Genomic DNA, 63,787 nt, shown 5'->3' with positions numbered 1-63,787 from the left:
ATGCTGCTAAAACCTTTATCTTGATGTTCTCCTTTACACTTGACATCCATTGCACTTCTGTCCGTCCTGGGAGAGGGATCCCTCACATGTGGCTCTCTCTGAGGTTTCTACGTTCTTTTTACCCTGTTAAAAGGGTTTTTAGTAGTTTTTCCTTACTCTTGTTGAGGGTTAAGGGCAGAGGATGTCACACCATGTTAAAGCCCTATGAGACAAATTGTGATTTGTGAATATGGGCTATACAAATAAAATTTGATTGATTGATTGAAGAAGGAAACATACCAACAGACTGGAAGGACGGGCTCATTTCTGTCATACCAAAGAAAGGAAACCTCAGGGATTGCAACAGCTACTGAGGGATCATGTTGCTATCAACACCAGGCAAAGTGTTCAGCCGCATCATCTTGGAGAGACTGTGTAAGGGGGTTGATGATGAACTGAGAGAAAACTGATTTCAGGAATGAAAGATCATGCAGCGACCAAATTGCTAGCCTCAGGATCATTATTGAGCAGTCCATAGAATGGCAAACACCTGTTTATGTCAATTTCATAGACTTTGAAAAGGCATTTGACAGTGTAGACCGTGAAATGCTATGGAAACTCATGGCACACTATGGAATCCCCCCAAAGTATATCAACATCATTAAGAACATGTACTGGGACATGCAATGCAACGTACTCTTCCAGGGATGCGCACAAGAAAAATTCAAAGTGCTCACCGGCGTGAAACAGGGCTGCCTGCTTTTCCCTTTCCTCTTCCTTCTGTGCATTGACTGGATCATGGTACAATCAACCCACAATAAAAGGACTGGCATCCAGTGGAGTCTGACAGAACATCTGGAGGACCTTGACTTTGCGGATGACATCGCACTACTCTCCCATAGCCACCAACAGATGCAGGACAAATCCAAACTGCTAGGAAAAACTGCAGCTGGACTTGGACTCAAAATAAATGGACCAAAAACCAAAGTAATGCGGATAAACACCAAGAACATGGACCCAATAACCATCGGGACCAGACGCTGGAAGATGTTGACAAATTCACCTACCTGGGAAGTGTGATAGCTGTTGATGGTGGGACAGAGGAGGACGTGAAGACAAGAATTGGGAAAGCAAGAACAACATTCAACATCTTAAACAAAATTTGGAAAAATAAAAAAATCTCCCTCAAGACGAAGCTTCAAATCTTCAACTCCAACGTTAAAACTGTGCTGCTCTATGGCTCCAAAACCTGGAGAACCACCACTAACATCACGAACAAACTGCAAACCTTCATAAACCACTGCCTAAGACGCATCCTTGGAGTCTTCTGGCCAAACACAATTAGCAACATCAACCTGTGGGAATGCACAAAACAAGAAACAGTAGATATACAGCTGTTAAGGAGAAAATGGAGCTGGATTGGACACACACTACGAAGAAACACAACAGCAATAACAAAACAGGCACTGACATGGAACCCACAAGGCAAACGGAGTAGAGGACGACCCAAAAACACCTGGAGAAGGAGCACAGAGCAGGAATTCAAGAAGAAGGGGCTGACGTGGAAACAGCTGGAGAGGATGGCTCAAGACAGACGAGGGTGGAAACAATTCATCAATGGCCTATGTTCTGAAAGGAATATAAAGGCTAAATAGAAATAGATGCAGACACCACTCCACTTCTAGGGAAAGCGAACATCTGCAAATGGTTCACCCTGTTTTCTATGTAATGTAACTATGGGTCTCTTCTTAGTCACAAGACTGCATCTGAACTAGGACTGATACAAATAGAGTTCTTAATAGCAATTACACAACCTACCTTGTCCAAAGCTGACCAGTTCATGCTTCACTATCCAGACATTGCAAAGACTATTGTAAAGCTGGGAAATTTCCCAGTCAAACTTCACATGAATCAGTGTCACTCCAGTCATACAACTACACCCGCCACATTCCCTTTCACTTTTGAAAAAAGATGGAACAGGAACTACAACTCCTTGAAGACCAAGATATCATTGAGAAGGTAGAAGTTGAATCTGTGTTGATAACCAACATTGCTGTGCTCAGAGAACGACACATTTCACCAACAGAGGATGACATTGTGCATAATCTCAATGATGCAGTGTTCTCGAAATTAGACCTAAATACAGGATATGGTCACTATCAACACATGTCAGACGATACCCAGTTATACTTATCTATGAAACCAGAGGAAACTCAACAGCCAACTAAACTCCAAGTATGTTTTAAGGAAATAAAAACCTGAATGACCCACAATTTTTTCCTATTAAACTCAGATAAAACAAAAGTTGTAATACTTAGCCCTAAACACCAAGGAGATGCATTATTTAATGATATAGCTACTCTGGATGGTATCGCCCTTGCTTTCAGAAAAATCATCAGGAAACTAGAAGTTATGTTTGATCCAGATTTGTGCTTTGATTCACATTAAAAACAAATTTCAAGGACTACCCTTTTTCACCGTTATATTGCAAAAATCAGGCACGTCTTGTCTCAAAAACATGCAGAAAAATGACTGCAGCACGTGTCCTGACAAGAACCAAGAAAAGAGATTACATTTCTCCAGTAGTAGCTTCACTACACTGGCTTCCTGTTAAATTTAGAATAGAATTTAAAATTCTCCTCCTCACCTACAAGGCCCTTAATAATATGGCACCATTATACCTCAAAGAGCTGATAGTACCATATCACCCCACTAGAGCACTGCGCTCCCAGAATTCAGGCTCACTTGTCGTCCCTAAAGTCTCTTAAAGCAGAGTAGGAGCCAGAGCTTTCAGCTATCAAGCTCCTCTCCTGTGGAATCATCTCCCAATTTCAGATGGGGAGGCAGACACCCTCACTATATTTAAGAGTAGGCTAAAAACCTTCTATATAGATAAAGCTGCCTTGGACCTGATCTTAGTAATGCTGCTTCTCTTCTCTACGTCTCTTTCCTCTTCTTGCTCTTCATCACATTAATGTCTTATCAATACAAGTCACTGACTTGACTTCTTACCCGGAGTCCTTGTACTTTATCGTTGCAGATCCACATCATGGCTCGTGATTGTGTATAGTGATTGTGGTGGCAGCTGATCATGGATTATAACTAGATGCTTGGATTTACAATATGCCTACTACCATTATTGGCAATACCTCTATCATTACAATTGTTATTACTGCTCCTTTCACCTCTGTCAGACTTGTCTTTTGTATAAATACTTTAAACATTGGTATACCTCTCTATTTATGTTAGGCTTTGTCTTTTCTCATGAATGTTGTGAATATTGTTATTTTGTTAACGTGCTCTGCAACTTGCAGCATCTATTGCACATTGCACTTCAGTCTTCTTGCTATCTTGAACACATTTGTTGCTGCACACTTCCTGTCATGAGGGTGGAGTAATTCTATCTACACAGTGTTGAACACAGCTTTTAACCACAGTTAGCAGCTGCCTCTTCCTGTTTCTGGTGAGTTTGCTTTTAACAAGAATGAGTTTTTTCCATTACACATTGTGTTTGTGACTTTTATAACCATTTGTGGATATACTAATTCGAGCAATGTCCGCAAAAAGGACTAAATAAACTTTATATTCAAACGTTTTGTGAGCTATTGTATTTCATGGTGTCAGAATAAATTTGGTAAATCAGGCTACTAGGAAAAACTGGCTTGTGACAGTTTATATTAAGACGAAAGAGGAAGATGAGCTTCTTTTTTCTCGGAAAGGAAGTTGACTGAGCTTACTTCTGACACATTTTCGAGAAAGGGTAACAGGAACTGTATATTCTATTTAGTTTTTGAATCCAGAACTGTTAAACTATACTATGTGAAACACATTTTTATTTCAGTTACAGATGTTTCTATTTTTTTTATTTTTTATTATTTATTGTTCAAAACCTGTACAACTGAGACAGGAAGAAATGTGTTTGAGATCTTTGTATAGTTTTTTTATCTTTGTTGTCATTGTACTGCTTTACACAATTGCAAAATGAAATTGCGATGGTGCTTTTCTTGATCTATGATGGCAGATCAAGGAAATGTAAATATGATGTACAATCACCTGTCACCAGGTTTTATTGCATTTGCAAAATGGAGTGCAGTTTATGACTGTGAATTTAGGTTTATCATTTGCATCAACAGCACACCTAACACATCACCCGTTTCCAATTGGCCCCTCATTACTCTGTGGTCCTCAGCAGTTAGCATTCATAAAGAATCACCTTGCACTTTCTGCCTCAGATAAAGCAGGCGAGATTCTACATATGTTTCTTTTGTGTTTCGTCGACAACCCTGCTGCTGCTTCTTCATTTGGTAAAATTAGATGTTGTCTTTGCTGAGTATATAAAATCAGAGGAGGGAGTGCTAAGTTATACTTTTCACATAAATAAAATGAGTAACATCTCATTATTAAACACATTTTTTTTGTATCACAGTAATGTGATGGAGATATTTGACTGTAGCAAATCAAGGTGAACGTCATTTAAACTATTTTGCATGCTCTGTGCAGTTTAATAATACACAGAATGTCATGTTTTATACATTCACTACAGAAACAAGTCAACAGATGTGTTCCATTTTCTGCCTTTAAATCATAGTGTTGATATTTTCCTAACCCCTGATTTCAACATCCAGTTAGCCATTGAATGTGAATTTTTAATGAATTTTGACCGACTAAAACTCTTCAGTCTTTAGGAGTGATTTCATATGAATGTCTGAGCAGTCAGTCACAAGGCTCCTAAAAGTGAGTCAGGTTCAAGTCTCTCATTGAACAAACTGCAGACACATCTTTCGTGAACCTTTAACTGTCCAACTGTTGTCCACGCATTTCTCCACCACAGTCTGGTATTTTGAAAGCTTTTGCCCAAAGATTACCTCTATCCTCTCTTCTCATGGGAGCTTCAGCTCAAGCATGGTGATAGTCGTGTGTTTTACACCAGATTGTTTAGTTTGACTGATGACAATAAGTCTGACATGTAAGAGGTGTGTTGCTGCTTAATGGCATTCAATATGGTGGTTACCAGCCAGTCATTCCATCTGACAAAGTGGATCAAAGTTGCTTGTCTTAGTTTTGGCCTGGGGCCTCTTATACGAAACACGTTAAGCATACTGACGATATATTTTCATTATTTGGCTTTTAAAAAGTGATACGTAACAAAGTGAAATGTGAAGTAAGATCACATGACTACATCACAAAAAAAACACAAGAAATAACTTCTTTAAAGTCAGCCTAAAGCAATATGTTAAAAAAGCACAGGAAGGTTTATTATTTCGTGAGTATTTTTGTACTTTTGAGGGGAGAGGAGAGAAGTACAGTAGCTAATGTGTGATGAGCTCAGTCTGACTGAAACGTTGTTTGATAATCATTGAAATATTGGACAGTGTGTGAATCATTTGTCTAATAAAGGTCATCAGGGGCTTTAGACGCTCTTGTAATTAGTATATTGAGTCACCTTTACGATGAAACAGAAAAATGGCATTCCTGCACAAAACTGCCATTGTTATCTGATAATGTAAAGTGTATTGTAATGACATGTCAGCTTTGTTATTTTGTATGTACTGACACACAGAATCTATTTTGAGTGTCACCATACATCAACAACTGATAGTGATTCCTTATGAGCTTAGACTGAGTCTGAAAGAGGAAATGCACCAATGACCCAACCTCTCACTGTTATCTATTGCCTTTTATGGTGTCAAAAGTGTACAGGAAAGGATTGTATTTTGATTCAGTATGGTGGCCTGAGCTCTGACAGGGGGTGGACGCTTCACACAAATTGAAAATGACAAATTATTTCATTTTCATATGTAGTTCACTGTTACTGTCTTTGGACCTTTGATATTTTTTACCTTCAAGTGTTTCTAAATGCAATCGTGAGCTGCTCATCACAAGTTAACAAACTCCCCAAGGGTAAGGTTTTTTAAATTTATTATCAAGCTTGTGTATTTAGATGATTGTTGATACATGGTCTCTTATACCCACCTCCTATAGCATACGGCCTACTGTATTTCAGCAGAGTGGCATTTTAGTGTATCTTTACACAGGCTTACCTAAATGTGACCTATATCTATCTGTGTCTTCCACTCTCAGTCTTGAAATTAAGATTGGTGAAACCTTTTATCCAAAGTTGTAGTTAGCTGGTCTGTATCATACTGACAAGTGTTTTGTAGCTTTTTGTCCTTCTCATTTACTAACACCCGCAGTATAGAACATTAGGGACAACTCTGAACATAATGCCGTCCAGTATAAAACTACTACTATGTAGGGAAATGGAAAACTCTTGGATAGTCTCAGCCAGAACTGAACATTATGATCTATAATGATGTAAGGTAACAGTTATGGCAGTGAGGCTGTATTGACTACCTTATTTTACATTAGGTACTGGACATGTATTATCAGTTTTATTAGAAGTATTGAGTTGTTTGCAGCTATTACATTATCAGTAATAGGGTGAGAAGTACCTGCCAACATAAGGATTTATGTTTAGTTCTGGTTCTGTACAAGGTTGAAGTTAACTAATGATTTCACTGACTATTATAACCACTCAAGCTGATTGTGTCTATTTTTACCATGGATGTTAAAATGTAGGTTAGCACACTTTGTGCCTTTGATTCTCCAGATTATTCTGGCACCAACACTAAAATCATTTCACCTCCTGCAGACATTTTGTTAGCATTTAATTATGTAGTATATTCTTGTCTGCACATTCATCTACACAGAAGTGACCCATCACATTTTGTTCTGATATCTAGTTGTTGCTCATTTCCAATGAACTGTTATGCATCATTTTTTTTGTGCTATAGCATAAATGCCTCAATGATTAATCTACCAACACCCAGGTCAGAAGTGCCTCAGTGATTCTTATGAGCAAACTTGGGTCAAGAGACTGGGTCGGTCAAATGACTCTCTTCATATATACTTGCTGTCAGGAGCAAAGGAGAAAGTTAGGAGACGTTTTTACAGAGACACAGTACTACAGATGGACAAAACACAGGTCGATTTGTCTATCAAACATTGGCTTTACAAAGTGAGGCCATCAACGTATTCCTCCTGTCCAGCATGTATTCTTTATAAGCAAGGTGTACAATATTATTGGCTTTAATAGAAATGTGTACTGAATTTCAGAATGAAAGCTTTTTGGATAAATTATTAAAAAAATAGGTGCACCATCCCTTAATAACATTGTTTATTTGATAGCTATACACTAATAATGAAGAGTAGGCAATAACTCTCGAGTGATTCTTCAAACCAAGGTGACTGGCACCCTCTGCTGGTAAACTGCAACAGTTGAACTATACTTCTCTGCAGTTTTGCCTCCAATGCAAAGTCAGCATGTCATCTCATGTAGTCACACCTTGTAAGTGTTCCCCTGACTGAAATACATTTGTTGATTTTATTTGGGCTCCTATGCTTTTGGTCGTGATCTGTATGTGTGACCAATAAACACCTAGCATTAGCTGTAAGAAAAAGTTTTTACTATTTTACTCCTTTGCTTGACCCAAGAAGAATTAACTACGCGCCGATCTACTAAGTAACACAGCCAAATCTGAATTTATACCATGAATAAAAAATGAGGTCATTATATTTGATGTTTGCAGGTGTACATCATTGATAAAGTACTTCTATTTCAAATGACTATGATAGTCAGGATAACGTGGTCCTGTCATGATCCTAGTGAATGTCGCTCTGAGAGAAAATGTGTTTCTTTTTGTCAACAGGAGATGGATCGCTGTTTGTTGTTTCTTCTACTCCTGTTGATGGGAGGAAGTGGTAAGATTTCGCTACCTTTTTGCAAATCTTTAAGTTCATCGAATGATAAGTTGATATAGAATCAATTATTCAATTCTAATATCAAATGACTATGTTCAATACCCCAGGGATTGTACAAAATGTACAGCAACCAGTTTGTTATTGACTAGCCAGGTCCTGGAATTAATTCAAGAGCAAAAAAAGGGAAAAAGGGAATTTCAATAATAAAGGATGTTCAGGCCATGTTCTCATTCAGTTTCACATGGGACCTTGTTCCCTAAAGTTGTAAAACCTGGTCACTTTGACCTCACACGGTTTTCATCCCAGCAGGAATACTAAAACAAAATTAAGAAGAATGAATGATGATGATAAAATATATGTCTTTTTTAAATCTTGTTGTAGTGTTAGGAGTACCAAGTGAGGACACTGTGACAAGACAGGTTACTGGTTGAACAGTTTATGGGTCTGTGTTGTATAGAGTTTGTGGTTTTCTTTGCAGGTTTGTGTCAACAAGAGGAAGTTTGCTCAAAGTCAGTGATCAACACCTGCAATGACTGTATCAGATCTGGGCCATACTGTGTGTGGTGCCAACAGCTGGTGAGAAAGAAACGCAATGTAACATCTGTCACTGCTCAGGGTTTAGCATTATTTGAATAATGGCATTTACTTGAGAATTTTCAGGATAAGCTAACTTAATACTTAAACCTGATGCAAGGGAGTAATAATGATAAGCATGAGTGAACTTTGAATAAAGAGAAGTTGCTGTCTCTTGTCATGTGTTTTTGACTTCCCTTTGTCCAGAATTTCACCAAAGCTGGTGAGAGGGAAACGGCACGCTGTGACACCCAAGCTCAGTTGATAGCAAAAGGCTGTAAGCAGGAGGAAATCATCTCCCCCAAGAACAGAGTCACCATCATCAAGAGAGATCCTCTCACCAGTTCATTCAAGGAGCAGGGTGCTGTTCAGCTCAGCCCACAGAAGATTAGTCTGAAACTGCGCCCTGGTAAGTGGAATCAGTTAGTGCAGACCTAATTAGAGGAATGTAGTGGTTGAGTTCCAGATCAGAGGAAAATATTGTTTTGCACCTGTCAGTATTTCTGGATCTCAAAGTCTCAAATTCTAGAAATCTTACAATGTTTCCATAATTTTCACAATAAGCTCATCCCAACTGATTTGATTCAAAAGTCTTCCTTATCTTGTGTTTACAGGGCTTCCTTCCACATTCAGTGTTTCTTTTAAAAGAGTTCAGGGTTATCCAGTTGATCTCTACTACCTGATGGACCTGTCTTTCTCCATGAAAGATGACTTGGAAAATGTCAAAGGACTGGGACAAAAACTTTTTGCAGCTCTGAAAAATATCACTGCCCATGCTCAAATAGGTATGAGGCAGTCTTAATCTAACAATGTGAATTGACAGAATCCTAATGTTTCTTGTTTTGTACTGCTTTAGAATACAGCCACAACCTACAATGTAATTATCTTTACTACTATATACCAATACTATGGTTCAGAGCGCCCTGACCGCTGTGCCGTGTATGAATGATGTGTAGGAGAGAAAGTGCTGCACATGGATGCAGTGTATGTGTGTGTGAATGGGTAAATGGCAAAACTGTACTTTAAAGTGCTTTGAGGGATCACCAAGACTAGAGAAGCACTATATAAATAACAATCATGTACAATTATGCTTCACAAATTTCATCAGTACAATAAGAACAGCTGGGTGGCACCAGACAGATGCGCTAGAATCTATTATTCTATCGGATCTTTAATCCAGTTTCCTTCAGGCCACCACACAAACCCCTAAAAATCTATGTCCTTCTCTTCTTCTATACTACTTCTAGTAGTATACTACTACTACTGCGTCTTCTACTACTATATATAAAACTGAAAATAACCTCCAGAGGTTCCATGAGAGGAGAAACATTGGTGTCTATCAACAGATCCATTCTGATGATACTGATCAACACATGCTGATGACTCGACTCTTGAGTCTTGAATAGAGTATCTGACCAAATGGTTGACTTGTTTTTAATGTATATTGACCAGGTCCAAACCATAAGTTTGTCATCTTTCCTAGGTTTGTATGGCAGCTTTATTAATGTTAGCTGCTTGTTGGGTGTGATGTATATTTCTTAGATACAGTACAGTATCTTTTTTGAAAAAGGCTGCAAAGCATTTACATATTTGGCTGAATTGTAGGCAAAGTGTGAATCATTCCATAATGGCTGTAGTTTTTTTACTTTCATTGCCAAAATGTTACTTTAACTTTGACTTGGCCCTTCAGTAACCTTGCTTGGGACAAGCTCTAGTTTTTCCAATTTCAAAAGATTCAATAATTGTTCCATATTCGAAGATAAATACTGTAGGATAATATGTTATTGAACTAGTGATGTTGTGATTTCACTTTGCTTCTTTAGTGAACTGTGGATGTTGCTTTGGTTAGTGTTATCATGAGAAGACAGCTGCATTAATCCCTTATTATACCTCTGATATTTAGATTTATTTTGATGTTGGTGCATTGTGATTCTCGAATGCAGTGTTGCCCTTTTGAGAGGATGAGATGCAACAGTAGCTAAACTAAGTGAAGCTTGATGTCCATAACACCTGTCAATATGCGTTGTTTCAAACGGGTGGTTCACCTGTTAGATCCCCCGAGATACTGAATCCCAAGTTGCCCCTGACCGTTGTGCTGCCACTGTGAGAGTGGTATGCGATAGAAAAAAACAGGCAAATAGCTGTAAGTGAAAGAGTGAATGTGGCTTGTAGTGTAAAGCGCTCCGAGTTGTTGAAAAGACTAGAAACGATAAAATACAATACATTTACCATTTCCAGATGATAAACTGTAATGGCCTTCCTGAAGTTTCACTGCATTTGTCAATCACGCTCAAAATAATTAAGCGTTGACTTTGATTTATTTTTTTGTTGTCAACCTGTCCCACGAAATTGTATTCGGTAAGTTAGAGACAAAAATAATTAGGGTCATGTAACTTCATGAATTTGTGTTCAGTAATGCAATAATTGTGAATTGGGCCAATTAAAAAATATAACTTCTGATGAACAATATATATTTAAGCATGCCTAAATTAAGTCAAGTATGGTGCATGGACTTAAAGATTATATTTACAGGCTACATGTTTTATATTTGACCTTTCAACGTATATCTTATAGAAGTTGAATAACATAATTAAGTTCAATTGATTAAACATTAGGTTTTCATCCAGTTAATTATTTAAGTTTGACATAATTATAGTTTGTCAACAGGTTCCACACAAATTATTCTGCACACCCAAAATATTTCTGTCAATTCCTTTATTTATCAACACAGCAACAGCAACATTATAGAGCAGCACAGTCCAACACTTACAGTTGTAAACTGATTCACACATAGATCCAACAAAAACATCCCTTCTTTTATTAATATGGTCTAACAAAACAGGTTTGCATTTTACCTCCGCAAAGGAAGTTATGTTTTCTTAAGCGTTTGTTTGTTATTAACAGCATTACACAAGAACTACTGGATGGATTACCATGACACTTGGTGGAAGGATGCAGTATGGGTGTTTGTGCATTGAGTGTGTGAAATTGATGGAAATGCGTTCAGGGGATCTAACAGGTGAATGTTGAATTTTTATGAGTGCAGGTCTTCCTACAAGGATATTGAGTAGCAATGTAGAGACATCACCTCCTTCCAACACTTATCATTCCACCCGCAGCTGCAAGTTCAGTGAAAAGCCGTAACTTTTGAGTTTTATTGGAACATCAAAATCATCAACCTGATGGCCATTGTCCCGTAACCATTGTTTAACATTACTCACCGATTGGTTATCTAAAGCCACTTTTTTCAAACCAATCTCCCTTTTAAACTCATCTGCTGGGAGGTGGCCAATCAACTGTTTCTGCATTTCAATAGTTTTATCAGACATTTCCATGAAATATTTCCAGTGTATGTTTTCATACCCTTTCAATTAAATCTGATTAGTACATCAGTGTTTTGGGCTGGTTCAAGATTCCTGTTGATATTAGGTAGTTCATCAGTCTTAACAGACTGATCAGTTTCCCCTTTTAAAGTGGGCTCACATCTCTGTGTGACGCACACGTTTATAAAAAATAGACATAAAAAGCCATTGATGACAATCAAATATCAACTTTTTTCATGTAGCATTTTAAGCAACATTACATGTTCATCCATGAAATTATTACAGATGCAATGTCAAATTGTTCTATTTAACAATCCAAAAATGTCCACGATGAAAGCAAAAAAGTTTCATTGATTTCCTCAAAGATTGACCATGAAATGACCATGGGTTGTAGTGAATCAAATGTTTGTCACAATTAAATTCAAAGTATATATTTTCTTGATAACCAGACATCAATAAAGTGTATGCATTGACTGAGTCATCTCCCTAGATGATGCAAATTTTGCACAAATTCATGTAACAGATTATGATACGATTACAGGCTGTATTCTAAAGTGTTCTGACATGTTTCCTAAATATTTGCTGTATAACAAAAAGAAGAATTATGAATTTATTAGTTAGTAATAAAGATTTCTATAACTACAGGGTTTGGTGCCTTCGTTGACAAGACAGTCCTCCCTTACACCAACACCAACAAGGACAAACTGAAGATGCCATGTGATGAGAACTACCAACAGTGTCAGGCAGCCTTTGGCTACAGACATGTGCTCAGTATGACATCACGGGAGGATGATTTCAGAACAAAAGTGACACAGCAGTACATTTCTGGGAACTTGGACTCTCCTGAAGGGAGTCTTGATGCCATGATTCAGGCTGCTGTATGCGGGGTAAGGACTTAACCAAAGAAATGACTATATACTGTGAGTAATACAAGATAAGTGAGTATGTTTTATTGAAAAAGAGTACATCTAGAAAACCCTCTTTTTGTGTCCACTCTAGTAGAAATACCTCATATTGTACATTTTACAAAGGTCAGGCCTTTTAGCAGGTGGTATTAGCTTAAATTGATAGTGACAGCTGTACAAGGTACAAACCACAACTGACAACAATAAGTATGGAAAATTGAACCAACAAAAGAAATCAAGACTCGACAATAATTCTTCTATGGGCTCACACCTTTTGGTTTGATGGATAGTGTCCAGGTCAGAACTAATATGACAATTATTTCTTCCAGTTTCAAGGTTTATCCGTTCAGTTAAGTTTGAATTAACTCTGGAGTAGAAGCTCATATTACTCTGGTGTACATTGAACAAAATGTGCACCAGTGATAGTAGACATGCAATGTTAGCATGAAGTCAAAAGATAAACCATCAACAAATCCAATAATAGAGTAGTTTCCTTCTCTGTGACACCAGAGAAATTGAACAAGTACATGATATTCACTGTAGTGCTGCAGGAATAAATACAGGCATGTACATAGGCTACCTAACATTAAAACTGAACACTGATCCCAGGGTTCTGCACCCTTCACTCATCTCCTCCTTCCGTCAAAATGACAACAACACACTCAAAGCAGGAATCATCTTTATTCTCAAACATATTTGCATCGCAGATTAGTGAGGTTTAAAGTTGTTTTTTTCAAACCAGTATGATACAGGCCTGTTTAAACCGGCTTTAACTAGCTCCCTCACACATAATGCTGTTTAGGGAAAAATTGGATGGAGGAATAGCAGCACTCGACTGATTGTACTGACCACTGATGATGGATTCCACATGGCTGGTGATGGAAAACTGGCCGGAATTCTGGAACCCAATGATGAACAATGCCACATGGAGAACAACCTTTATACCAAGAGCAGTGTGATGGTAAGTATGGAATCACAACAGGGAATCAACAGTTATCAGAACTGCAGTGCCATGTCATAATAAAGTTTGTGCGCAAAATATGAAAAAATGATCCATATTGTCTTATTCTCAATCATCATCATCACAATAATTCCAAATAGATTTTCTTGAAAAACAACTGTTCCATTTTGTTCACTTGCACGTTTTTAAGAGCTGTAACATGGATATTATGTTCACATGATTCCATTGCTTTGTGCAGGACTACCCTTCTGTTGGACAATTAGCTATGCAGTTGGAAAAAAACAATATTCAACCAATATTTGCAGTGACAAAAAATATGGAGAATGTGTACAAGGTAGGTCAAATTGACCTTACATTTTTTGCTTACCTGCAGAACAAATGATGATTGTTTATTTCACCTTGTGTTTTTTAAATTTATTTATTCCCAGCAACTCTCTCAAATGATTCCAAAATCAGAGGTGGGAGTTCTGTCATCAGATTCTGACAATGTTGTCCAGTTGATTGAAAGTGCCTACAATGTAAGTTGTTTCATAGAGACATTTTGCTAATATTCCCCTTTTGTATACAACCATATCTCTTCTCCTGATTTTGTGCTTTTTGGTGAATATAATTTTCTTAAATGTGTGATCTATGACAGCGGTTGTCCTCCAAAGTAACTGTGACCCATGACAATCTCCCAGACAATGTAAGAGTTGTCTACACACCTATATGCAAAAATGCAGGACCAGCAGAGGAGAGCAAAGGGGTGTGTGACAATGTGCGTGTGGGACAAGAGGTCAGTTCTTTTTATTTATACATACCAGCATGTTTTTCACTGTGAAATATGTCAAGTGCACAAAGTTCTTGTTCCATCTGTTTTGGGTTATATCTTTGTAGTGGAATCACCCATGTTTACATTGTGATTCTTATTGAAAAGCAATCTGCCCATTTGCCATGCTGGTCCAGGTCTTGGTGGCAGCAGTCTTAACAAAGTCACCCTTCTCCCCAGCCCCCTCTTCCAGCTCTTCTGAGGTGATGCAAAGGCATCCCCCGATCAGATGGGATATGTAAACTGTTCACTATGTTCAGAGTCTTTTTTGTTTCCTTCTAGTCGGACATGCTGTGTCCATCAAATGCCCAAACCCACATTGGCTATCAGCTTATTCAACTGACTGTTAAACCTCAGCTTCATGAAATGTTGGAAATATAATTTAATTCAAATTTATTTGTATAGCTCTAAGTCAGAACATAATTATATTATGATGTGAGGTCACTTTTCATAGAAAGGGCATGAGTAACCCAACAGTTCCCACATTTAACACTCGGTGTTAGAAGAGAGAAAAGATCAAGAATATTCGTGTTTTTTGTTTATATATTTTAGTTTTTGTTATGTTATTACACCTCTGCCTTACTCGCCACCTATACTACTACTTTTTCTTCAGATCTCCTTTAAAGTCACTGTCACAGCAAACTCGTGTATGCAGAACAAGTCTTTCACTATCAGACCACTGGGCATTAAGGACACATTGACAGTGAGCTTATCTACAAACTGTGAGTGTCAGTGTGAGGACCCTCCTGACATAAGCCACACACACTGCAATAAGAAGGGAGGAGTTCACTGTGGTATCTGCAGGTAAGGTTTACAACCAATGAGTGTAAGAGCACCTCAACAAATGGGAGAACCCTATAGCAGTAATGGGAAGCACTATTCTATATGATATAATTGTATAAAGCTACCAGCTACTGCTTGGGAAGTGAACTGCTTAGTTTTCTGTTATTATTGTAGCAACAGGACTTCACAGAGCTGTGTGTGTAAATGATGAGCCCAATGTTTAATGTTTTCAATGTTTCACTTTTTTTAGTTTGAACTGCCTTTTATATTGTGATTACAGCTGCCATGATGGCTTTGTTGGTCAGTTCTGCAACTGTTCCATTGGCAATAAAGACGAGAGGTCCTTACGGGCATCTTGTCAGAGGCAGAATGGAACAGAATGTGAGGGTCGTGGAGACTGTGTGTGTGGCAGGTGCCAGTGCCACACCACAGAGAATGGACTGCGTTACCATGGTGACTTCTGCGAATGTGATGATGAACACTGTGAAAAGTTCCAGAATAAACTGTGCGGAGGTAGGGTTTCAGTCATTTTGTTACTCTCTGCATTGTTACGCTTTACCCTATCCTGTACCTTAACTGGAAGAGGGTGATTGTTCTTGCCTGTGTGTGTGTGTGTGTGTGTGTGTGTGTGTGTGTGTGTGTGTGTGTGTGTGTGTGTGTGTGTGTGTGTGTGTGTGTGTGTGTGTGTGTGTTGGAAGAGGAGAGTATTACATGATTAGGTTCTGGAGTTGATTTGTCAAAGGTCAAGGTCAACAAATGTGATCCAAAAAATACATTTTCAAAGATATGTACACAAATAAGTCAATCTAATTTATTATGATAATATGAATAATATTATTATTCATATTATTCAGAAAGTTATTCCCCATCATATGATTTACATCATGAAGTCTAATAAGTCCAAAAATTACATACTACAGACATGTATTTTTAAAGGTACCCATGCATCCTGTAGGACTATAGAAATGACATCAAGCTTATATAGATTGCAAAAATAATCCATGATCATATGTAAAGAATTGCATCATTATGATATGACATTATTATTGTATTGTATTGTATTGTATTTCATTGTTTCTCGCAAGATAGCAGCACCCGTATGTGGGATATTTCAGCTTCATTTTCGTACAACGGCATCGTCAATCTTTATGTACAGTCTACATGTATGTGTGTTCCCTTCCTTCCTTGTCAGTTTGTCTCTTATTGTCCCTAGTGTTCCTGTCTTTCGACTTTGGGTCCTTTTTCTTACTCTTTCTTACCCGTGTCTGGGGGGGACCTCACCACTTTATGTAACTTCACCATTCTTCACCCCGTCTTGCACTCTGAGTGACTGGAGTTGGCTGGAGCAGATTCCAACTAGATTTGCAGCAGGTTGGACATCTGCTCGAAGTCTGCAACACATTGGCGAGCTTCTCTAATCGTGTCTTGGAAGAGTTCACACATAGCGATTGATGAGTGCTGACCGAGGGCTGACCAGGGGCATGAGCCATGCAAAACTTGTTGGGGACTGGCAAATTGGGCTGAAAATCGCGTAGTATGTTTGCATTTCCACTTCCAGGAAGCCATTGCATTGTGACATTTCACCATAATGCCATGAACCACAGGACCTTATAATTTTTATAACACAAATAGTATATACTAATGTTTTGATAAGGGACCTTAAAGTGAACCCTTATGCTCACATTCACCTCTATATTTTAGTCTGCTGGTCCACTAAGCTTTGCATGGTTCACAGTTTTCTCCAACTATCATGCAGTCTATCATTTTATGCATCAATAGGTCATTCCTCCTTAAGATCCTCCAACCATTAACTTCCATGCTCTAACTCTCCTTTTCATTCTCCACAATTTCCAGGAAATGGTAGGTGCAAATGCGGAACATGTGACTGTAATACAGGCTACGAGGGCTCAGCCTGTCAGTGCATGGTGTCTGAGGAGGGCTGTCGAACACTTAACAACACCGTGTGCTTCGGTAGAGGATCCTGCAAGTGCAACCGCTGTCAGTGTAAGGAGGGATACCAGCGGCCACACTGCCAGAACTGCCTTGGCTGCCCTGACGCATGCCAGACCAAACTGTAAGGATTCCAAACTCAACTTAATATTAAAATACTTAATAAAGGTTTAGTTCACCGAATTACAAAAGAAAGACTTACCAGTATTTTGTCAAGAGTGAATCTCTACTGCTAGCCTATGTTGAGATCTTTAGGCTTACTTTAAAGTATGAACTGTTGCTATTCATTTTTCAGGAACTGCATTGAATGCCTCGGCTTTGACTCTGGTCCCTTTAAGAAAAACTGTAGTGTGGCTTGCAGCAAGAGCATTTTTCATGGGATGGTAGAGCAGTTCACAATACCAAGCAAGCAGTGCCAGCAGAAGGACTCAGGTGGCTGCTGGATCAAATATAGGCTGGAACAGCTGGTTGGAGAGGATTACTACAGGGCTGAAATTCTGAAACAGAGAGGTAAGCTGTTAATTGAAAATACAGATAACAACTTCAGAGCTATTCTATTTAACAACTATTTTGTTATTGCACTACATGTGGATATACTGTTTCGGGTTAGGGTTAAATATACCAGACAATGGGTTCTATTTCAGCTTCCTCACCATGTACCATGTTATGTAAACCCCATGTGGTTGTTCTTGGCATGTCTAAATCCACTTTTGCAAGGCAGAAAAAGGGTGACAATGGTGCATGGTTTAAAATGGGTTCTTATAGGTAGTCTCATAATTAATCATGGATGTGTTTTTGGCAAAAAATGCAATACATGAATCATTGTGCAATATCGCTTCACCTTTAAAAGGCAGGTGTCCCAACACCCTGACCCATTGCGATTATAATGGAAGATTTAGCAGGTAGAGGAAGAAACATCTGTGTGTAACAAGTGTACATTGTACACATTCCTGTTGCTAAAAATCACTATCTTGCACCATTTAAATAATATTGAAAGTGCAATCACTTCCTGCAGCATCAAGGTGCCTGAACACACTTAATGATAAGACCAATATGCCCAAAGATGGTATAGCTCTTTTTGCTGATGACACCAGTATTTGCACTTCTGACTTTAATCCATTACAAATCTAGAATTCTTTACACTCTGAATTCAACTTGGTTCAAAACTGGTTTCTAGCAAGGAACCATGTACTGAGTAAAAAGTCAGCAGTGAGGTTTTGTACACCATACTGTCATCCTTTGATTTGCGTATTATTTATTTTCATCCAATTAAATACCCTGCCAGATGCAAAGTGCCCTCCTTCCTATTTACCTGAGATCTATTATTATTATGTGTTTTATCCAGGTTCATGTATTTATTTTCCCAATGCTTTAGGTCTGGGGTGAGGTAATGAAGGAGCTGTATGTATGTGTGTATCAGCAGTGAATGTTATGTATTGCTGATTTGTGTTTTATAATTTTGAAAATGAGTTACTTCATCTCAAGGGGTAATTCATTTAGTACATTCCATAAACTACGGTATTAGACTTATATAAACTTAGCCTTGATGATGGCACTAGAATTTGTATCTGAAGTAATTGCATTTTGTCCTGAAGAGAACATGAATGTTTGAACCAAATTCCACTTATGGCAGTTTTTCAAATTATAGTTGACATTTCAGTCTTTACCCAAGTATACTGAGCGATTTACCAACACTGCCATCGAGAGTCTGAACAAGTCAGCAGACATACATGTACACCTCCTTACATTTTGGATATGTGTAAAAGCTTCATGATTTACAACTCTTCCTCCAGACTGTCCAGAACCACCCAACGTCATAGCTATTATTGGAGGCTCCATAGTGTCTGTGGCTCTTATTGGAATCTTGGTGCTGATGCTCATCAAGTTATTATTCTACATGAAGGACCTGAAAGAGTTCAGGAAATTTGAAAATGAAAAGAAGAAGTCACAGTGGGCAAAGGTGAGACACTTTTTTATTACTGCTAACACAACTAGAAATAATCACCATTTAGGGATTTTAAGGTGTTGTTACTTAGTGTGAACTTACTTTGCAGAGAGGCACATCTTCTTTTTTGTTTGAAAGAAAGGCTACACAACCCTGCAGTGCAGCAGCAGTGTGGTGTGCTGTACAGCAGGACATACTGTTATTGTATTATGTTGGCACAATGAGGCTGCGGGGGTCAGAGTATGCTGTGGACGTGTGATGTTCAACTTTAATGCTGATAACCAAGCTTCACATCCATTCATCTCTAATGTTACATGTTACAAAGCCCTCTGAAAGGTCAACTACACATTCTAAGTCATGGAGTAGATATATATGTTAAGACATCAATCGATGAGACCATACACCCCCAACCCCAAAAAACGTACAGCCTACTAACCTGATGTTATTTAAATGAAATTAAGCTTGAACTACACCACCCTTTAGATGTCACACTCCCTGGCACTGGTGTCCCCGGGCGATATATGACAGTATTAATCCACAATAAGTGTTTTTGCAATTCTGGAGATCCAACATGGTCTGTGGTAATATGACATGATAAATGCTGAACTTGGAAATGGAAGTTAACTAATCATCTGGCTTTCTCTGTCACCAGGCTGACAACCCACTGTTCCAGAATGCCACCACCACTGTGGCCAACCCAACGTTCACTGGAGAATGAGGGCTTCCACTGCAGCACGGCGATCGCTCAGCATTGCTTTGTAAAATCATTGTGTGAGACTTATGTTAGTTGAATTTCTTTTGTAATGCTCATGCTCAGGAATATTTTTTCTGTAATTTTTGCACTGAGAGCTACTGTTAACATTTCCTGCACACTGAATTTCCTTGCCCATTTCACGTGAAATTATAATATTCATTTTCAATTCTCTTTTTCTTTCATATCAAAACTGTTGTAATGCTTTGTATAATATAATTATATTTTACCCTGTCTTTGTCAGGTTTAATACAATCCACTTTCTGAGGATTGTATTTATACATGTAGAGGCAGATTCTTTTTAAAAGTTCAATAAAAAAAAAAAAAAAGTCACATTTTGTTTATCAAATATTTGCTATCGGTACACACAGCCATTGTTTCCAAGTCCACAGTCGCAAACTGCATTTAAAAGAGTTCAGAGATGAATGTGGAAATGCTGCAGTTCAGATGTCCCTCTCACACACTGTCTGATATCCACATGTCTATGATTACCCCCTGGGTGGCAGAGACCTGGCTGTCATCAGTATTCTTTAGTGGAGACACATCGAGCTCATTCACCCTCAGATGCTGATACTATCTTATCTGATACTGTTAATAGGGTTTGGAGCCTGAGTCTCACCATATTAGATGGTACATATATTATATTCTGTACCATCAGAACATATTTTTCATAGGAAAACAAAGGCAATTGTATTAGCATGTGTAGTATGGAGCCCCCCCAGTGGTCATGTGGTAGAAAGAAATATTAAAGTGAGTATTCATTGGACTGAACTGTCAGTTTCATTCATGTTACATTTAGTCTGAGGAGGAAGTTGATGCAGTTTTCAGCTGTTAATAAAAAACATAATTAAATAATTACTAAATAACACTGTTAACCTTTTCTGCAGATTTATGAATCAAATGCTTTTAGGAGCTCATATCTGAAGTTGACTAACAAGCGTCTACAATGACCTGACTTGATTGTGTGATCCATGCTCCAGAGGAGGATATCAGAGGACATTTAGGCTAAACACAGTGTAAATGACCTTGTTTCCAGTCAAATTTGAATGCTGTAGCTTATGGACACTTGGATGACACCACAGGAGCAACATGGAGGCCCTTTATGTTTGGTTCTTTTTACGTTTGAAGAATTGGTCACCAGTTACTTCAACTGTATTGGATTTGGCTGCAACGCTGTTTACCCCTGAAACTCCAGAAGTGTTTTGTGGACTCAAACACTTCACCTGCCCCTCCATCCATCGACATAGTGGTGAGTAGATAACGAGTGAAAACTATCCCTTTTCGAGTAAAGCTTTGCAGATTAGAAAAATACCAATCCAAATAGAGTTTGGAAAACTGTGGAAAAAAGATACTTGCTGCATGGTCTGTGACCAAAAGGGTTACCACTTCCCACCAAAACACATAATACTGAAGGACTTTTGGTCTAAATTTGTCATTCATGAAATAATGAATAATTTGATATACTTTTATAATGTGTTCACTGTAATGCCACCAAGTTATTATTGGGGTCAGATGTGTCTACTTTATAATAGATTTTAACAGGCTGAGGTAATATGACAATGTCAACTGATCAATCATCATTTTGCCTTTATTTCAATATAAAAGAACAATTATTCAAGTCAAATGTCTAACTGCGGGCCTAAATAGGGTCACCCACGTGTGAAGAATTGGGATCAGGTCAACAAAGAACAAATACAAAAATCTGAAAAACAGACTGCTTTAATTTTCATATTAGAATGAGGAGAACTTCAGTAGTTGCCCATTGTCAGCTCGTAGAAACACATGCTGCCAAGGTGTGTGTGTGTGTGCATGCTGTTGTACACCTATCTTTGCGAGGACCAGTTTGAGCCTACAACCTACGGCGTGAATACATTTTTGGAAAGTGAGGACCTTTTGGCTGGTCCTCACTTTGTGACCCGCCACCCTTTAATGGACTGTTTGGGGGTTAAGACTTGATTTTAGGGTAAGGGTTAGAATTAGGTTTAGATTAGGTTAAGCATTTAGTTTGGATGGTTAGGGTAAGGAGCTAGGGAATGCATTATGCAGTTGAGTTTCTTCACCAAGATAGAAGTACAAACATGTGTGTGTTTGTGTGTACGGGCCGCCTTTGTAGATGCACAGTCCTCTGCCAGCAGTTTGCAAGCTGTTTGATGAAATGTTTTATACATCCTAGACCGAGACAAAAACGTCTTCATTTTGCTGCATGATGGAATAAGTCGCAGGCAATCAGCCAATTACTTTTCAAAGTTAGACATTTCTAAATTGCATCGACTCCATAACAATGCAAATCCATAATCAGATTACACCATCTTCAGGTCTGATGGTTATTCATTTACTTTGGTGCCTGATAATCGTAATTAATAATTAACTTAATTATCATGTATCTGACAATTAACTACTGAGATCGAAAACCCAAAGAGGATACTGGTGTAGCTTAACGCACTCTGTGAAGCTGCTGTATTCTGAGCCAAAGTTAGGAGAAAAAGGAGGGCGTGGGTTTGGAACACAGTAAAACAAAGGCCCTGTTCAGACCTGGTATCAACATCAGTCCTGAAAATCTCAAGTGGACAGCGTTAAGTACCTGTGTTTACACCTGGAATTAAATGGTTCCTGAATGTGTCTCCAGTGAACACTTGTGATCAGATCTCACTTCCCCACTCTATATGCTAATAATCATGTATTCTCAAAGGCCAAATTATGTCTTTTTTAACCAGTCTGAGTTTAAATATGTGTCTGATGTCACTGTGTGTGTCTGTCTGTCGGGAGGAGCTATAGAGTGAGGCAAAAGAGTTGCATCAATTATTATGTGTTGATATTGTGGTAGTGGCCACAAACAAATCGACGTATCGGCACTGAGAAACAACAAAATACATTTGATTCATTGTGAAACTGGAGCAGGTCAGAGGATGTCAGCTGAGTAGGTGGTCCTTCATATGTGGCCCAGAGGGCATGTGTTCACAGAGCGAGAGGAATGCGTCCCAGACCACCTCTAAATGTGGTGTGAGTGATCGGATCTCAGGATGAATTCAGGATGCATTTGGGCAAGTTCAGACCTGAAGTTGGTGCTGACCACTTGTGACTGGATCACTCAGGATGGATGTTTATACCAAGCCTGAATGGGGTAGAAAACTAAAGCATCAGCTGGAGCAGAAACCCTAAACTGGTCAGACTGAATTAATTCACATTTTACATCTGCTGGGTAGAGTTCCCGTTCCAGGTGTTGTTGTCATCCTCACTGTCCTCCTGAGTCCTCAGACTGCAGATTTTACCCTCTTTCTTGAAGTCTTTGGGCCGCTTCTCCAGAGTGTGAGTTTCTCTGAGTGGACATAAAGGAAAATGGCATGACATACAGTGTCACTTAACACATGTACATTATGTGCATACAGTATACAACAATTAAAAAACACAGATCTCCCAAAATCTGCTGATGGAACTGAACTCTAATTACACAAACTGCCAGAATGATAGAAAGAGTAACAGAAGAACAGAAGAGTCAAAGTCACCCAGCTGATTCAACAGTATCTATCTTAAATGTAGCTATGGATACATGAGCTACTGGTCCAGCAGGGCAAAGAGTGCTGCACACACCATGGAGCAACAGTGCAATACAGATACTTTTTATATTATTGAAGAAAGTGTTAAAACATTTTAGAGCATTTTGAAACTGGCAGCACAAATGACACTATGGTGGGCGATATGGAAAAAAATCATATGATAATTTTTTTCATATCAGTCGATATACAGGTCAGTATTCAATGAACAGCATTCATATTTTTGGTATTATATTAGTACATATTTTTACATATGATGAACGTGAAAGTGAACGCCGCTCAGGTTTTACAACACCGTTTTACCACGCGCTGCACAACGTCTCCAGACATGGCCCAGCATGGCTGGTTTTAGCGGTAGAGACGCATCTACTACTATTGAAATTTGTTTGAGACTGGTAGCGAGTTGGAGTTTACAGACAGACACTAACACACAGGCCCCGGGGCCCCACCCCCACTCACTCACACAGCGACACACACAGTCTCAGGACCTGAGCAGTACATAAAGTTTACTAAGAGTTTGTTTGATTCGCTCCAGAGTTTATAAGGCTGCATATAAACAAACATTTTGTGCACGTTCAGTACAACACGAGACGTGACGCACACAGTCAGGACTCAGTGTTAAAGTGACCGGAGCGACACGGTTTCATGACCTGACACCATTGATTAATAACTAAATACATGATTGTAAGTTTGACATGTATTATTCACAATAACAAACTGGGAGATAAAACAGACTATTTAGATAATTTCATCTGTCTAATAATTCCAGAAATCTCTGTCACATCTCTTTGTGAAGCAGCGATGGCGCAGCTTCAGGGCTCTGCAGACTGAGTCCAGCACTTGCAGCAGCTCAATCACTGCAGGTCACTTATACAGTTTTTCAGAAAGAAAGCTGCAACCAGCATCACCACAGGCCAAGTAAACAGCCCATTCCAAACAGCGTCAGTTTCTGCCTTGAGATAATGTGGATTGTGATTCATACAGCTTTCAGGCAGTGCACATTCTGAACACATACAACTCAAACTTAGTTTATTCTTTGTAAGCAGATGTATGGCCTATTGGACTTAAATGTCAATTTTGTTCAGCCTTCCTTGGTTGATGAAGAGTGTGCATGTTGTTTAGGTAGAGCAGTAGCTGTCGCTTACCTCTTTGCCTTGTCGGATGCCGATGATGAGTTGGTATACGAGCTGGACTGCTGGCTGGGGCCTTGGGATGCCGGTCCAGGAGGGGGGGGAGTTGTAAACAGAAAGGTGCTGAGGAATCTCCATACAGCCAGTAGAGGAGAGAGGAGTGTTCCCAGAACAGCCCAAATGCCACCCCCAGAGGACTGGACTACAGTGTTAGCAGGCCTGCCTGAATGCTGAGTGGGAGAGAATACGAAATAACATTGACTCAAGAAGCACGATTATGGAATGCTTTAACATTTATGGACATCAGTGAGTTTATTTCTCTCTGCTTCCCTATGCTATGCTAATCTAACCGCATTCTGACTGTACTGAACAGTAAGAGGCAAATGTGAGCCTCTCTCTCTTACACACTCTCCTGCCCCTTCTCTCCCTCTGTGCGTTAACATCCTGCAACATGGATGCAGATATAATTGAAATAACTAGGGACTCCTTCTCCAAACGTAAAAAAACTAAAATGCCTCCATACTGCTCCTGTGGTGTCATCCAAGTGTCCGTAAACCCCGACATTCAAATTCGACTCAAAACTGCGTCATTTACACCATGTTTTTAGCCTAAATGTCCGCTACCAAAGTAGCGATGCTAACACGCATCCACAGGTCACAGCAGACATTTAGGCTTAAAACATGATCATTTTTTTTCCTCTATTGTTTTTTTTTAACGTATGAAGAAATTGTCACCATTTACTTCAATTGTATTGGATTTGGCTCCAACGCTGTTTACCCATAAAACTACTTGAGTGAATTTTCTGTTTTCCGGCGAACTATCCCTTTAACTTAATTGTTGCAGATGAAGCAACGCCCCATTCATCCATGAACATAAATATAAATTCAGCAGATTTTTTAAAGTTTTACATGTGAGTGATTATAAAAGAGGAGCAGAATCACTTGTTTACAGGTGCTGAGTAACACGCCTCATGAGTGAGGGGCGGATTAAATAAAAAGATTAATAATGTGTTTCACCATTCAGCAAAAACTATAGAGATTTGATTTTGGTTCATATCAACCAGCCCTACTCTGTTATAGCAAACATGCAATCTGCAGTAAGTAAAAAAATAACACAGGTTAACACAACTTATGAAAATCATTCATACACATGAACAGTAACACAACAGATTCACTTCCATTTTATGAAAAATATCGTTGACCAAATCAGAAGCCATGTTGATCATTGCAGATGAAACACACTGGCTTTACAATCATGAAGTCAGGTAAGATGACATTCATGCCAATTAATAATTCTGACGTATATATATAAAAAAATTCTTAGAATAATTTTTCATGTTTATTTCTGATTACACAAGACTATTCGGAGTTGAGCATTTCACGACACATTCTATAAGTCACAAATTCCTGGTGCTTTTTTAAATTATCTTATTGAATTAGCCTTTGATTATTCTGATCCGCAATCTAATGCAGTCAAAATTGCAGACACCTGCCATAGACCCTCTGAATTATGCAGGTTTGACACAGAGGGTGGACTCGGGTTTGCTCACCGGCAGAAGCACAATGGAAGCACTTGGAGCCAATTCCAGCTCTAGCAGAGTTTTGTTCAGGTCTTCACTTGTGAACTCCCGTCGAGGGAACATGGTTGCTAGGGAGAAGTTGCCGTAACGGTTTCCCACTTCCTGAGACATGATCAGCACAAAAACATTAAATTGATTAGACATGAAGAGATTTACAAGGTTACACATGCCACACTTTACAGCCAGGCCACACTGGATGCATGAGCGGCGCACAACTTTTTCGAGGCACATCTAGCTTTTCATTTCAGCGGCCGCATGTTATCAGGTTGGAGTGACCACACTGCCTGCGTGTCAAAGGCTCAAGTCGTGCTGCTCTTCAAGAGTGAATGTCGCCCATTTTCTCTGCAAGCCTGCAGGTGGTTATCAGCTAAATAGACAGTGAAAATGAACAGTTTAAATTACAATATCTTTTGAATTTGTCACAAAAATAATTTGAAAAAGCACTAATTTCTGTTGACTAAATCCATTCATTTAATGAACAAGGTTTTATTGTGCAGCATTTGCACGACCAGAAGATGCATGAGTCCTGGCATTGTGTAATTTGAGTACATAAGCCTACTTTTATATGCAGGCACGTAGCAGACACACCCTGTGTGAACAACAGATGTCCAGGAAGTGAAGCAGAACAACATTGTAGCCGTCACGCACTGCACGTACACCCAGTTTGGCCCAGACACTACACTACTATTTCATTACTCAGAGATGATGCTGAATGATGTGGAATCATTTGGAAGTTGGACTCAAAAGATTCTGCAACACCTGTCTATTGTTAAAAACTGGTAGGTGATTGGACAGTTTATTTTTCATGTCTAAATGGGAGAACCCCCTGCTCCCACACCACCAACATACAGCCACATACCTTCGTAGGATGTCATGTGCTCATAATATATTAATAATATTTAATAAGACATTTGCAAACAATAAGACATTCGCAAACAATTCTTTGAGTCACTTTTCTTGCTTAATGTCAGATTACAGTCCAGCTCTGTAGCAAAATATTTCTTATGGAGGAACTGTGAAGAAACACAAACCTGGAAACACCCAGAAATGAAAATACTGCAGGCAATCAATAACAAGCTTTAAAGTTGCAGTGTGCAGAATTTAGTGACATGAAGTGATGAAGTTTCATGTTGCAGCTGAATCCCCCTCATCTCATCCTCCCCTTCCAAACATGAAAGAGAACCTGTGGTAACCTTCAGTTTTGTCCAGTCTGATGGGGGCCTCCATTGAGATGACCCCCCCCTGATGTAAATATAAAGTATTTCAATAGAAAGGGTCCATTCTAGGGTAAATAAAACAACAATTTGTATAATTTAGATGTAACACACTCGTGAAAACATCACTAGGATTATTTTATATAAAATTTCTGTCAATAGATCCCTTTCACCTAAATCTTACACACTAGGCCTTTAATAGACGTGTAGGCTTTAAATCAGAAAATAAAGCACTGAGTGAAAACCACCGTCCAAATGGTTCAAACCATATGTCTCACCATACATCCAGCCAAACAACACTGCTGAATGTGATGAGTGCAGTTGCTAACCTGGTATCTATGGTAAGGGGAAATGCTACTGAAAACTGGCAATAGAGTTTATGGGAATCTCAGGGATGATATGATATTATAATTACATATCCCTAGTTCTGTGTTTAAAATCAAACCTATTACATGGTTCTGGTGAATGAAGACAGTAAAAACAAACAAAAAGAAGAGTGACGACTAATTAGAAACAGATTGGTAAGACAGACCTGAACAGCAAAGTGACGAGCCTCCTGCAGTGTGCTCTGAGAGGGGAACTGGTTGGTGAAAGATGACCCGTCTGGGAGGCGGAACTGTATCCTTGCTATGGTACTACATACACAAAACAAATTCAGGGAATAAAATTCACAAACCCTACATCTAACAAAAGTAAGGGATAAAAAGGTATGACGGCAAAATCCTTAGCTGACTAGTTAGGATTGTTTGATATGTGTTTAAAGTTGGATCCTTGATCCTCTGGTTATCACTTTACTTTTGAGGTAAACCGCGAACGAGCTGCTACCCGCTTCACACTTTCCAGCGTCAGGCCTCACATTGTAATGGGCCAGTCACGTGAGTGGCAAAAGATAAAACCACACATATTATATTATGGGCGATCACATTATCATACATATTATACCAACCCCTCTGTTAACGTGGTGGGTGATATTTCAAATCCTTCCATATTAACTCAAATGAAGCTCAGTGTAAGTTCAGTCAGGAAGATTTTACCCCCATTCAAACAAACTCAAATCCCTCACTCTCTCTACGCTTATTGATCAGCTGATTTTGGGCATTTCTAAATGGCCCATCAGATTCTGCCAGTCTCTTTGAGTCAATCATGCAGCTGCTGTCAAAGTTTAAATCCCTTCTCCTCTCTTCCTAGAATTCTGGAAGCTAAAGCATATATAGTTTGTGTATATATATATACAAACACACACATCACTCCTTGGTCTCTGGACTTTTTACCTCCTCTGCCTGACCAATGTCTCCTTCCTGGCCTCCTGTTCTGCCTGTCGGGCCTGCAGCAGAGCATCTTTAACAGCTTTGTCCTCTTCCTGGGTTTTGGAATAGCGGGCTGCTCTGTCAGCTCGGTCCTGCAGGACAGAGAGGACAGACAGGTGCAACAGATCAAGTTAAATCTGGTAATCTTACATGGATTCAGACTTTTGTATCATTCCAGTTATAGAGCTGACACCTAAATATATTTGTGACAACACTTGCTTAAAAAGGGCAGAATAAGAAACTATATTATAATAGCTCATAAGGTACACGCTCGAGACTGATACAAAACCAGTCCCAAGTCAGTCTAGGATTCCAGGTTTACAGGTAAACAGGTCAAAGTGAACAGGGAGGAAATGTGGAGTTTGTAGGAATAGCAAATAAAAATGAGAACAAATGAGAAAACCAAAAAAACATTTATAAAACATGAACAATTAAAAACAATAAACTAGTAAACATAGTCCCCTTCCCACCTCTCTGGGGTTGATGAACTAGCTATGTTCAGGATTCTCTAATATTGTTATCGTGACCACTTAATAGGTAAAAGGCATCATCAGCCCCACCCAACATTATCAACCTTTCTGAATGTAATTTCTTATAGATCATTTAGCAGCCAGATAGCCATTTTCCACACTTCCTCCACATTAAGAAGATAGAGGTTACCATGGCGATTTGAAGTTTGACCCGCTCCCTGGCAGCCTTCTCCTCGGCCTTCTCCCGATTCCTCTCGTCCAGGAGTCGCTTAGTCTTGTCGTCTCCTTGTTTCTTTTTTAAGTCCTGCATGTCCTTCCCAATCTTCCGCCGCTCCATTTCCTTTCTGATCTCGGTCTGAATCATGAAACACACAGGCTGAATTGGGCCAAAATAATGATGTACAGTAATTCAAACTTATATAAGGTACAAATAAAATAAGCTCTAATGGTCAGTGCTGCTCATTTAATGCTGTGACTGTGCTCGTATAAACTGAGGTTTACTGCCAAACCTGCTCCAGCAGGTCAGCACTTTTCATTACATAAGACAGTGTGACATACAGTAAAGTGAAAGTTACCAATCACCTCAGTGTTCACTCAGCCTCCTGTTCGTACCCAAACATACACCACAAAGTCAGTATAAGAGCTGCTTGTGTAAAATGTATCAAACACAAGTCATTTCTGTGCATTTTCAGTGCCAGAGTAAGAAAAGTGCAATAACAGAATTACAGCTGCTGTGATTAATTCTCCTTATAGTGTGCACTATGCTATTCTAATCGGTGGGAAACACTGTTTTACTGTGACAGAGGAAAGGGAACACGTCTTCAAGTGAGCTCAAAAGGATGTAATGTATGTTTAGTACAATTAAAAAAGTGTCACCTCACTCTTTAACCAGCAGCTAAATGTTGCTAGGTTGTTGCAGTAAAACGCATGGCGAAACAACGTAAAATTCCTGAACAGTATCTTTACCTCTTCTTCTCCTTTCTTCTTTTGCTCTTGTCTCTCCTCCAGTTTTTTGTTTAACCTAACAGAATAGAACAATGTATGATACAATAAACACACTTATCTTGACAATGTGACTACAGCACTGCATGGCCTTTCTTTCACTTTTTTTATTCGTCATAATTCTTTACCAGCAGAGCAGTTAATGGCCTGGACTATGAACTAGGGTTGCACGATATATCGATAATGTATCGTCATCGCGATGTCAACATGCACAATATACATATCCCAAAAAGCAGCTTGAACTGCGATAAATGGCGTTCCATGTGCCATGTATTCACACTCTGCATGTCAATATATTTGGCAAATTAGATGGAGCCCTGCTGCCCTAGATTATAAATTTAAAGTATTCAGATCATTTTCGGGATTTTCCGTCAATTAATCATTGTCGGAAGAAGATATTAGTGAGAGAAAGAGTATTGCAAGTCGGCTCTGTCAAGTGCCGCCTCCTCCCGACTAAATTCTACTATGGAAACTTCTAGTGATCACGTTTGATCCGGGTCAAATTAATCACTACAAGCGGTTGATTATGTAAAAGAATTCCGTATTTTATGATAGTCCCAGAACCTGAGGGAAAAGTAACGGCGCACACACACACACAGACTCTGCTTATCTCTCTCTTAGGTCTTTTTGTCTGTCTCTCTCAGACTCAGCTGACGTCTCTGGCTTGCTACAGTTTAAATGTTGATTTGTTTGAAATGACGCCACAATATCAACACTGATCATCACATAATTATTGATACTTTTATTAATGAGTTAAATTTTTCATCAGAGCATTCATCAGCCGTCCCACTCTCTCTTTTCCTCAGACACACATGTAAACTCAGACTGGGTAAAAACATCCACATTTGTAAACTTGACAATATATGGAGAGCCAGAGGAGATGGCGGAGACGCTCAGTTTGGCTTGACGCAGTTGGTGCAGTGCGAGTGATAGAGACACAGAGAAGAGCAGTAAATTACTGACAGAGCTGCTAAAAAAAATTTAAATCTATAAAAATAAAATCACGATCCAAAAATGTACACTGTAAGCGGACTTAGTAGAACTGTGCATGGCTCCCTGGGTGTCTGCCCTGGACTTTTTTTTCAGTGTCTGCATAGACCATTTACTGTATGGGGTCTATGTTAGCAGTGAAACCAAAGCAGAGAGACTTTAACACTGTATACTTAATAATTTGTATATTTATCGCAAGTCATATCGTCTTCGCAATATTCAACAAGATTAACGCATATCGCATGTTTTCCTAATATCGTGCAGCCCTACTTTGAACTGTTGGTTGGTTAAGATTCTGTTTAGTTATCATTGGTTGATGCAGCTGTTTAAGTAGATGACGTTCTGATAATTTATCTATAGAGCACAAAATAAGTAAATTAATGTCAGTATGAAATTTATAATGACAGTGATTTGATGAAGTGATTTAAATTCCAGCATCAACAAGGAGGGAAAATCTACCCACTGTGTAGCTTATCTAACACAGATGTTGTCGAGACTATGTCAATGTATCAGCTCTACAAAGAGACATTTATACTTTGTTACAGGTAGAATTATGTACCCTGTAATTTAAATCTTGTTCATGAAGTCAAATTGTAGGCGAGTCAACTCTGGTGTTTAGTTGTAGTTAAACCTTTTATTATTGTGAAGTCATTCTAATGCTTGGTAATGCTTTTATACTAATTCTAATTGTTTTTTTGCCATAAATTAAGTTTAGCTGTATTTTTTTTCCTTTGGCTGCCATTTTTTGCTTAAAAAGATGAAGACTACAGTGCCAACACCTCAATACAGAACACATTTTCTGTCTAGAACATATATTTGAGCTTCTACCTTTGCACTTTAGCGTCCAGGTTTTCCTCACTCTGAGCACAGTGAGTAGCATCATCTGAAGAAGCACTCTCTGCAAGAGTCACTGGGGCATCTTCTGAGCTCGATAGAGGTGCTACAAACAACAGAAACACAAAATGAAAGCACTGGGTTAACTGGCAACTCCACACCTTGTCAGCACAAAGCAAACAAAGACTATCCATATCCACCCTTGAATTCTGTTTGCAATCATCTCTCATCTACTTAACTCAACAAAAACATAAATGCAAAACTTATATATTGTTCATGAATGGAAGTAAAAGATGTAAGATTTCAGACAGAATAATTTTTTTTTAAATGTGCAGTTTATCTTGAAGAAAGACATTTATTAGGCACTGAACAGTTTCACTGAGTTTTATAGGAAACCAGTATGACAACCATTTGCCTCACGCAGTGCGACATATCTCGTTCGCATAGAGTTGATCAGGTTATTGATTGTGGCCTGTGGAAATTTGGTCCACTCCTCACCAATGGCTATGCAAAGTTGCTGGATATTGGCAGAAATCGGAACCTGCTGTCGTACACGTCTATTGAACGAATCCCAAAAATGCTCAATAGGTAACATTTATGCAGGCCATGTAAGAACTTGCATGTTTTCAGCTTCCAGGAATTGTGTTTCGCCCTGTGGTCCAATTGTGCGCCTTCTCCCTTGGGCTCAGGAGCTGTCCGTAGTCTCTGTGTCCGTAGCCAGGGACTGTTTATTTATCGCAAGTCATATCATCATGCCGTCATCGCGATATTCAACAATGTTATCGCATGTTTTCCTAATATCCTGCAGCCCTAATCTGGGAAGTGAACAATGCCATAGACGCTGGGTGTTTGCCCAATCAAGTCGTTAATGACGACGTACTGCAGTCAGGTCCAGACCCGGTGAGGCCCGTGAGCACTCAGGCAGGCTTTCCTGAGAAAATCTCTGACCTTTTGTGCAGAAATTCTGCAGCTGTCCAAACCAACTGTTTGATCAGCTGTCTGGGTAGCTGATCTCAGACAATCTCTCAGTTGAAGACACAGGATGTGGTGGTCCTGGGCTGGCGTGGTTAAACATGGTCTGCGGTTGTGAGGCCAGTTGATTGTACTCCTAAATTCTCGGAAACGATGATAGAGCCGGCTTATGGTAGTGAAAGGAACATTAAGTTCCTGGGCAGTTCTCTGGTGGAAATTCCTGCAGTTAGCATGCCAATTGCCCCCTCAAAACTTGTGGCACTGTGTTGCATGGCAGAACTGAACATTTTAGAGTGGCCTTTTATTGTGAGCAGTTCACACCTGTGCAAGAATCATGCTCCTTAATCAGCATCCTGACATACCTCACCTGCCAGGTGGATGGACTATCTTAGCAAAGGTGAAGTGCTCACTAAAACAGTTTTAACAAATTTGTGATCAAACTTTGAGAGAAGTAAGCCTTTTGTGTGCAGAGAAAAGACTTAGATCTTTGAATCTCTGATTAACATCACTGAACGCATTAAGACTGCCTGCTCTCTCTTTAAACACTGAAAAGTGGTAAGGAACTCAACCATAAGGTTAAAAAGTAACTGTCTTGCCTGTGCCTGCCTCCAAAAACAAGACACAATTTCTTATAATCTTCAGGGACCATGCACCAACATCTCTGTGGTACATTACTCATTTAACAGGCTCCTCCAACTTTTTAGGGAACACTGACTCAGGTGCCTTTTTCTCTTCTTCAGTTAAAAAAAGATTGTCTCTCACTGCCAGAACAGCATGTTTCACTGTTAACAATGATGATTGACACCACTTTTGGCATGGTGAATGCATTACATACACATTATAATTACAGTGAGCTGAAACGTCTTTTCTGGTGTGCATTCTGTTATGTCACATTGTGAATAATTGCTTTCTTCTTTCTGCAATGCTTACATTACACTTTATTGGTGTTTTCATGAATTTGATATAAAAGGGACAACTAATTTCTCTTACATAAGTTTGAAAGTTAGAAAAAACTAAATGAAAGGAACCAAAACAGACAATGAGATGTGCTCTTCAGTTACCTAATGAGTGGACTCAGACCTTTTCATTCATTTCAAAAGTTAGATTTAAAAACTTCCACTGAACTACTTCTAGTTGTTTATGCACAACCCTGAATGTACACACATATGTACTTTAATCTGGTCCAGAGTTAAAAATATGACATATCTGGTTGTGACGAACTGAGAGGCCTTTATTATTGGCAAAATGATTGATAATTGGTAATAATTGTCAGTGCAGAGACAATAACTTGCTGTTGCCAAAAGAAGGTGTAAATTAAAGATTACTACAAACAGGCCACATCATGTCTGTTATTAGCACAGTTCTGGGATCAGATTTAACGAGAGATATCACTTCCACATTGTTTTATTTAGGTCTATTTTTAGATTAACGGGTCAAGCACTGCTTGACTTCCTTGCCCTGACAGCACACTCCTGCTCAGTGCAGATGTTAACACCAAATCTAAACAGGATCTGAGTGATCCAGGCTCACTCACCTTTTGCACTTCCTGATACTGCTGCAAGATCTGTGGCTTCTGCTGCTGACCTGACAGGCTTTGCGGGAGCTGAGGCTACAGCAGATTCTGTGCTTTTATGTGAGCTGGTCTCCGAAGGAGTACTTGCCTCTGGAAACACTGTGGCACCTCCAATCTGCTCAGTATGCATCTGTTAGAGGACAGGGAGGAAGATCATTACCAGAAAGAACATCATGGTTATTCAGTAGCTCAGATTTTGAAGGATCTTGTCCAAGTCCTCAGAAATTAATACAGTGTAATGTAGCAAAATGCAATTAAGCACATTGGGACAATATATCATGATGTAAATGTAAGATTGCCCAATGGCCACTGAACCAAAAACGAATTAAACAATAGAAGAATGTTCAGAAAAGATCAAGTTTGTCATTACTGGTGTGTTACATAAACCTACTATATGAGGCCACAGAGACCTTAACCTTTGGCTACCGAATCAAATCAGTTAATCCTTGAGTTCAAGTGAATGTTTGTGCCAAATGTGAAAGGATTCCTTCACGGCGTTCCAGAGATATCACATTAAGAAGACATAAATCGTGCTTTGTTAGGTCACCGTGACCTTGACCACCAAAATCTAATTAGTTCATCCTTGAGTCCAAGTCAATATTTGTACAAAATTTGAAGAAGTTCCCTCAAGGCGTTTTTGAGATATAGCTTTCACGAGAATGGGACAGACAACCCAGAAACACAAGGTCTCCAGCTACTGGCTGGAAGAGAAATCGTGACAGCAGTTGTGACATTCAAAATAAGTGACCACAGAGGTTGTTAAATACAGTTAAACTTATGTGTTACCATCTAAATGAGCTCCTGCATTTATGGTGTAAAACAGGAAAATGTCTGTATCCAAAACTATGTTAGAAATGTTTCTGCAGGAGATTTTCTTCACTAAAACATTTCCAGTGCACATTGCAACAAACACACAAGTTTGTGCTAGATAAAAAGAATGGAAAACAGTAGTGAGATCAATCCCACCTTTGTGCCCATACCTGCTTAACTCTGTTGAGTCTTTTCATCAGTTCTTCGGCGGACACACTCCCAGCGATGACCTCCAGAGGAATTCCATTCTCCCCAATAAAGAAGCAAGAGGGAATGCACACCACTGGATCTTCACAGGGGGAGGGCTTAAGGAAAAAGCCCCCAACAACTATTGTAATACTGACTTTTTACATAGGCATTTCTGCATTGTCGCATTTTTTTTATTATTGCATCCTACAGCCTGGGAAGCTGGCAACCAGTTTCATGGTCTATCACAGGCCAGAAGCACTGTTCTGGTCCCTATTAAAAACAAGTCTGTCATGTGGGTTTGTGTCAACAGTATATATTGGCCTAGTGAATACAGGAATGCAATAAATAACTTCTCAGAGATGAAACAATACATTCTACAAATTTTCTGTTTAAGTTCCACAATAGTTCAGCCCAAGAGGAATGGCCAATTTTGTTTGGAGCAACAAAAGGATACAGAACTGGGAGAACTGCATACATGCTTCACTGTTGAAAAAAAATGACAACATTGTGTGATGAATCTCTACCATATGTATATAGTATACAAATTACCATGTCTATTCTTTAAATTATTAACATCAAACACGCATCAGATTGATCGCAGTTAATAGGTTGTGGATTTGAGCAAAATGTATAAGTTATTTGTTTTGCTGAGAATGACAGAATATTTAAATAATAATATCAAGAAGAAGAAATATTGGGCAGAGATACTTCAGTTAATTGTAAAGACAGGTCAGCTAAATTCAAGCTTTGGGCATATACAGTACATAATATTTACACCAGTTTCCTACAAGTCAAACAGAAAGAATGGGTGATGTGATGGGTAGTAAAATCAACATGTATTAATAGTGAATGGTAGATGGTTTGGATTTGTCTCAGGTGGTCACTGTTACAAGACACGTGCAGTTAGATATTTGTTTTTCCCAATTAGGGATAAAAGAAATCTGTACATGTTGCTGAAAAAGATTGGCTTTGTAACAAACTTCTGGATCTGCCATTAAAGAAAGAAGTAATTTAAGGTAAATTGGAAAAAAGGGTTCCTGATATAAAACATTTTTAAAAGAGCAGTGAAATTGGGTAAAACATTATTATGCCATTCAAATACAATTAAATTTCGATCTACCATCTAATGACTACATATTTTCTAGAATAAAAACAGACTCCTCAGGCACCAATGATTCAGAAAACTGAAGATCAACATCATGCTTTACTTCTGCCAGACAGCAGTCTGGAAACATCTTGAGGACAGTGACTTCCCCTGCACACAAAACTTCAGAAGAGACACTGTGCATGTAGTGAATTCATTATACCTCTTGGCATCGACATTAATGGCCACACAGCAGTTGAGTGCTGCCTCTGAGACTGTGTCGTCCTCCCAGCTGGACATCAGCAGTGCGGACTGCTCATCTTCGCCTGAGAATACAGTGACAGTGTTGACACTGCCCATTCATTAAAACACCCTGTCACGTAATGGTGGAACAGCTGACGAACAGCGCCACTGCTACTGCTGCCTATGATGCAATAATGGCCCAGCACAAACTAATAACATTTACCTGGCTATGGTATCACTTCAAGTGTGAACCGACTGTACCCACCCTGCCAGGGGGCACTATCAAATGTGACTAACATATGTGTAGCTGCTGTGACGTAGCCTGTGCTCTTTGGAGTGAAGTTAATCTGGCAGGGTTAATAAAGACAACAGACTATGTTACAGGCTGTCGGTAGCCAACAGCTCAGGCTAGCATCGTGTTTGTTTTACTACGTTTGACTTCTTGTTTTCGTTGTCACGATGTGACGACACCCCTCGTTTCGTTGACAGCTGGTCGACCGTGCTAACTGGCTAATGGTTAGCTGACTGGCACCCTATTACTTGTTACCTATACAAGCTAGCGTTAGCATCAGGCTAATTGACACACACATACAAGTACGTTACCAGTAATGACGACGACAAAAACGAAGCCCCGCTGCTTAGCTGAGTTAATGGCAGCAGAAATCGAGCCTTCGAACCAAAGCATGTTTCCGAGCTGTGTTTTCTGCCGCTGCTGTGGTGACGATGTCGTGCAGCTAAGCTAAATGTTACATGGGTTCAGGAAGCTGAGCCTCAGACATTGAACAAGTATTACACGGCGCTGCCACTCAGCTCTACAGCGCTAATATCCACTGTGGCCACTTGCGGTATTATAACAACTGTCCAAACAGCGTCGTCACAACAGATGAAAACAAATGAAAAAGAAACTAAAACTGTTGACATGGAACCTCCAGTTATTCGATTAGTCTTAATATTGTGTATTTATGATCTATGGGGGTTTAATCGTCACTAATCCTCCTCACAGCCCAGAGAAGTTCTTCCTGAATGACGGGTGTGTTTGAGCTGGGTGTCCCCCGGGTGGAAGCAAACCCTCTGTGTATTAAAGTTAGGGACGATTGAATAAATGACTCAATGCGAACTATTTTAAACATTAGGATGTCTTGTGCTTTTATTTGCTTGTTTATTGTTTGCCTTTGATCTCAAACTTTGTGTTTTTTATCGAGTAACTGACATGAAGTAGGTGCTATAACTACAATAACTATTCTTCAGTGTAGTTTAATGACGTTGTGATTCGACCAGTGTCTCATCATTTGGTGCAAACAATCACATTCTGGTCCCGCACACCAGAAGGCGCTATATTCTGTTACGTGGCTTTGGAGCCACTTTGGGTTTCACTTTTGATTCAGAGCCACTACGAGGGACTGCAGCTCTATTCTCTATTTTCTCTTTGCCTCACGACACTTTAACAGGAACCCCAAACAGAAAATCATCATAAAACAGGTAGGTAGGGCCGTCCTCTGTTAGTTTAAGATTGATAAAACCGTTTTAATTTGACATACTTAAACGGAGTCTCGTTTAAGGTCGCCAGGTTATGACTCACATGAACTGGCCGATAAACGACAAGCTAAGAAGTGATCCAGTATTTGAGGATACTCAGTAATCTAGACGGTTGCTAACATGGTTGTTTGTCACTGTCAGATGGACAGTGATATGGAGGAGGAAAATCAGTTCGAGGAGGCCAAGAAAGAGCTGGAGACATGGAAGGTAAGACCAAGTCAAAAACGCCATTTCAACCCCTTATTATTGATAATGAACAAGTCATGTTTGTCACTGTAAATGTAGTAATCCTCCATCATCATCCATCTTTCTCCATGTCTTCTTAAAAACCTCCCAATGGTCAAGCTTTTCTCCCTGTTCCTGTTTTGTCTCTTAAGACTAAAGTGGAGAGAGCTGATGATGTCAAATCCAGGCTCATAATGGAAAAACTGGAAGAAGATGAAGCCAAGAAGATTGCCAAGGAGGAGATGAAGGCTTTGGCCAATGAGCGAGCTGAGTGTGAGGAGGACTTCAGTCAGAGAATGTGTGCAGTAAAGGTAGAGTTACTATCAAGTGTGTAATATTTACAGAACAAGCTGCTTGGGAGAAGTGAGGTGGAAGATCAAGGAAGTAATTTCTACATTTTCGTATTTGATTCTTTCACTCAGGAGGAAATCCTGAAAGTTTCTAAACGCAAACAGGATTTGCTGGATAAACTGAAGAGATTTCAGGCTGAACTGCAGAATAAGAGGGCAGAGTCCACCAAACTGAAGCAGAAATTCAAGGTGAAAGTCCTCAGGATAGCCCACCAGCTTGAAATGCTGCACAATTGTACACCACAATATGCCTTGACAATATAACAATACTTTGAAATATAGAAAAATAATAATAAGAACATTATTATTGTGCTCTACTGCTATTCAGATCTATGCCCAGATTCCAGACACAGAGGTAAGGTTCAGCGCTCAGGAAAAAGAGGAAAGTGATGATGGCAGTCAGCCAATCAGAGGAGTGTTCATCATCAGCCAGAGATCAACTGTGCCTCTGCAGGGAGGACAGGCACTTATCACCTTCGAGGAGGAGAAAGGTACACATGACCTGATCTGTTAGTGTGAGAGAAAATAACAGAGTAGTTCTGCTTTTCACCTGTGTATGTGAATATTAGTAAAACCAAAAGCATAACAGGGTGTTCTTGACTGGTGGTCACATACACATACTACCCACATACACATTGAAAAGAAGAAGATAATGCATTCGCAGTGTGACTGAAATCAAAATACTGAAAGCAAACTTAAGCATAAGATTTGCTTGACTTTGACTTTCTTTCATAAGGATGGAGAGTTGTAAGCAGAAAACAGGTTGTGGTGACAGACTGCTATAACTGTGATTGATTCGCTAGGTAGTGTGTCTCATCCATGTCTCTTGATGGCAAGACAAGCACACAAAACTCACTTTAATGGTCATACAAATCATTCTTCCCTGTGTTGCAGTAATTTCACTAAAAGTAAATATTGTGGAACATTTATTGGCTCCAACATGATCCTCTCAGTTTTCGTTTCTATTGTTTGAAGTACACACACCACCTACTAGTCTTTGCAGATTTGATTTCAGAGTGACACAGACACACCATTGTATACATTGTATAAGTATAAATTCTCACAACAGTGTAGGCTACTTGCATAAGCTATGGTATTGGCTCTGTGTCAAATATGCACAAGTATACACCAGGCTTAACCCCTGTTTGTCTTATGTTAAAGATGAATCACATCCCCTGATTGCTGTCTTATTTAAGCTTATCATGGGTAAATTATTTAAAAACATACACACTTCAACTCAGCATTATAGGCTTCTTACTATCATGTTTCCAAGAAGACATTCTGTGTAAAGGGTATATGATGCATGTATCATAATAAAATATATGATATAATATATCAGTCACTAGTTATATATACTATATATAAATAATGTTGAGTTAAAGATAATGGCTTAACTAGAAATTTAGGGTAATGTATACAAGATTTTAAACTATATAGCAGCAAACTGTTTTTTCTAATGTAAAGATATAGTATAGTAGGGCGGCTGTGGCTGAGGGGTAGAGCGGTCGTCCTCCAACCTGAAGGTCGGCAGTTCGATCCCCAGTCTTCCCCATCTGCATGCCGAAGTGTCCTTGGGCAAGATGCTGAACCCTGAATTGCCCCTCATAGAACAACAAAGTGCTGCTAATAGATGCACAGTATGAATGTGTGTGTGAATGGGTGAATGTAAAACTGTACTGTAAAGAGCTTTGAGTGGTCATCAAGACTAGAAAAGCGCTATATAAATACAAAACCATTTACCATTTTAGTATAAGCAAGGTCATGTGAGTCCCTCCTTAAGAACAGGAGGAGTTGTGTCGGAAGGGAGTTCAGAGGTTTGGTCTGAGGTGCTGCTGCTGGTGCTGGTGCTGGTGCAACAGCTAGTGACGAATAGTGTGTGTGTGTGTGTGTGTATAATGTTTAATTGATCATAAACTTATATTTTAGAAAGTGGTTTGGACCTTTTAAAGAATGATTTAACATTTCTTTGCACAGAGGTAAATCAAATCACCTGTAAATGAACTTCATGTTACTTAAGATGTTCATTTCCCAGTTGGAAACCACCGTCAGTGGCAGAACAAATCTGTGGCACCCTCCTTAATTGTTCAGTGTGATAATTCCACCAGCAGGGGGTGCTGCTGTGAACATGCATCAGAACATAAAAATGCCTTTTGTCATTTGGCAATGCTGAAAATATACAATAGTGGTACAAAAGCCGGACTTGAACCACACCATATATCACATACTGTGATACATCACATACTGTGATGAGTATATCTGTCATGTTTTCTCTCCTCCAGTGGCCTCTCAGATCCTGAAGATGCCCAAGTGCTCCGTGTCCTATGAGGGCAAGAGTCTCAATGTGAAACCAAAACGCATAACCATGGATCCTGCTGTGAAGTTTGAGGTACATTCTTACTGTGATAAGTAGTGTTTTACACACACACACACACACACACACACACACACACACACACACACACACACACACACACAAACTCTGTATGTGGAGATAGTAACCTGAATCCAACTGACTGTATTTAATGCATAAAAATGTGTCTTTAGAAATTTTGTTAAATGATAAACTGAAATCTCCATGACAAAAGTATTCAGACCCTTTGCCATGGCATCACAGACTTTGGTCACATCCATCCGGTTTTGATTAAATTACGTATTACGCATTACAGGGCTTAACTTCATCTGCAACAGTGAAGTTAAAACACATCGCTAGTCATAATCTGCGGGAAGAACTTCTGTCTGCAGGAGTGTGTGTGTGTATGTGTGTGTATGAGTGTGTATGTGTGTGTGTGTATGAGTGTGTGTGTGTGTGCTTGTCTCTCCCTCTTCACACACGAACTGATAATCACATGGGATATTCACCATCTAGTCTTATATTCTAAAATTGTTGTTAATCGATGATTCGACTGATATTCTGACTTTGTGCGTCACGTTACGTTACACGTGTCTCCTAAACTCTAGAGCAAATCAAACAAACACAGAGTAAACATCATTCTTGTACGTGTCCTAATAACTAGTGATCAGTGATTGTGTTTAATGTTAAAGTGTAAAGTGAGCGCAGGTCAGAGGAGGAAGCAGACTCCGACAGAGACATACAGGAGGACCGGACCTTTAATGAGCGTCTGTCCTGATCCTGAAGCAGCGCTGGCTATAATCATTCAGCGGTGGAAAACAATGAACGTAGCAGAAAACATGAATCGATTATGTTCAGTCACTGCATCAATGCAGAGTCGTCCACCTCTATGCAGGAGCTCAAACATTAGCACGTGTGCTGCTCCTACTACACTCTGTGCTGTTTGGGTCAACCTAACCTGACGTGGCTGTAACCTTATTCCAACCACATGATTGGTTCGGCGCGGCGCTATTCACATTATCATTGGCTGTTAGTGTTGTCTGCCAAAACATAGATGGAATGAGTTCTATCGACGTTATATCGACACGTCTTAAAGTTCTATCGAGGAAAAGTCATATTGAGATAATTATCTCTGTCGTTTTAGCGCCCCGACCTGATTGTCCCCTAAAGTCGCTGGTTCCATCCGGGTCGCCCCCATTCCATTTGTCGAAGTGTCCTTGAGCAAAATACTGAACCACAAATTGTCCCTGAACGGCTGAGACGTTAGTGTGTGATTAATGTGTGATTAAAGTGTTGCACATAGATGCACTTTATGAATGTGTATGTGAACAAGTGAATTTCAATTTATTTGAGTGGTGATCAAGACTAGAAAAGCGACTCTATAAATTAACGTGTTTTTCCGAAAAAGGATTTCTGGGGCCGATCGCTTGAAATAGCATCAGCCGATACCGATTAGGGGGTCCATCGCCTTGGGTGATCCAAGTGACCACTTATGATCTGCTTTCTCTTCACCACTCTATATGCAAATAAACACTACAGAGCTGAATCCTACACAGAATTGTGTTAAAGTTCGGAGTCAACTTTAGTCTGTGCCATTTTAATCTGCCAATCACGTTTATTTAATTCGCCCTGTCACAATTTACTGATTTCTGAATTGCTGGTTGGACATAGGGCTGAGTTTAAAATAACTATTCTCTGATTAAAATTGATCTGAATGATCAGGTATCAATTCATAAAAAGGATTGATCTTTTGATATAAACCTTTTCCCCTCATATCTACTCTCCTCTCTCATCTCTCATGGAGCGAGGTGGATTCAGGGCGTAGTGCTCACACACACACTCAGGTGCCTAGGGGGGAAATAATTAATTATTAATAATCCCTGTATCATTAAAAATACTTTTCGGTGTTGTGTTTAATTGCAGCGTCGTCCGTTCATAGCTTCTTTACTGGAACTCATCACCTGTATGTGGCGCTAGTCTGTGCATAGCAGGCTGTCAGCCCATCCCTGCCCTGAGCCAAATGTTAAATATTTATTCAAAAGCAATTTTAGGTGGTTTATTTTGTTTGTTTTATTTATTTACGATATTTTAATAATTTTAATTTCTTATTAGGATTATGATTGTGTGGTGCGAACAGACGCACATTTCTCCTTTCTCTGGTATTAATGCATTTTTTTGTCCTATAGTTCAGTTCAAATCCTGCAGCTTCTGACAGCGCAGGTGAAACAAGTGACACAGACACAGGTTGATACAGGAGTTTGTGAGGCACTGAATTGAAAAAAAGGAACAACTTGGCAGTAATAATGGACATTTACTGACACAATTGTGGGTAGGATTCAGCCCTGTAGGGTTTATTTGCATATAGATCGGAGAAGAGAAATCAGATCATAAGTGGTCACTGGATCACCCATCATGCATGTTAATCAGGCATAAACAGAGCCATAGACTCGGTGATCAGTATCGACCAATACTACTTCAAACGATTGGTGATCGGCCCCAAAAATCCTTACTCATGATAGAATCCCCCACTCTATATGCAAATAAACTCATACATCACACCTTTTGCAAAGATGAGATGTGTTAAAAAAAGAAAAAAAAGACGAAATGCATTTTTACCCGACGACAACACCACGGAGACAACATACTGGGACAAACGCACAGAAACGTTTTTTAGACAAAGAAAGAAATAACTTCCTGTATAAAGTTTGTCGAATTTACAAGAAGGCTCAATAATTAAGAATTGATTAGATAGACAGCGTTTCTCAAAGTTTATAAAGTTTCTCTTCACTCAACAACTCTTAAAAGTGCACGATTTTAACGAGATGTCATTGGCATCACAGAGAAGCAAATGGTGACCAGGCCGGCAATGGCCACGATGCAGCCATTGTCATGTTTAATCGATACTGCGCATGTGCAACTCTCAACAGAGATGAGAACAGAAGCAAGATGCGTCACTCATCAGCTACTTCCACAGTCAGCTCCAGGAAAAAAAATTACATTGAAAAACGAGTGAGACCTCTCAATTCCTTCTCATCTCTGTTGAGAGTTGAATGTTTTGCCTCCTCTGATTGGCTCCTCTAATCGGCTTTTATAAAGATCACGATCAAACTAATCAGAGGGAATATCGGCCAATACAATCAGTAGCTGATCAATCGGAGCACCCTTAATATAAATACAGACCATTTACCATTAGATTGGAATCCACATGTAGCAGATTTAATTGGTTGGACATAGTTTCAAAGGGCACCTTAAGTTAAGTTTAGAACTGAGGGAGGGATGAATGTATTATTGTAGCATTAGAGGATCTGTCCAGAAGAATGAGATAAATGGCCCAAATTCAGTTGTGCCAAAATTGCAGACATACCCAAGAAGACTGAAAGCTGTAATCACTACTTAAGAGGTTTCGGATTGGTTTTGTGCCTGAGAGATTGCAGTTTTAGATTTTTTCCATTAAATGGTCTTGTCTGTGAAGGGATCTGAAACTTTCTGAAGCCACTGTAAGTCTTGAAGCAGTGGTAATGTATGTCCCTGTATATCTTAGTCTACTTTGATCATTTATTTCAGTGTTGCATATTGTATTGTATCCATTCTGTGCTCAACCAACAGAATGAACAAAGAGTGGGCCACACACCTCTCCTTAGTATCAATACTGATTTACAGAACAATTACGCTTTATGTGTCATCCTGTAATTTAATAACCTACTGTAAATATGGTTTTGTTAACACTCTACTGCGAGTACTTTTGCTAACTCCCCTTTACTGTGTGTGCTGTCATCAATGTAGGTCCACCTTGATGTCTCTAGAAAGGAGCTCAAGGTTTCCAGCATCCCTCCTTCCATGCCAGAGGAGAGAATGAAGGACCGACTGGAGATAAGTTTCTCTCGGCCCAGCAGAGGAGGAGGAGAGGTGGAGGGGGTGGAGTACGATAAGAACACCGGGACAGGACTCATCACCTTTCTTCACCCTGGAGGTACAGCTCTCTTATCCAAACGTTCTAAGACAATGCAAAACTTCAGTGCAACTAAGGGTGGAGCTGGAGATAGAGTGGATTTTCCTGTTCGAAATGCTACGTTGTAGCTTTTGGCCTTCCTTTCAAAAAGCCCAGTCAGCTCTGATTGGTTAGCCGACCCACTTAGAGTGTGTGTCAAAATCATCTCCCTTATTCAAAGGCTTCCTGTGAACACCACTGGAACCATTGCAAAAATGCTGTCAGAGTATAAAAGCCGACACTGCTATTGGATATGTAGCTGGTGGCACATCGAACATGCTGACTCGTTTGAAACGGCATCACCAGAGTGATGTCCTCTAACAATGGGAATAACACGAAAAAACAAGTTCAGTGCAAACCCAGTTCCCCGCAGCATTTAAGCTGCCACTTGCAAATAATTCAGACCGTGTCCTAGCAGGAGTTTTTATAGCAGCGGACATGCGACCGTTCTCTGTTGTTGAGAACGCAGGGTTCAAACACACGCTGAAAGTAATCGAGCCCTGTTACGAAGTTCCCTCTCGTCCTCATTTCAGCCAGCATGTCACACCAGCCCTTTATAAACATCTGTCCCTAGCAGGAGAGTGTTCTCCACAGTGGAGACATTGTTAGTGCCAGCAGGGCCTCAAACCCTCTGCAATCAAAGTGGACAAGTTCATTTCTTTGAATTAAAAAAAATACGTAAACACAGTGACACTCTGTTAGCCAACCGAAATGATCCTCACCTTCTTCCTTGAACACACTTCTAATAATTTGCACGTTTGGCCTTCACCTTGAAAAACAACTGTCAGTAAATTTATGGTCAGCGATTCATAATAACTTTGAGTTAGCTTTATTTTCAAAGCCTAGGTCGTACTTTATGGGGGGATGGGGGAAATCCCCCCTGCTATTTAAAAAAAAAAATGTAAGCCTTAAGAATATGGATGATATTTGAAAGACAGTTATCGTTGATGAGGATACCTCTTGATCTGTAGTCAATGCCCTTTTGACATTTTTGCTTATTATATCAGATACAAGAAGGTGAATGTAACAGCAGGGCGGGAATTGTGACCAGAGTGGAAGAGGAGACGCAGGGTTGCCTGAGGTAGTGCTGAGACCTTTAATGGTCTGTATTTAAATGACCACTCAAAGCGCTTTACAGCCCAGCTTTACATCCACCCATTCATACAGTGCATGGGCAGCACTTTTTTTTAATTTGGGGTTCGAAGGAAACTTCGGCATATGGAATGGACAAGACTGGGATTGAACTGCCATCCTTCTGGTTAGAGAAGGATCTGCTCTACCCCCTGAGCCACAGCCGCCCGATTTAAGTGTGTTTAAGCTTGACAAATGATGAGTCCTTGTTGTGCACCGTAATTGTGAAGGTGGGAAGGTGGTCTACCAGTACAAACATTCCATGCTGTGTGTGTGTGTGTGTGTGTGTGTGTGTGTGTGTGTGTGTGTGTGTGTGTGTGTGTGTGTGTGTGTGTGTGTGTGTGTGTGTGTGTGTGTGTGTGTGTGTGTGTGTGTGTGTGTGTGTGTGTGTGTGTGTGTGTGTGTGTGTGCACACAGTTGCTGAGGTCCTGGCCCTGAGAGGGAAGTACCTAGTGGACCTGGATTCGGAAGTGAATGTCCAGGTTGGACCTGTTTACAAACAGGAGCTGCGTAAGTTTCAGGTAAGAAACATCAGTGAGACTTGTTACTGTCGCCTGTATTCCTCCTGCAGAGAAGAACTGATCTGCTCTTCGTGAAGCTTTTTTCAGACATTTGCCTCACACATGCACAGCGCAGCAGGTGGTTTTATGCTCAGATGTGTTCACAGATATTTTTCTTCTTTTTTGGGGGGGTCTGTCGCATGTTAGAAACGTCCTACTCGCTTGTGGTGAATCCTGCGTAGGATCTCCTGATGTTTTCTCACATCGGCCACATCCGCCCCTCTGGCCTGTCTGCGGACTTTATACTAGAGGGCCAGGCAGAGAAAGTACAGAGGCTCTTATTTGGAGTGTGTGTCTGAAAGCAGCTTAAGATACAAAACCCCTTCTTTCATTTGAAGAGGTTTTAAAAACACAGCCTCATCACATTGTAAAAACCAGACACTGTGCACATACTGCTTTAGTCCTTTACCATGTAAACAGAATAATACATTTCCAAATTTAACTTAATTTAAAATGATATGATAATTGGCCCTGTGGCACTATACAGATGTCTTGGCTAGTTTCAGACCAAAACAGTTGACATTTTCCCATCCAGTAACCATGTTGTTTAAGTAGCAAAGAGCATGTTGGTCCTAAAATAAGTTGTGGTCGTTTGCATTGTTGGATTGTTGATATCTTGAGGCAGTGAAAGAGATTGGCCAACAAATACCTGGTCTGAAGTCAGTCGTGCAGTATTTTACTGTCAAAGCTCATTATCTGGCTGTTAAAGGTAATGAGAGCTGGCACAACGACCATCTGAGTGGCTTATTGAGTATTTTACCCAAAACACACCCATGGTTAATTAAGAGACAAACTGCAACCCTTTGAACCTTTAAATCATGTGCCTGTCACATACTTTTCCACAATTAAACTCCCGAAGTGGATTTGAACACCTAATAAATTAACCTGCTTCGTGTGCTTCAAGCCAAGTTCACACTCCACGATTTTCACACTCCACAACATACTGTTTTGTGATAGGGAGTCTTTCAGTTGTTGTGACACGACTGAGTGGCAATGGGGGGGTCAGACACTACATGATATTTCACCAGCAGAAACCCTGACTCGTCTCTAAACTACATTTAACCACAAAAGCACTCACGGGTAGAAACAATCTGTACGGAAAGCCAAACGGTCCAAACACTCAATTTGTAACATGCTTACTACATGTAAACAAGACGTTGACAACACATTGTATGCTAATAATGTGTGAACCCTAAACAACGCGTTGACAAAGTGTTGATGACATGTGATCTTAGACCCGTTCAAATTAGCCACTGGCAACCATGTTATTAGTCTGAAGTGAGTTTGAAAATATTTGGGTCCTTTTAGTTACAAATACACATTGATGACGAGATCATTGATCAAATATCAATCATCTTTTGTCAGCTTGACATGACATCAGTAATAATACTCAACAAAACTCTGAGGAAGCTGTGGAACAAACAGTGATGTTTGTGATTCCTGACAGACCTTCTGTGGCTCTCCGAAACGAACCATCCTCCTGAATGACATCAAGGACATCACGGACATCATGGACGAGGACGAAGTGCAGGACATAATAGAGCTCCACTTCCAGAAGACCAGTAACCGTGGCGGTGAGATAGAGAGCATCAAGTACGTATCTCGGGAGAAGGCTCTGCAGGCCTTTTTCTGTGAGGATGCTGAGAAGAGAGACGGCTGATATTTCACCAGCCAGGGGCAAAACCTAGAGACAGCTCCAAAATTTAAAACCAGTCTCCCAATGATTGTTAGAAACAGAAATGTTTATGATAATGTCAGAGAAGCTTGTTGAAAATCTATAATGCCCAAATTGAATAGAAGAATTTGGAAAAAATTGTTTATTCTGAGAGTCAAATGAAAAGATGCAGTGATTTAATCTCTCTGTGTTAAAATAGAGTAAAAGTGTCCCTAAGCACTTGACTGTGACCCGTAACATGTTCCACATAGTCCCACAGTTCTGTCCTGACACATTTAATACTAATGTCTACTTGCTAAACGATGTAAAATGTGTTATCACATGTTTCATTCATTCAATTGTGTGTTTGCTTACTCACAAATACAATGTTTGAAGAGGAATTGCTCTTTTGCAGTTAATCAGGTCGGGGCTGTGAGAAGACACAGCCTCACATGACAGATTCTGGTGGTTACAGAAGGCTGCTTGTCCTCTATCTGTATAATCATGCTAAAGTGTAAAAAAATGCAGCCCTTGCACTATTCTGTTCTAATACAGCGCTGTTGTATCTCAGCCTTCATCTAAATCTGTGTTGCTTTCACACAGACCTGTTATCTGTCTGTATATCTGATAACAGGTTTAAAATTGTTACTATGCTCTTCTCTTCTTCACTGGGCTTATTAAAAGTTCTAAATCAATCACAGAAATTGTTTTTTTATGAGTCATTTAGTACCTGTATGTACAGTGTTAAGTTAAATAAACACGGCTCTGTATATAGTCTAAGTGATCACGGTTATAAATTCTATAGGACTGTAGGCAAGATCTGCAGCTTGCATAGATCGAAAAATAATTTAGGATCATATGGTAGGAATGACATCATCATGATGTCACTATGAAGTCAGAAAATGATGTCATATACTGTAGAAATGCAATCACTTTTGTTAAAAGTCACATTATGGTTACGATCAACAGCCTATTAAGATTAACCAATCATTCATCATGGTATAAATGACATCACGATGATGTCTTCACAAAATGTCACCCTAACAATATTGGAGCATTGCCCAATTGCTGGAGGTCAAATATAAAAAAGCTGAAAGTGCTGAATTGGCAGTGGTGTGCAACACAGTAAGATTTGAGGGCATTGAGTGTTTGCAGTGGTTATAGAATCATTTCGCTTGACTACAGTGTAAATCCAGGGTCGACTAAGTCATTTTCTTTAGTGTTGACTTTCGATTGTTATTCCAGGATATATTCCATTGAGCAAAATCATGAAGCAGCAACATTTTTATAAACTAAATTTATCTTGGCAATACAAAACATTTTTAACAAAGATTAGTGGTACACAAAAAGTCACCAGAAACATTACATATTATATCATCACATGCAAGACTTTGATATCCCAACATCAAAGAAAGTATCCTTTAATCATTCTACCTCACCTTCCTGCCTCTCAACCCTCAGAGGAATCCTAGTAGGATATGTCAACTCGTCTGGCTGAACAGGTTATACACCACAACAAAAAGGTAAAAAGGAGTGCCAACAAAACAGAGTCACAGATATCCAAAGTGTTCATTGTCCCCCCAGTCAGTCTTTCAGTCGGTAGTTCTTCAGTTTCCACAGCAGAATCATCAAAATCATTTGGTATCTCTTCATGAAACGTATTTTTGAAATGGTGGCTTTTGATGGTTTGGGTTTGCCAGGGGACTATGTCATCTCCTGATGACTTACCTTTCTAAGATTGAAAGATTTGAAGATCCTGAATAAGTGCATACCACTCTACCTCTAACTGGTGTTGAAGTGGGATCATCTGGATCTAGTTCAGGGAAAACTGTCTTTATATCTACTGAGTGTACCCTAGGTACCCAAAAGAGAAACTGTCCTCAGCTACAGGACCCAAGAGCTCATTGAATGGTTTCACGAGTATCAAAATAATGTCAATCTGAATAGGCTAAACCTACAGCATGTCAGACCATCTTTTAATGAAGGAATACATCTTGGAAGAATGCTGTTCATCCTCCACTGTGACGAGGAGCGCTGAGGATGTTCTAGTGGACACACTTTAGTAAGATACTTAGTGTTGTCTCCACGGCAGCTCTCTGTAGTTGCAGGTGATGGCACATTGAAACACTATTTACACATGAACTATGTACTTTCCCAGTCCTGTCTCCATAAAGTCTGCATTGGGCATTTTCAATCATTGCACGAAATCAGTCATCACACCTGCTTCAAGTTTAAATGACATCTAGAACCACAGAGACTGCAGGACTGACCCTCCACATGCTCTGTCCTTGGCAGTGTCTGTGTCAGTATTTGTGTTTACATAACAGCACAGCTCTTAGCTTTGGTCTGCTGAAAGTGTGTTGATGCTACAGGGGACATGTCTCCTCCGCTGTGAGACATCCTCTTAGTGGCTCTGGAGGACTTCCTCCTCTTCATGTTCTTGTTGTTCTTGTTGACACACGCCAGTGTGGCCACATGGAAGATGTCCTTGACGCTGTTGTCAGACTGCAGTGAGGAACACTCCAGGTAGGGGGTGCTCAGCTGCTTGGCTGTGTTGGAGCCCTGGGACAAGAAACACCAAAAGGATTAAGAGTGTGTCAAAATGATGCTCCACATTCCTAAAACTTAGTAAAGTCTTTATACTGATGATTAAAGCCAACACAAATATTGAACAAATGGATGGTGGAGGTTTTGTTCTAGCTGAAGTCAGGCAGAGGAGCTGTTCAAGCTCTCAATGACTTGAATAGACGGGCACCCCTGGATTTGTCCATAGACACAATTAATCAACACAATTGATCAGCTAATGAACTTACATTTGCTGCTTCAAACGTGACTTTTATTCCTCACTTCTGCATTTTATCACGTAGCTCAGTCAGTGATGATGTTGTACTGGACACATTGTATTCAGGGGTCTTCCCAATATTCTGGCTGCCTTACGTGTGTAATGAAAACAGCTCTCAGTATAATTTAGTCTAGTACCACAGCACCAATTAACAGTAAACACAGGGTTTTTGACAACATCAACAAAACACACAGATGTTTTATATGAATGTGGGATGGACACATTCCTACCCACTCAAAGAATTGACACGTTGAATTTAATTGTTTTTTGTCAAATTGTTCCACGAAATTATGTTGTTAGTTAAAAGCAAAAAATAATCATGTCATGTAACTTAATGAACTTTAGAGTAACACAATGATTGTGAATTGGGACAAATCAAGAAAATACTTTGGATCAACAATACATATTGAAGCATGCCTAAAGTACGTCATGTAACCTGTACGATTAAACTTACAGGTTACATGTTTTCCATTTGATTTTTTTAACGTATATCTAATCAATAGAAGTTAACTGTTATAATTAAGTTCAATTATTAAAGAAAGTTCAATTATTAAAGAAATTGGGTTGATCAAATCCTATGACTACTGAAAGTGTTTCTGCTCGTTCTCCATTTGTTTTCGAAGTAATTCGACTTGCATTAAGTACTTTCCCTCCTTTCAGCTCTGTTTTATCTTCCATTGAGACAGACAGTGGCACTCAGGATATAACCCTCCGATGTCTAGGAGCTGAGCCAGTTACAGGGACTTAAACATTTTTACCATCCATACTATTCATTTTCAATAAAGCATATTTTTGTACTTTGCTCAATGCATGTACAAGTATGCACTTGTAAATCAAGTACTTTGCAAACTTCCCTTTTCCAATACGCTTTTCAATTTGTTTAGCCATCATTAAAAGATCGAAGTTCTCAGTAAACACAAGTATGACTTTCCATTCATCTATCGGATTTTCCACTCTCTGGTTTCAATCTAACCTGACTCTCTAGACCATTTCATCAGATTCAGCCGAGCTGCATGATTCATTAGTCGTCCCTTGATCACCACTGGCTTTTTTCTTCTTTCTTTTGAAAGTCACTTTCTGCCACTACATGCCCCCATCATCCCAACCTTCATCCTCACTTCCATATGTCAAGTTTATCACATTCACAATACAGCTGTTTGTAGTTACTGGCTTGATCACTCCCCTTCCACCAACTCAAAATCTATCAACCACAGATTTTTTAAAGCAGGGCTGTTTTTTGAATGCCCCAAGCGTTTCATGGCAGCTCATATTTCATACAGATAACGAAAGAAATTACTCCGACTCAATTAGAAAAAAATATATGTTAACCTCACAAATACAAGTATTTTAAGTTAAGTGAATATAAAAAATAATACAAAGTGAACAAACCACCTTGTTTACTCTTTTGAGTGTGTAATAGGTTAAACACATGCTGAGTACACCTGTGTCACATGTCTACTGTGTGGAAGTGTGGAAGATATTTACCCACCTGGTCATATGATACTGGAGTGTGTCTGCTGTGAGACCTGGTAAAGAGGTCTGCTCTGAGGTCTGACTTACAGCCTACCAGCAGCATCTTGGTGTTGGGGCAGAACTCCTCAATCTCTCCTCTCCACTGGACAGAGCGCACAAAGACCAGGAGGATAAATAATCATGTAACCATGATGGACAACTGACTTTGGTGTGAATAATTAGTAAATACAACATCAGGTAAAATAAGAGTCATCAAGAGATGACATTCCCCCCTGGCACCCAAAAACATTAGTGAGCAGATCAGTCATTTGAAGTGTTATTATTTCCCACACATGAAAATCTAATTTGATTGGCTGAATAGGAAAGAGAAAGAGAAAAGGGTACAATCAAAGTTTATTTATTTATTTAAAACACAGAAACAAAATTTAGATTTAAAGAAACCCCAAATGTGAAAAAGCACTACTTCTATGTCCAATGAACATAACTGTTAAGTCTCATGTAAAATAAAATCCTAATAGTCTGCAAGTTCTTCTCTAGAAAGAAAATGATTATGATGATTATTACAGACGTCAAACATACTGATCCTTCTATCCCCTGCATTATGTGGCGGGGGATAAAAATGCATGTAAATGCATTACTATATATGGAGTAAAACAGACCCAGGATGGATCCCTACAAGACCCAACATGACACGGCAGGAGACCAGAGGAGGGGAAATCTTTAACTACAACATGGAGGACCACCCTTACACTCACCTTCTTAAGCACGTTGTCTAATGTCTCTGGTCTGCTGATGTCAAAGCAGATGAGGACTGCGTCAGCATCCGGGTAGGATAGGGGACGCACGTTGTCATAGTAAGAAGAACCTTTAATTACAGAAATATTCACACGTCAGTTTTCCATTATATAAGGCAATGATAAAATGTGTTATATATGACTCAGAGCTTAATTCAAAAGCTCAGTACTGCTAGTTTACTGAATGTTGCTGTTGTCCTTATATTTATCTCTTTATCATTGTTGTTATTTTATTATGTTTACTATTATTATTATGATCATTATTACAGTGATACCATTATTATTTAGCTTTATTTCAGAATTGTAGGCCCATAAGTACAATGAAAAATGGAAATGACCAACAAACAATCCATTTTTTCACTTTGTTCCATAGATTTTCGAAGTTAATGCACATACTGTTTGTTAAAATAATAACCATCTTGATTTAGCATGAGAGGATACTGTCATACAAATAAGCACCTATCACAGGATAAAGCTGAGTCTGATGGGAATACAAGTATGTTTGCCCATATTTTCCACATAAACCAACATGATCAATGTGAAGTAGCTGAAACGTGTAGGCCTATTCACTTTGTACAATTAGTATCCCAGTCAAAGTACAGTCTGCTCTCTGCTGCAGAAGTCAGACATCCAGTCCAACATCCAGTCCTGCAGGGAAGAGCGGTGCACTTTGCTCCACAGTGCAACAATATGTTTTTCACACCAAAACATGGCTAGAATTACAGCAGCGTACATTCCAACAGAGAATCCAAACACTATCCCCTCCCAGGCATTTTTCAAACAAAACCCTAGTGTATTACTTCATTTATGAATCTACAGCCCTGTAACCTTAATGCCACCTTTTGCAAAGTGGTGAATGGATACCTGAAGCTGGAATTAGATAGGAGCGTGTAACATATACGACTCAATCTGGAAGCCTGTTTGGTCATTCAAACAAAGACAGACTTCAGCATTACATAAATAATGTGTAATTTATGGTGTAGTATGGTGTTTCTGTTTTCCGCCTTCCTAAAACGCGCTTCTTATAAACAAAAGATGAAAAATGAATCAGCTTTAATATCTTAGTTTTAAAGCGCTTTGTAAAACACAGCTCGTGGAAAATTGAGCTGAACTTTTGTTTGACAAAATAATGGATATGCATTCTTGGACTTGAGTCAATGTTTTGTTCACTTATGTAGACCCAGAGGGATTGCATACAGGTGTAATGAAAGCCAGAAAGCCACATCACACACAGGAACTTGAGACTTTAATCTCTGGTATAACATATACTCATCATAGTTTGTATTCTTTTGCAGTAAATCTTGACACAAAGAGTCAATCATCATCGCCAGTTCATCTCAAACCTTCCCCCTCTTAGCTGCACCAGGCACACCTCGTCACCAAAATACCAAATGTGCATCGTCACACCCCCTGCACCATGGCTCCTTTATGGCCCTATGTTTCTATTGACTAGTGGTTAATGGCAACTACATCATGTCATTATGTGAAATGTTAGAACTGCCTTACAATCAATGATAAATTGTTCATATTCACATCCAAGAAGCTTCCTCAGTTCAGTTCACAGGTTGTATTCAGTACATATTTGAATCTTTTGGCCTCGCAGTATTAAAACGTAGTCACACTTTAGTTATCTCGTTACCATGGTTTACTGCATTTCCCATTTTGACTACATTTTTAGTTACTTATAGTGTTTGTGAGTCGATAAATTCTGTATTTAGTTTTGATCAGATTGAACAGCATCAACAACATCAACCCTAGGAAGATTTCAAAAAGAGTTGGTTTAGAATGTTTTGCGAATTAGAAAAAATAATTCCACGCAAAAATAGGACTGGTCTATATCATGAGATTCAGCTCAATTCAGGGAATGTATTCTTTGCATGCATGACCCCCAGCCCACTTTGGCTTGGACCCTACAAACCTCATTCAAAGTAGTAAGTTAATTTCACATCTGAAAAGCACAAGGCTTAAGTGCTTCAGTCAGTCTGCTGTGGTATGATATTAGCATATAAAAACACTGTGAAATGGTCTTGACATTGCTGCCGACCAGAGGAGGAAAAATGAAAAGAAGAAGACAGGAGCCCCTAAAAAGGAGTAGCCTGCAGAGGAACTTGCTCTCAAAATGGTACTCCTGAGTAACTGGGGGTCCCTCATATAAAGTCATCAGGGAATGCCAAAGGGGTTTTGCCAGTCTCTGAACATGCTGCCCTCCTAAGAGACACTCTCATCATCCACCCAGCAAGCTCGCTGGGATCTTCTACACATGGTGATGACATTTTACAAACAAACTGATCCATCAGTAGGACTAGGGGGCCATGGATTGAAGTTCTCCCTTCCTCCCTTGACATTGATTACGGTCACATTTCACCGAGGCCATGTATGAGATCATTGTAGATTAAAAAAATGTTTTCAACTTCAGCGCACAAAAACCCAGAACCAGCATCCTAGTCCATAATCAATCTACTCATCATGATTTGTTGCTCAGGTTGTTATGTCTATCATGTTATTACCATGTTGTCAGTATGTGACGGTGATTAGCTCTGCATTACAACTTAACAGCTTACAACTGTTTCTAGTTTAGTAAGAGCATAAAATTAAATAAAAAAATTTAAAACAACATAAAACTCAGAATTTTTTTTTATTATTGTTGTAATTTGTAAATAATGTTAAAAGGTAAAGTAGCAGTAAGTAATCAGTTTAAGCTGTCCATCTACTTAAATTGTCCCTAGTGTTGACTAGTTATCCAGTAGGCCTCTGTGGTGAAGTTCCAGTGTTTTGTGTGTAAATGGAGAATATGTACCTGTCGTTTCTCTTAAAATTCAATGAGTAACAAACTGTTTAAACTCCTATGTACACTTGTACAACTTCTGAAGATACAATGACCTGAATGACTGAGAATCATCAAAGACAATCTGTTTAAAAAGCTTAAGTTAAGGCTAATTAAGTCAGTTGCAGTATTTCATTTATATAAGTTACATTAACCCAGGGTAACAACTTATCTGATTGTTGTTGTTATGCATCTGATGTGTTCATTGTGTTTAGAACATCGACTCTGCTCCTGTTTTCCAGTGTCTCACTGTGTCAGGTTCTTTTACTAGATTATATCTGTGCAGAATGCCTGTTCAATCAATGTTCGTTAATGCATTCCTGAGTAATGCAAAAGTAGTGTGTATATTATTAGTAAGTATAAGTTATAAACTCCGAGTGAACCTTTGCTTGGCCTCTGCTCTGGCTAAGTGCCATCTCCTCAGGAGCACCAGTGTCTGACATGCATCAACAAACAACTATCCTCAGTTCTCAAACACTTTTCCCACACTGTTGCAGACACCCTGACTGTTAATCAGTTTCTTTTTTCCTCAAAATTAACTTTGGTGTGAAATGTTACCCTCCACATTTTTTCAGTTATGAAAGATTTTCAGATCTTTTAGAGCTGGTTTCTTATGTTAAGCAAACAGAGTTAAGTTAAGCAAACAAAATGTTTCTGCCATCCTTCAGGAGTTGTGGTATGAAGGTTTTTCCATGGGAACCTTGTGAGAGAGAGCAGATGCTGAATCTTCATACAGATTTCCAAGGGAACAAATTAAGGAGTACAATATCTGGTACTATTTGACAAATGTGTATTATTGAAGTATTGATTTATTTAATAATAAATATATAATATTTTTTCATAATTTATAAATATTTAACACTTTACTTTATTTGTTTCTTCCCTTTTCTCTTTCCTTTTTTATTATTTTCAGAGTTGTTTACTCTCCAACTTTGATGCACCTTCTTCTCAATGTCCATGCTCCATAGTACTTCGAGACTTGCCATGGTGAACATCTCTATATTACATTTCTACAGCAACAGGTCACTAACCGGCTTATCGGTTCGCTTCTGGACAATGATCGAAAAACCACAGGTTGAGGAACAGTTGATTTTCTTCCATGATGTTTCTTTAAAGCAGTCTTGGTTTTAAATGTAATTATAGATCTGCTTCGGTACTTTTTGATATTATCAAAGGTGAAATTAACAGAGATCATTTCAAAACATGGTATCGAACAAGTATTAATAGTTTTGACAACTCTAGTCAGAACACTTCCAATTCCATTGGGAATAACATTCAGAATAGACTATTAACATATTATGGTTGAGAACCACTGCACAAGGGTGATTCAGTTCTTCAGTCAATCTCCAGCCTTTCAAACAGGGGAGCGGGAAACACAAGCTGAACTCTGAGACTGAGGGGTGGGTGGACGGCTTGTTGAGAAGCAGGGGTGTAAGCTGTAATTTATCCAACACAAGTGAGTTCCACAGAAAGACTATGACGCCGTCTGTCTGGAATGTAGGCGAAGTGCTGGATTGAAGCTAAGAGTCAGATTTCACTGTAGCCAACATATGAAATGCTCCCACCAGGCCCCTCCCTCATCATGCACTCACATCTATCCAGTGCCAGGGAATCATTGCTGCTAAAATGAAGAACTTTTCTACAAAGTATATTTGATACAAGGAATCCTAAACTCTACTCAATCCTATCATGAGTTGTTTTCTTTTCAGGGAGTGAAAACTCAGTCCAGCAGTCCACAACCTGGGGGGAATTGCCTCTATTAGACTTGCTGGGAGGGGTGTAGGCTGAACCATACACCCTTAAGTCCCTATAAAAACAGTAAACAATGTGTTCCATACTGTACATCAGTGTAGATATGACTTCAGTATAATGGTCATTGTGCTCTTTATGCTCTCTGTCACCATTTGCTAATATGTATCCTCTGAATGATGATTCTGATATAAATCAGATTAATGATTTGTATAAATATGAGAGGAGTTAACGGTGCTGTTTTACTGAAAAAACTCTTGTTTTAGAGTTGGTAATGAAACTCAGGTCTAGTTACACAGCAGTTACACTCTTAGTCCTTATCTTAACCAAGCTCCCAGGTTCAGCCCTAAAATAGGTCATCGGCTACCCTGGCATCATTTTGTTTATTACAAAAGGTCTTGTCTTGGGTCCACAAAATATTGTCAAATCTTATAAATAATGTCAAATCTTATTTTCAAATGTACTGTAATGTATTTGATTGCTTTGATATAATGAACTAGTTCACTGTTTAAAGAAATGTCAGAAATGCTCCTTTAAACTCTGAGCTTCTGAGGAAAAAACTTTTTCCTGGGCAAGTCATATTTGAATATTCCAGAGCCAAACTCCACCCACTGCATTCTGAAAAATGCTAAAAACATTGCTCACTTTACAGACTTTTCCCCTCCAGCATCCTCCTAAAGTGGGCATTAGTGTGGTGGAAGACAACTTCACTTATGCCTGAAGCTGGAGCTCTCTGAGCCCAGACAATGCAAGTACATGAGAGGACAGCGGCAGAGTGGTGTAACGTAACTTTAGTTGGAAGTCTAATGTTAGCTGTTGTAAAGCTATAAAATTACTGTGAATATTTTTGTAGCTATTATGAAACAATGTCACACAAATCACACATGCCAGCCCTACCAATAATGCCCTTTACCCAGGTGTGTGTGCTGCAGCAGCCTTTCTCCCTGAGAGCATTGTGTTGTAGGGAGGTGCCAAGGGTAATGCTACGATACTGGAATAAGACTAGACCACAGTTTGTCTATAAACCCCATTTCCTCAGTCAGATAATTCACCTAACCACATAAAGGGCGTTAACTTTAATATACATTTGATTATACCCAAACACTTGACTCTATGTCAGCATAGTCTGTGTAAAATACTGGCTGGTGTTATGAGCTATGTTCAACCCATGAAATGCAGAATTTTTATAACCTTGGTAAGAAATGGGATTTTGAAACCATTACTAATGTGTTTCATCACAGTCATATCACTTAGTTTACAGTTGAAAAACATATGTAAGTGTGCAGTATCTCTTTGAATAAGCCAGTGTTAAGCATCCAAAACCTAAACCTCAAAAGAACCATTATGTTGGGTGTTTGCTTGTTTGTCTTTGAGACAGAACCTAAGAAGTCATTACGTAATTGCAGTTGATGATGTAACAATGTGTATTCAGAGTGTGCTCTCTAAATAAAGACTATAATCCAAGATAAATCAAAGATATGGAATCAGAAGACAACGATTGTGTTATAAGAACTGATGCTGTACAGTGAAACTAAACCAGAAGATGTACAATATAAGATTTAGGCCTGCTTTACACAGTTAATATTAACATAAGTAAGATCATAAATATAACAATATATCAATGTCCACTGTTAATTTGTCCTAGTAATTCCCATCTAAATTAACTAAATATATTTATACTAAAGCAATTTATTAAACTAACTTTTAGGCCTACTTTGTCATGATTATCGCTTTAATAGTAAATATAATCAGTAAGCTAAGAAGGAAAGGATTTTAACAAAGATAGTTTTATCAGAGGGTCCCTGCTCTCTGAATATTCGACTGTAATACAGCAAGAAAATAGTCTGTACAAGGTGCTTTTGATATATGATTCAAAATAAATATATTATTCCCCTTCATTACTTCCTACAGTAATGTTAATGTTGAAAAAAAACACACTTAATAAGTGATATCATTCATATATATGTGCAAATTCAAAAATAAGCTGTATTGATTTACTAAGTAGGTTAGTAAATTAAACTTCTAACGGGTCTAGATTTACACACTAAAGTAAATCCAGCCAGATCTTGAGGTTAAGCGTGGGCTTCTTCACTGGCGGCCCACCGCAGCTCAGTGTGGGGGAGCGCTCACCTGAGGTGTCCCACAGCCGGAGCTCCACTCTCTGCAGGTCCAGGTCAAAGCTGGCCGAGTAGTTTTCAAACACCGTGGGCACGTAGCACTGCGGGGGACAGAGACGGACAGAGAGCCAGAGTCAGGGGCAGCTCGTCATCAGGGGGACACGAGCAGGACTCATCTTACCTCAGGAAAACTGTCTTTGGCGAACACGCTCAGCAGCGCGCTTTTCCCGCACTGACTGTCTCCCACAACCACGAGTTTACACTGGACGGCGGAGTCTGAGTCCATCCTGACCGAAGAGAGAGGAGACAAGTCCCGTTTATGTCCGAGGAAAGAAGTCAGTCCACTGTGAGACTCAGTGTGGGTGTCTCTCTGCTCCGGGACACTCACGATCCTCCTGTTTCCAACTGCGGAGGGCGGGGCTCCACCGTGGGAATCCCGTCAGGGATTGTTAGCCTATGACGGGAATTCTCTCACTTGGCAGGGACGGACCTTTTTCGGGCCCCAGGCACAACTTCAATCCCCACCTCCATAGAAAGGATAGATGTAGATTGAGATAAATGTGTTGTTTCGATCCATGGGAATTACAGGGAGACCACAATTAACATCACAGGACTAAGTCAACTAAAGCAGCTAATGTGTTTCTTAAGGTCGATAGTGGCTGAACACATCATAACAGGGGAATTGCTGTGGCTTCATGTGGGGACATTCCCAATTCCTTCCTCCACAAAGGACAGCCCATAATTCTTCACAGAAGTTTTTGGTTGTCTGCATGATCCCTCACAGCAGCGTTACATCAGCTATATACAATAAGGGCGTTGCAACAGGGTGGGTAGGCAAAGTAGGCTATTGCCAGGAGCCACTGAGAGGGGAGGGGAGAATGCCTTACTTTGCTTTAGTCCAAAGCACTTACAATTTTGGTTTGGTTGTATATAGTCCCTTGAAACACTCTCGATTACTGTGCTCTGCTGGAGGGTTGACCTGTATTCTCTCATGATGATCCCAAATGGCTGATCTGATGTGCATTTGGGTGGTATGGAGGACCGAAACTGGCAAATTGATACTTCAACACATGAATAAAAAAACATACAGTTTGGTATTTAAGTAGTCTATTTGTGTATTTTTACATTTATTTCATCATTTATTTATTTTTTTCTAGATGCTTTATTCATTTTCACATTTCCACATTTATTTATTTCAGTTTTTCCAGATTTCTATATTTATTTATTTCAGTATTTCTGTGTCAGTAGTTTAATTGTGTAGGCAGGGTTACACAGCTCTGCTGTCAAAAGCTGTATTGGTTACAGCTGCAGGTAAGGGTGCTGTCATTCAAGAAGTGATATTAATACATGTAGAAATACATAAAGAGCCTTTTACCTCACCCAATAAATACAACTTTCTTCTTACTTATGTATAGATATTTATGTATTTATTTATGTATTTGTCATTGAGTCATTTACTTAGTTCTTTATTCATTTTTTAATTTTGGCTCTGTAGGTCTGGACAGGACTCTTTTTTATAAAATTTATTTTTTCTGGTGGGCATAGCTTGCTACTAGCCTGCTGCTACGTGTGCAAGGGTATCATACTGGGTACTGAGAGAAAAAAGAGAGAGTAATAAATCCAAGAAAAACAAACAAATGTACAACATCAGAGAGCAAACAAAATCATGATGATTTTAGTTGTACATGCTACCAGTGTAACTCCTCCACTGCAGCAGTCAGGGTCAGTCAAACAACTGAAGCAGCGAAGAGGCTGGGAAAGAGGAAAATGACATTTGTGAGGGCACCAAGCCAGTGATTCACCCCATGTTGTCACAGTGGACTCTTTTGTCACAATCACATCTTGTGCTGTTTACGGCACACAACAACAACCAAATACAATCTTGTTTGATTTAAGTAAGGATACAGACATTTAATCTGAAGTTTAGATTTCCAGTTTGTGTTAAGTACAATGAAGATATGATGGCTACGTTTCTAAACTTATTATTATATTATTAATTATTAAATTAGTTATTTAAATTAACACCAGCTTTAGATGAAAAGGTTTCTATCCTCTATTACTTTGACATCATGTGCACACAGTGTTTTAATTTGGTTAATTGGAAAGCTTTGGCTTCTCATATGTCTTAATATTCTACATTGCATATTCAATTACATTCTTGTCTGCACTATGTTCTGTCAACCAAGTGTGCTGCTATTGAACCACGGCTGCTACCCAATGTGCAATACTGTTTTATACGCTTTTCCTTTTTACTACAAAGGATTTTAATGTATGTATCATGCTGTACTATATATATTTTTTCTCTAATATCCCACATTCTATATGACCAGGGCTAATATTGCTGCGCTGACCTTTTTTCTCATCTATCACATTTCATTTACCATTGACCCTGTGTTAACATACACATGATAAAGCAGAATTGATTAGTTAGAACATTTACCCTGTTTATAGTTGCTCGTGGTTTTAGTGACCTCCCTGACCGTCTGTTTAGATCAACCATCAGTTTTATCAGGGATCACAAGCATATCCCAATAATGGGAAGACAACATGAAATTTATTGAGCATGCTCATGGATATTGGTCAGTTTTATTATGTAACTACTTTCAGCATAACTCACAGGCTAAATTATCAACTGCATACAGATCATTCAAAGCCAAGGTGAGAGAGCATTCCAATTCCCAACAAACCCAAAATAGTTAAAGGGGACATAGCATGCAAATTCCACTTTGTTAGTGCTTCTACAGGTTAATGTGGGTATCTGGCATGTCTACCAACCCAAAAACTCTGGGAAAAACACTCGCGCGTTTTGTTATAGTTCCTCTAAGTCAGAAACGTCATGCTTGAGCGACTCGATTGCGCTTCCTGGGTATTGTGTCGTAACAAGGAACTGGAAGTCTCCCTACATGGCCCCCCCCTCTCTTTCTCTCTCTGTCTGTCTGCTTGTGTGCTTGTAGTGGATGGGCAGAGGGGGACATTTAATTATGTGATTGGGAAAATTAAAACTCCAGGACAACAGAAGGGGAATACAAAGTATGGGATGCATATTTGATAATTTATATCATATAAAATATGTAATTTATATCGTTTAAAATCATGGGGGGAGAGGGGGGAGGGGGGAGCTGGCTCATTAGCATTTAAAGGAACAGGCACTCAAAACAGGTCACTCTGTGGAGGGCTGTTTTATACAGGGTAAAAAGGGTGCTGTTTTATATGATCCTTGTGGTATTTTGACCAAAGTATGTTACAGACATTTCATTAAGACCCCAAGGAACCATATCAACTTGTGGTAAAATGGGCATGCTATGTCCCCTTTAATACATATTGTTGGGTGTAACAGGCACCAGCAGCAGGGCTGCCAATCTTTAGATATTTCCATATTTCACCCTGTCAACTGGGGTGGAAAAGCTAAATGCTGAACAGTTTGGCATAATTGAAAGTGAAGGTCACTCTCCACCTGTACCTGAGAGAGAGAGCGAGAGAGAGAGAGAGAGAGAGAGAGAGAGAGAG

General features: G+C 39.4%; 4 protein-coding genes across 5 annotated transcripts; 2 read left to right on the top strand and 2 right to left on the bottom strand.

Annotated features, from left to right (window-relative positions):
* The first annotated feature begins 3,335 nt into the window (after positions 1-3,335).
* On the top strand, positions 3,336-20,072 carry itgb2 (integrin, beta 2). Of its 2 annotated transcripts, none has more exons than XM_035174851.1 (16): positions 3,336-3,442; positions 7,689-7,740; positions 8,219-8,316; positions 8,521-8,722; positions 8,928-9,098; positions 12,282-12,523; positions 13,344-13,502; positions 13,741-13,836; positions 13,931-14,020; positions 14,140-14,277; positions 14,924-15,114; positions 15,374-15,606; positions 16,948-17,167; positions 17,339-17,553; positions 18,837-19,003; positions 19,641-20,072. In XM_035174851.1, the coding sequence occupies exons 2-16, from the start codon at positions 7,692-7,694 to the stop codon at positions 19,704-19,706; spliced, it is 2,337 nt and encodes a 778-aa protein (XP_035030742.1). In that variant the 5' UTR covers positions 3,336-3,442; positions 7,689-7,691; the 3' UTR covers positions 19,707-20,072. The 2 variants fall into 2 exon arrangements, with proteins under 2 accessions (XP_035030742.1, XP_035030741.1); XM_035174850.2 differs by lacking the exon at positions 3,336-3,442 and adding an exon at positions 5,702-5,880.
* Positions 20,073-21,710: 1,638 nt separating this feature from the next.
* On the bottom strand, positions 21,711-37,503 carry ubxn4 (UBX domain protein 4). Its single transcript, XM_035174852.1, has 13 exons — positions 37,291-37,503; positions 36,668-36,770; positions 35,815-35,843; positions 35,342-35,460; positions 34,323-34,491; positions 31,811-31,922; positions 29,957-30,011; positions 29,181-29,345; positions 28,485-28,612; positions 27,746-27,848; positions 25,970-26,101; positions 24,436-24,650; positions 21,711-23,055 (listed from the first exon to the last, which is right to left on the bottom strand). Exons 1-13 carry the CDS (start codon positions 37,370-37,372, stop codon positions 22,926-22,928), a joined length of 1,542 nt encoding a protein of 513 aa, XP_035030743.1. The 5' UTR covers positions 37,373-37,503; the 3' UTR covers positions 21,711-22,925.
* A 501-nt stretch (positions 37,504-38,004) lies between these two features.
* On the top strand, positions 38,005-49,176 carry nmi (N-myc (and STAT) interactor). Its single transcript, XM_035174853.2, has 9 exons — positions 38,005-38,166; positions 38,365-38,430; positions 38,601-38,759; positions 38,871-38,987; positions 39,127-39,289; positions 41,078-41,184; positions 44,932-45,118; positions 46,685-46,788; positions 48,275-49,176. Exons 2-9 carry the CDS (start codon positions 38,365-38,367, stop codon positions 48,485-48,487), a joined length of 1,116 nt encoding a protein of 371 aa, XP_035030744.1. The 5' UTR covers positions 38,005-38,166; the 3' UTR covers positions 48,488-49,176.
* Positions 49,177-49,763: 587 nt separating this feature from the next.
* On the bottom strand, positions 49,764-60,688 carry LOC118120137 (rho-related GTP-binding protein RhoE). Its single transcript, XM_035174855.2, has 5 exons — positions 60,462-60,688; positions 60,294-60,381; positions 53,552-53,661; positions 52,813-52,938; positions 49,764-51,043 (listed from the first exon to the last, which is right to left on the bottom strand). Exons 1-5 carry the CDS (start codon positions 60,564-60,566, stop codon positions 50,798-50,800), a joined length of 675 nt encoding a protein of 224 aa, XP_035030746.1. The 5' UTR covers positions 60,567-60,688; the 3' UTR covers positions 49,764-50,797.
* Positions 60,689-63,787: the final 3,099 nt, after the last annotated feature.

Source organism: Hippoglossus stenolepis, chromosome 13 (genome assembly GCF_022539355.2).
Source record: "Hippoglossus stenolepis isolate QCI-W04-F060 chromosome 13, HSTE1.2, whole genome shotgun sequence".
NCBI classification, from domain to species: Eukaryota; Metazoa; Chordata; class Actinopteri; order Pleuronectiformes; family Pleuronectidae; genus Hippoglossus; species Hippoglossus stenolepis.
This window is presented reverse-complemented; position numbering and strand designations above follow the sequence as displayed.

What these genes read in the sequence shown, in the direction of transcription:
- itgb2 (XM_035174851.1), top strand. Translation starts at nt 7,692, where the DNA reads ATGGATCGCTGTTTGTTGTTTCTTCTACTCCTGTTGATGGGAGGAAGT. An exon ending in CCTGTTGATGGGAGGAAGTG is followed by an intron (nt 7,741 to 8,218) that starts GTAAGATTTCGC and finishes TTTTCTTTGCAG; the next exon opens with GTTTGTGTCAACAAGAGGAA. An exon ending in TGAAATTCTGAAACAGAGAG is followed by an intron (nt 17,554 to 18,836) that starts GTAAGCTGTTAA and finishes CTCTTCCTCCAG; the next exon opens with ACTGTCCAGAACCACCCAAC.
- ubxn4 (XM_035174852.1), bottom strand. Translation starts at nt 37,372, where the DNA reads ATGCTTTGGTTCGAAGGCTCGATTTCTGCTGCCATTAACTCAGCTAAG. An exon ending in TTTTGTCGTCGTCATTACTG is followed by an intron (nt 36,771 to 37,290) that starts GTAACGTACTTG and finishes CTGTATTCTCAG; the next exon opens with GCGAAGATGAGCAGTCCGCA. An exon ending in GCATCCGACAAGGCAAAGAG is followed by an intron (nt 23,056 to 24,435) that starts GTAAGCGACAGC and finishes ATGTCCACTCAG; the next exon opens with AGAAACTCACACTCTGGAGA.
- nmi (XM_035174853.2), top strand. Translation starts at nt 38,365, where the DNA reads ATGGACAGTGATATGGAGGAGGAAAATCAGTTCGAGGAGGCCAAGAAA. An exon ending in AAGAGCTGGAGACATGGAAG is followed by an intron (nt 38,431 to 38,600) that starts GTAAGACCAAGT and finishes TTGTCTCTTAAG; the next exon opens with ACTAAAGTGGAGAGAGCTGA. An exon ending in ATCCTGCTGTGAAGTTTGAG is followed by an intron (nt 41,185 to 44,931) that starts GTACATTCTTAC and finishes TCATCAATGTAG; the next exon opens with GTCCACCTTGATGTCTCTAG.
- LOC118120137 (XM_035174855.2), bottom strand. Translation starts at nt 60,566, where the DNA reads ATGGACTCAGACTCCGCCGTCCAGTGTAAACTCGTGGTTGTGGGAGAC. An exon ending in CCAAAGACAGTTTTCCTGAG is followed by an intron (nt 60,382 to 60,461) that starts GTAAGATGAGTC and finishes TGTCCCCCGCAG; the next exon opens with TGCTACGTGCCCACGGTGTT. An exon ending in TAGACAACGTGCTTAAGAAG is followed by an intron (nt 52,939 to 53,551) that starts GTGAGTGTAAGG and finishes CGCTCTGTCCAG; the next exon opens with TGGAGAGGAGAGATTGAGGA.